This window comes from Aegilops tauschii, chromosome 3 (genome assembly GCF_002575655.3).
Source record: "Aegilops tauschii subsp. strangulata cultivar AL8/78 chromosome 3, Aet v6.0, whole genome shotgun sequence".
NCBI lineage: Eukaryota > Viridiplantae > Streptophyta > Magnoliopsida > Poales > Poaceae > Aegilops > Aegilops tauschii.
Genome location: NC_053037.3, coordinates 280,419,600 through 280,491,688, shown reverse-complemented (window position 1 = coordinate 280,491,688; position 72,089 = coordinate 280,419,600). Strand labels below are relative to the sequence as shown.

The following is a 72,089-nucleotide window of genomic DNA, read 5'->3' as shown; positions in this document are numbered from 1 at the left end:
AAGAGTCGGAGTTACAAGTATGGCAAGTTACATGCGGGGTGTTACAGGACTACACAGTTTCGGAAGAGAGGTCGCAGTCTTTCGTGTTTGCTTACGTTATACATCGGTTATTATTACCTGCTACTTTATCGTTCAATCTTGAGTTTTGAATTGCCCATGGGTCTCATATCGAGCCAGCAACGAATAGTATCTGTCTACTATCTGATTCATCTGGGGTCTTCTATGTGGTTCATGTTGGGTAGGCAACAAACAATAGATGATCCATTGTCTATCTTTTTAAACTGAAGCTATAATCTACCTGCTATCATTAGTTTTGGATCCATCCACTCGTTTGCTACCATCAGTCTTGATTTTTGCATGCACCCCTTAGGCCTTACAAAATCTAACTATTTTTTTTATTATGCATGTCAGATATTGTACACAATCGTACTGAACATGTAGAGAAAAAGAGAAGACCGTTGCGTGCGAATATAATGTCATGCAGACGCCGCTCCATGGTGGGCGAAGTGCCCCCCCTCCTGCATTTCCAGATTGTATTCCAGAGGAAGATAACTGTTCAGATGGAGATTCAGAAGGAGCCGACCACGCCTGTTTACCACCTGAGGTGTTTGCTCTAACCCGGCATGCTGATGTTGGTCATATCATGCATATGGCGCCTTGCATTGCTTACATTATACATCTTATATGCCATCAGCTTAGTTTAGATTTGCTTTGTGTGAATGCCACCTGTTTGGTTTCTATATCATACTCCCACCATTCCTAAATATTTGTCTTTTTAGAGATTTCAACAAGTGACTACATACGGAACAAAATGAGTGAATCTACACTCTAAAGTATGTCTATATACATCCGTATGTGGTAGTCCATTTGAAATCTCTAAAAGACAAATATTTAGGAACGGAGGGAGTATATGGGAAATATGCAATGCCATCTTCTTTAGCCAGGCATCATATACGTGAATCATGCAATGCCATCCTGTTTAGCCAGTCATCGTATATGTGAATTGTATTGTGCCATATTTTTTTCCATAATGTATTCCATTTGTCAACAATGTTTATACATTCATCTACTCTTCCTGTGCATCAGCCATTTGAGTCGGTCATGGGAAAATCTGGAGTGAAAACAAGGTCTTCTGAGCAGTCAGTGCTACCTGTCGATGCAGATTTCTTGCTGGTTACAGATAGCTCCTCAGAGGAGGATTCAGAGAGAGATGACCAGTCGTATCCCCCCCCCCCCCGAGGTGCATGCTCTAACTTGGCTGGGTTATATTGCTCATATCATGCATATGGTGTCTTGCATTGCCATGCCATCTGCTTAGATTAGACATGCTTCGTGTGAATGCCTCCTATTTGCTTTCTATATCAGATATGTGAATTATGCAATGCCATGTTTTTCAGCCAGTTATCATATATGTGAATTATGCACCGCCATGGAGCCAGGCATCATATATGTGAATTATCGCATGCCATCTTTTTTTTCATTACGTATTCCACTTGTCGACAATCTGTGTATATTGAACTACTCTTCATGTGTATCAGCCATTTGAGCCGGTTATGGAAAAATCTGGAGTGAAAACAAGGTCTTCAGAGCAGGCAATGGTACTTGTTGAAGCATATATCTCGATGGTTACAGGGAGCTCCTCAGAGGAGGATTCAGAGACAGATGACCAGTCCTATATCCCACCTGAGGTGTATGCTCTAAGTTGCAATGTTTATATTTCTCATATGATGCATATGGTGTCTTGCATTGCTTAGTTTAGACATCATATGCACAATATTGAATTCTATCTGCTTAGTTTAGAGATCATACATGCGAGTGCCAGCTGCTTAGTATATGAATCAATTATGTCATTTATATCATGCCATCCTGTATCCTTAGACAACATGTATGTGAATTATTTCATCCCAACCTATTTTAGAAAGACATCATATAGTTTTGTCATGTCATCCTGTTTAGGTACTCATCATATGTTGAATTATGCCATTATATCCTGTTAAGTTATCCATCATATATCTGAAACTGTGTCATGCTATCCTGTTTAGTTAGGCATCATATATGTGAAATTGTGTCAAGCTGTCCTGTTTGGTTAGACAACATATATGTGAATTACCACATCTGTCTATCATACAATGTCTGTACGTTCAATTTCTTTTCTTGTTTATCAGCCATTTGAATTGGAGGGGGTGATGGCAGTATCTAAGGGAGCAAAAACCCGTTCTTCACAAAAGACAGTGCTACCCGTCGATGCAGATAGAACCATGGTTGTACTGGCCCACAAACTAGCCCCACCACACATAATCGAGACTCTTCCAGATTGCACACTTACACCGTTGGGCAGACAACCAGCTACAACCCATCTAACCGCAACCCCAGCGGATAGTAACCCACTTATAGTTGACAAAGCACCATGTCCACCACAGAGTACCCCCACACGAGCAGTTTGTAAAGCTACTGCAGTGCCCAAAGCATGAAGACCGCCACAGCTAACCCAAACTCCACGTTTAAAGTAGAAGAGCAACTGTTCTCAGGTCAGATTCCGTAGCTATGGTCCATACTCCTTTGCTGTTGCATCACTGTATTTACTCATACCAACCACTTTCGAATTTGAAGGATCCAACTGAAACTCCAATGGCGCAACAGGTATGTTTTAAACCTATTTCTTTAACTGTATTGATGTTCTAACTTCTTGCTCTATGTTGATTTCAGTTTAAGTTGTATAAACAGTTATGTTCTCATGTGATGCACATTACAAGTGCTGCCAATGTTGTGTAGTTTCTCACACTTATATTCGGTCTATGCTGCTGTGTCTTAAAAATATAGGAGTTGAACTGTGTCTCTATCTTGATTAGGGAACATAAACTAGAATGATATGGACAATACAGTGACCATAGTACATAGATATATGTTTGTTTCATGTTGTTATCCTGTCCACCTTACTACTGAACCGGTTTACCAAAATGAGTTTCGTATACTACAAGCTAAACCTGTGATGTGTCTGCTTGTTTCTCTTGTAGTATGCAAACAGAATATTGGAGAAGAGCACCCCACTATGCAATGGTAGAGAAAGTAATGCAGATAAGGTTCAAGATAGTGAGACAACCCTGTTGGTCTCCAAGAAAGGTGATAAAAACGATCTTGTAGACAGTGAGAAAACCCCACAGTCCTGCGTTGATGTAGTGTTCGAGTTACTGGCCAGTACCACTGGCACAAGCTCTTCGAACTCGCTGCCTGAATCACTTCGGCTTCTTCAGTCTCAGCTACAAGCTGAAAGGCATCAGTCAGCTGTGCTGCGGCAAGAAGCCGAAGGACTAAGGAAGTCCCTGCACAATTCAGATGCGTACTTTCTTGTGCAACAGCAAGTGCTGGAGGATTTAAGCGCCAAACAAGAGAAAGTTAATAAGCTTGCTAAGCATCTTGCCAGCATTATGGGTACCCAGGATATTGTTTCTTGAACTCTTCTGAAGTGGTTTCAGTTCTGGACTTGTTTTGCTGCGGCGTTTATATGCTGCTTTGTTCCCTATATTTGCACTGGTGGCGAACTTTGATGCCCAGTGGATGTAATATGTGTAATAGCCGTGATAGCCTAGCATAAGTTGCTTGCTTATTTATTTCCTTGTTGTCTTGTTTATTTGTTTGCTTGTAGTCAGTGCAGTTCTTTTTCCGCAGTTTGCTAGTGGCTGTAATAACCTATTTTTTAAAACTAGGCCACAATAACCATGGGCTAATATTTACTGTAGTGACACTGGGCCTCCTACGGGCCGTAGAAACAGTGGGCCTTCTACGGGCCGTAGAAACAGTAGGCCTTCTACGGGCCGTAGAAACAATGGGCCTTCTACGGGCCATATCATCAATGGGCCTTATACGGGCCGTATGATCGATTGGCCAAACATGGGCCAATAACAGGCCGCATTATGGCCATAAACAGGCTAGAGTTGGAATCGTCCGTTCATGGGCCGACCATAACGGGCCATCGTTAATAGGCCGTATTTGATGACGCTATGAAAACGGCCCAACGTATTAACGGACCACAAACGGGCCGACTGTAACCACGGGCTGAATTTGGCCCACAAGCAGAAAATGACAGTAACGGGCCGTAAGTAAACGAATGCTGGAAATGAGCCCAAGAATAAATGGGCTCTGAGAAGGCCGAAAGATAACATGAGCTGGAAACGGCCCAACGGAATAACGGGTCGTTAATGGGTATAAAGTGATACACTATTCATTACGGGCCAGTTTCACCACGGGCCGTTAATGGGTGTAAAGTGATACACTGTTCATTACGGGCCAGTTTCACCACGGGCCGTTAATAGGCCAAGAGTTACATAGGGCCTCATATGGGCCGAAAGACGTCATGGGCCATACATGGGCCAGAAGTGAAAACGGGCTGGAATCATATTGGATGGCCCATTTGACGCTACTGAGCCTAATCCGGATAGGGCGTAACGGGCCTTGGGTTAGCGGGCTATATGCGAACAGGCCGTTAACACACTTTCCATGGGCCGGCCCGCCACCTTTTGACCAAGTCAAACGGGCCGGCCTTTTCACAGGAATGGGCCTCTGTTGGGCCGTGCCACGTGTCGACGTATCATAGGCGCCTTCTGTCCAATGAGTGGATGACATCTGTCCCGACGATGAGCCAACACGTGTTTCCTCCAGCCAATGATGATTTTACACGTGGAAAATCCCCATTGGTCTGGACTGTTAACGGGTTATCGGATCCAAAACCCGACCCGATAGCTTAACGGCGTTCCGTTACGGTGGATGCCACGTGTCGGTCACCCTTGATGAAAGCACTTCTGTGACGCGCGATTTATCGTCATGGAAGTGCACACTTCCGTGATGATAATTTTGGTAATGTCATGGAACACTTCTACGACAGCACAGGTATGACTATCTTGATTCTGTCATAAAATCGTCATGGATGTACATGCATGACAAAAAACGCGACCTACTGTGACAAACACGTATCATCACGGAAGTGTATTTTTTTGTAGTGATACTTTCCCGGATGTTTTCCCCTTCGCCAGTATCGCGTAGTACTGCGTTAGATCACACCTTGCACCATTTATTGCCATCTCAGGCATCGTCATGCATCTATTTGCATTATATTTATTGTTTCTTCCCCCTCTTCTCTTTGTTAGACTTGGGACTGGCGCCACTGCTGCTGCCCCGATTGACTACGGTGTTGATGACCCGTCCTTCTCTGTTGAGCTTCCAAGCAAGCAAACCCCCCTTGATCAACCAGACATCGCCCACTCTCTTCTCTCTTATTCTTGCATTAGGTTTGCTACTGTTTTTGATTCGATAGCTCCTATTCTCTTGCATAGCCTGTCATTGTTACTACAGTTGTTACCTTTACCTGCAATCCTAAGTGCTTAGTATAGGATGCTTGTATTCCATCAGTGGCCCTGCATTCTTGTCCATTTGCTATGCTATAATATCGGGCAGTGGTCACTTCGGGATGTGATCACGGGTATATACATACATACATACATACTATACAGGTTACATGATGTGACTAAAGTCGGGTCGACTCGTAGAGTACCCGCAAGTGATTCTGATGGGGGGGCTGAAGGGGAAGGTGGTTCCATCTAGGTAGTGGTGGGCCTGGGTTCTCGATGGCCCCCGAGGGTTACTTTGTGGCGGAGCGACAGGGCAGGTTGTGACCACCTAGGAGACAGGTGGGCCTGGTCCTGATCAGCGTCCGTGGATACTTTAATAACACGCTTAATGAGATTGGGTATTTGATATGAGTTGGTCATTGGCCTTATACGCATGAACCACCGTGTGAGATAAGATATGGGCAACCGGCGTCATAGTATCAGTCGAAGCCTTCTAAACGCCAGTAGTTGAGCGGCGCACGCCGGATTGGACTGGAACGCCTGCTCTTGTATTAGGGGGGCTAGGTCTACTTCCGGCCGCCCATGCAACATGCAGGAGTGCAAAGGGAGATGGGCCCAAGACCCCTGTGCGCTTAGGATTTAGATCGGCATGCTGAGCTCTTTGTTGGGCCTAGGTATGGCTGTGACGTGTTGATCTCCTCAGGCCGGACATGGCCCAGGGGTGTGCCCGGCTAGAGGGATCGAGTGTTTCGGGTAATGTGGTGCACCCCTGCTGGGAAGATTGATCTATTCGAATAGCCGTGTCCATGGTAACAGGACGAATCGAAGTTGTATTCTGACCTTATGACAACTAGAACCAGATACTTAATAAAACACACCCTTTCAACTGCCAGATACAACCCGGTGATTGCTCTCTCACAAGGTGACGAGGAGAGGATCGCCGGGTATGATTATGCTATATGTTGATACTTGGTGAACTTACTTGCTACTTTCTTCTGTATGCTTCAAGATGGAGGCTGCTAGAAGTGTAGTCTTCGATAGGACTAGCTATCCCCCTCTTATTCTGGCATTCTGCAGTTCAGTCCACAGATACTACTCCTTTCATTGATACCGATGCATATTTAGTGTAGATCCTTGCTTGCGAGTACTTTGGATGAGTACTCACGGTTGCTTTGCTCCCTCTTTCCCCCCTTTTTCTTTCTTCTCGGATGTCGCAACCAGACGCTGGAGCCCCGAAGCCATATGCCACCTTCGACGACTCCTACTACACCGAGGGTGCCTACTACTACGTGTAGGCCGCCGATGACCAGGAGTAGTTAGGAGGATCCCAGGCAGGAGGCCTGCGCCTCTTCGATCTGTATCCCAGTTTGTGCTAGCCATCTTGTGGCACCTTGTTTAACTTATGTCTGTACTTAGATATTGTTGCTTCCGTTGACTCGTTTATGATCGAGCTTATATATTCGAGTCCTCGAGGCCGTGGCTTGTAATATGAAGCTTGTATGACTTATTTGTGTTTAGAGTTGTGTTGTGATATCTTCCCGTGAGTCCCTGATCTTGATCGTACACGTTTGCGTGTATGATTAGTGTACGATTGAATCGGGGGCGTCACAGTTTTGGAGGCGGAGATGGAGTAATGTGTCGTGCTGATCAGGGAGGGTGGCGGCGGATCGGTAGTTGGAGTCAGGGAAGAAGACCTCCCCGAGGTCGTTCGACCCTTCTAGGTGGCGGTTGGGGATGGGTGGAGGTGCGGTGAGTGTTCAACAGGGCTCGGGTGGCCTTTTATAGGTGGTCCGAGGAGGTCAGTGGCGGAGTGGATCACATTGGAGCTAACTCCAGCCGGCGAGGTAGGTTTGGACGGCGGGTGTGGTCGACGTGGAGTGGATGAGTTCGAGGGAGCCTCTCAAAGCGCCAGCGCGATGAGTCTTGAACTCGGTGGCCTTATCTGTGGCGCGGCTCGTGTATGGTTGTGGCGGCGGTGTCCATCTCTGATGACTGCTAGACGGGCGCGAGGCGGTTCGGGTGGTGGGTCAACACCGCAGAGGACATGCCACGTCGAGAGGAGGTAGGCAGGCGAGCGGTGTGGAGGGAAGGCGCGGGTCGGCCGTGATGATCTTGTTCGGCTGCCACGGCTGAGGGCGGTGGCAGGTGCACCGGCCAGCCACTGTACCATCGTCGGCGAGCGGCCGACCAGAGGGTCCCAGGGTAGCTCATTTAAGCCTCGGGTAGACGACACCGCGCGGGGAAGTGGAAGCGGAGAAGTGCACGACATCGATTTCCCTCTCTCTATGAACTTTTGTCATTTTCTGAATTTACTGGAAATTTTGACAGTGGTGAACAGTGCACGACAGGTGTTTGATAAAATGCCAGAGAGCTCTAGGCATTTTATAAATTTTTGGGGTGTGATGATGATGCATAAGAGTGAGTTTGGCAAAGTTTCGGAATTGTTGGAGTGAGGAAAATTGGGTTTTGGAAATGTGAATCTGGTCCAAATTTGAATTGCATAGAATTTGAAAATTTTGAACTGTGGAACCTCATGTTTTTAGTGAAATGGGTTGTGGGTACTGTCTGGTTGCCAGGATAATTTTTGTGGGTGGACAAGAGTTGAAAAGGATATGGTTCCTTTGTAAACCAAAGGAACTAGGAATAATGTAAATTCCAACTTTGGAATTTATAAACTATAGGAACAATATTTTTGTAGGAAGGGAAAGCTGTTAGATACTGTCCTAGAAAATGAGGAAGACTAGGAGAGGAATTTAGAGTGACAGAATAAATTTTTGGAAAGAGTTGAAAGTATTTGAAAAGAGTGAAGTGGCCAAATCCTTGGAGTATTTTTAAATGCCATAGAAATTCTTCTAACATGAGAAATGCTTTTGATATTTTAAATAGAATAACCAAACCAAAAACTCATCCAAATAAAAACCATTTTAAATTTTTGAAAATCCAAAGGGATAATTTTGGGGTGTTACAACACCTACCCCTCTTAAGAAAAATCTCGTCCCTGAGATTTCAGATGTCCTTCAAACAGGTACGGATATTCAGTCCTGAGGTGATCCTCTCTTTCTCATATCGCTTCTTCCTCGGTATGATTACTCCACTGAACCTTATAAAACTTTATCACACTCTGTCGGGTCCTCCGTTCAGACTCTTCCAAAAAATTATGGGATGTTCTTTATATGTAAGATCTGATTGGAGATCCAGGTCCTGGTGTTGGACTTGTTTGTCCGAATTGCTAACACATCTCCTTAGTTGTGATACATGGAACACATCATGAACATCTGACAATTCTGCTGGTAGCTCTACTCATGCATCATCAGAGAGGCACCAATGATGATGATGAACCCCTCCGTGATAGTGTCTAGATTGGATCTCGTGGTTCTAGAACTTGCGGCGGGTGGAATTGAGTTTATAGGGCAAAGAGGCGGTGCGGGAGGTCACTGAGGGGGGCACAACCCCCTGGGCGCCCCTGGGCCTCCTGGCGCTCCCTGGTGGGTTGTGCCCACCTCGGGCCTCCCCTATGTTACTTCTTTGGCCCATTGGGTGTCTTCTGGTCCAGAAAAAATCTCCAAAAAATTTCGCTGTGTTTGGACTCCATTTGGTACTGATATTCTGCGAAGTAAGAAACAAGCAAAAAACAACAACTGGCACTGGGCACTATGTCAATAGGTTAGTCCCAAAAAATGATATAAAGTTGCTATAAAATGATTGTAAAACATCCTAGAATGATAACATAACAGCATGGAACAAGCAAAAATTATAGATACGTTGCAGACGTATCAGCATCCCCAAGCTTAATTCCTGCTCATCCTTGAGTAGGTAAATCATAAAACAAAATTTTTGATGTGGAATGCTGCCTAACATGTTCAGCACATATTCTTTTCTTTTGTAGCATGGACATTTGGAGTTTTATATGGTTCAAAGCAATAGTGTAGTTCTGACATGAAGATTTCAATACTCAAACATATCAACAAGCAACCATGTCTTTCAAAATATCAACACTAAAGAAAGTTATCCCTAGCCCATCATGCTCAATCATTGATCCATTCATGAAACACACTCGCATATTAGCTACATCCAACGCTCAAGTAGGATCTTTAGTTGGTGCTTTATAAGAGAAGATGGAGATCAAATAACAATAAAATTGCATAAAGTAAATAGATAGGCCCTTCGCAGAGGGAAGTAGGGATTTTTAGAGGTGCCAGAGCTCAAAGCTTAAATTAAGAGATAATTTTTTTGAGAGGCATACTTTTCCTGTCAACCAAAATGACCGAATAATTCCCAACACTTTCCATGCTAGATATATCATAGGCGGTTCCCAAACAGAAAATAAAGTTTATTCCTTTTTCAACCATTCTTTCACAATCCATGGCTAGCCATATCCACGGGTGCCTTCCATACCAACACTTCCCAAGGAATTTATTATTTGACAACATAAAGTAAATTTCTTTTTCATTTCAGGACTGGGCATCTCTATTACTGCCGTACTCTCGTGCAATGACAAGTGAATAAACACTCATCTTGAGAATAACACATCTAGCATGGAAAATATTGGCCACCCCCTGCCGCTTCATGAGCGGTACGAGCACACAAAAATTAAATTCATTTTGAAAATTAGAGATGGCACATACAAATTTGCTTAGAACGGCACGGAAATACCGGATATAGGTAGGTATGGTGGACTCATATGGCAAAACTGGGTTTAAAGATTTTGGATGCACTAGTATTTCTACTAGTATGAGTGGAGGCTAGCAAATAGATTGAGAAGCAACTAACCAAGAAACAAAAATCACATAAGCGAACATTAAGCATAACTAACACCGAATAATGCACCATAAGTAGGATGTAATTTCATTGCATAATTATTGACTTTCATGCTTGCATAGGGAATCACAAACCTTAACACCAATGTTCATCATATCTCAAAACTATTACAAAGAATAAAGTTTATTTTGTCCAATGATCTTCATGAATTTTTTTTGTTATATCCCTCTTGAATATCTATCACTTTGGGGCTAATTTCATATGATGCTTTTGATAAGCTCAAACAAATTTAAGTGAAGAACATGAGCATAAAAAATTTCTTTTCTCAAAATAATATAATTGAAGCATGAGAGAATTTCTTCAAAAAATTACTACCTCTCAAATAAATCTAAGTGAAGCATGAGAGCATTTCTTCAAAAATATTAAAGCACACCATGCTCAAAAAGATATAAGTGAAGCACTAGAGCAATTCCATATCTCAAAAAAATTAAGTGAAGCACATAGAGAAATTCTAACAAATCATAGCATAATTTTGGATCTCTCAAATAGGTGTGTCCAGTAAGGATAGATGACACAAACTAAAAGAAAAACAAGGAAAGACTCATATAATACAAGACGCTCCAAGCAAAACTCATGATATGTGACGAATAAAAATATAGCTCCAAGTAAAATACTGATGGTCGTTAGAAGAAAGAGGGGGTTGCCTTCTGGGGCATCCCAAGGCTTAGTTGGTTGGTTCTCCTTGAATAATAACTTGGGGTGCCATGGGGCATCCCCAAGCTTAGGCTCTTTTCACTCCATATTCTTGATCCATCGTGATCTCACCCAAAACTTGAAAACTTCAATCACACAAAACTTAACAAAACCTTCGTGGGATCCGTTAGTATAACAAAGAAAATCACCACTCTAAGTATTGTTGCAAACCCATTCATATTTTGTTTTTGCATTATATCTACTATATTCCAACTTTACCATGGCTTATACCCCCCAATACAATCCATAAATTCATCAAATTAAGCACACAATGCAACGAAAACAGAATCTGCAAAAAATGAACAGTCTGTAGTAATCTGAAAACTTTGTATACTTCTGTAGATCTAGAACTTCTGAAAATTAGGACAACGTAGGAAATTTACATATCAATCTTGTGTCAAAAATCAGAATTTTTCGTCACTCCTGTGATTTTTAAGAACTATTTTACTGGACGCAAAAGTTTCTGTTTTTCAACAAGATCAGATCAACTATCACCCAACACAATCTCAAAAGCTTTACTTGGAACAAACACTAATTAAAACATAAGAAACACAATCATAACAGTAGCATAATTGTGCAAACACTCAAGAACATAAAGAAAAAGGTAAAAATAAATTTTATTCATTGGGTTGCCTCCAACAAGCGCTATCGTTTTATGCCCCTAGCTAGGCATAATGTATAGATTCAAGTATTATCATCTTTAGTTTCCAATTACTCAACCACACAACCAATATTATTCAAAGATTTAGCATGCATATTTTTGGTAATAATACTTCTAGGAATAAGATTGAAGAATTCATTCATGCAAGTAGGGTCTCTTACAACTTCAACAAAGTCGGGGTGAATACCAATCATTTTAAGATCTTCTTTGTTAATATTAGAAGTTGCACCCTTGTCCTTAGTGATTTGAGTAATCTTGCCAATTTTTATGGAATTTTTTTCAATAGTTTTAGCAAAAGAAAAAGGCGAGCTTAAGTTACTAAAAATTTCTTCCAACTTATCCATCGAGAAGGGCTTTCTTCTATTATTTTGTTAACTACGGTTTCCTTCACCTTTAGTAATTTAAAAACATCGCCTGCTTTTGACCCAAATTTATTAGCAAGATTCTGCATCTTTTGATCCAAATTTTCAATTCGCTCTAAGGTGGCCACTTCTTTTCAATAGTGTATAATCTTTGCATAACATGTTCAAGAGTTAAGATTGTTTCATTAATAATGATAGGTGGTGCACCCACTAGATCTCCCGTGGCATTAAAAGCATCCTAAGATGGACACATCAAGAAATTCCCACCGGTAATCATATCAAGGACAATCTATACCAAGTGGTAATGCCCACATAAAAACTGCGAAGAAGAATAACGGTAGATTGCTTACGAATAGATCTATTATGAGCATTGCAAATTCTATACCAAGCATATTTTAGATTCTCCCCTCCCCTTTGTTTTAAATTAAGAACTTCGTTCTCGGGGGTACACGCAATAGAGGAAGAACTAGCCATAACGACAAAGTAGGCAAACAAGATTGCAAACAAAAAGATAGATCTAACGAGAAAACGGCGAGGGAAAAAGAGGGCGAATAAAAGCCAAAATTTTGTGAAGCGGGGGAGATGAAAACGAGAGGCAAACGGCAAATAATGTAAATTGCAAGGAGATGAGATTTGTGATTAGGAACCTGATAGATATTGATGATGTCTCCCCAGCAACGGCGCCAGAAATTCCTTTTGATGTCGCTTCAAGCTACGTCGGTATTTCCCCAAAGAGGAAGGGATGATGCAGCAGCTATGGTAGGTATTTCCCTCACTTATGAAACCATGGTATCAATCCAGTAGGAGAACCAAGCAACCCTATGTAAATGGTACCTGCACACAAAGAACAAATATTTGCAACCCGACGTGTATAAGGGGTTGTCAATCCCTTTTCGGGTAACGGCGCCATAAATTGACAAGTTGACGGGATACAAATTGTGGTAGACTGGATAATAGATCTCGATAAAATGTGAAATAAAAGATGTAATAAAAAGTGCAGCAAGGTATTTTTGGGTTTTCGGAATAATAGATCTGAAAACGAAAGCAAATAAGAATAGATCTCAAAGAAAATATGATAAAGAATAGACCCGGGCACGTAGATTTCACTAGTGGCTTCTCTCAAGAAATAGCACACGGTGGGTAAACAAATTACTGTTGGGCCATTGATAGAAGATCAAATAATTATGATGATATCTAAGGCAATGATCAATATATAGGCATCACATCCAAGATTAGTAGACCGACTCCTGTCTGCATCTACTACTATTACTCGCCACATCGACCGCTATCCAGCATGCATCTAGTGTATTAAGTTCATGGAAAAACAGAGTAATGCAACAGGAATGGTGACATGATGTAGACGAGATCTATTCATGTAGGAATATCCCCCATCTTTTTATCCTTAATAGCAATGATGCATGCGTGTCTTGCTGCCCTTCTGTCACTGGGAAAGAACACCACAAGATCGAACCCATCACAATGCACCTCTTCCCATGGCAATAAAAATTGATCTACTTGGCCTAACTAAACCAAAGATTCAAAGAAGAAATATGAGGCTATAAATAATCATGCATATAAGAGATCAAAAAAAGATTAAAATAATATTCATGGATATAGATCTGATCATAAACTCAAAGTTTGTCGGATCCTAACAAACACACCGCAAAAAAAGAGTTACATCAAATAGGTCTCCAAGAGACCATTGTATTGAGAATCAAGAGAGAGAGAGAGAGAGAGGAAGCCATCTAGCTACTGCCAACGGACCCGTAGGTCTATAATGAACTACTCATGCATCATCGGAGAGGCACCAATGAGGATGATGAACCCCTCCGTGATGGTGTCTAGATTTGATCTCGTGGTTCTGGAACTTGTGGCGGCTGGAATTGTGTTTCGTCGACTCCCCTAGGGTTTCTGGAATATTTAGGAATTTATAGGGCGAAGAGGCGGTGAGGGAGGTCACCGAGGGGGCACAACCCCCTTGGGCGCGCCTGGGCCTCCTGGCGTGTTGGGGAACATAGTAATTTCAAAAAAAATCCTACGCACACACAGGATCATGGTGATGCATATCACCGAGAGGGGAGAGTGTGTCCACGTACCCTCATAGACCGAAAGCGGAAACGTTAGCACAACGCGGTTGATGTAGTCGTACGTCTTCACGATCCGACCGACCAAGTACCGAACGTACGGCACCTCCGAGTTCACACACGTTCAGCTCGATGACGTCCCTCGAACTCTGATCCAGCCGAGCTTTGAGGGAGAGTTCTGTCAGCACGACGGCGTGGTGACGATGATGATCTTCTACCGACGCAGGGCTTCGCCTAAGCACCGCTACGATATTATCGAGGTGGACTATGGTGGAGGGGGGCACCGCACACGGCTAAGAGATCCAAGGGATCAATTGTTGTGTCTCCAAGGGGTGCCCCCTCCCCCTATATAAAGGAGTGGAGGAGGGGGAGGGCCGGCCCTCTCTATGGCGCGCCCTAGGAGGAGTCCTACTCCCACCGGGAGTAGGATTCCCCCCTTCCAAGTAGGAGGAGTAGGAGTCAAGGAAAGGGGAGAGAGAAGAGAAGGAAGGAGGGGGCGCAGCCCCTCCCCCTAGTCCAATTCGGACTAGGCCTTGGGGGGGCGCCCAGCCTCTCCTCTCTCTTTCCCCTAAAGCCCAATAAGGCCCATATACTCCCCGGCGAATTCCCGTAACTCTCCGGTACTCTGAAAAATACCCGAATCACTCGGAACCTTTCCGATGTCCGAATATAGTCGTCCAATATATCGATCTTTATGTCTCGACCATTTTGAGACTCCTTGCCATGTCCCTGATCTCATCCGGGACTCCGAACTACCTTTGGTACATCAAAACACATAAACTCATAATATAACCGTCATCAAACTTTAAGCGTGCAGACCCTACGGGTTCGAGAACAATGTAGACATGACCGAGACACGTCTCCAGTCAATAACCAATAGCGGAACCTGTATGCTCATATTGGCTCCCACATATTCTACGAAGATCTTTATCGGTCAAACCGCATAACAACATACGTTGTTCCCTTTGTCATCGGTATGTTACTTGCCCGAGATTCGATCGTCGGTATCTCAATACCTACTTCAATCTCGTTACCAGCAAGTCTCTTCACCCGTTCTGTAATACATCATCCCGCAACTAACTCATTAGTTGCAATGCTTGCAAGGCTTATAGTGATGTGCATTACCGAGTGGGCCTAGAGATACCTCTCCGACAATCGGAGTGACAAATCCTAATCTCGAAATACGCCAACCCAACAAGTACCTTCGGAGACACCTGTAGAGCACTTTTATAATCACCCAGTTACGTTGTGACGTTTGGTAGCACACAAAGTGTTCCTCCGGTAAACGGGAGTTGCATAATCTCATAGTCATAGGAACATGTATAAGTCATGAAGAAAGCAATAGCAGAATACTAAACGATCGTGTGCTAAGCTAACGGAATGGGTCAAGTCAGTCACATCATTCTCCTAATGATATGATCCCGTTAATCAAATGACAACTCATGCCTATGGCTAGGAAACATAACCATCTTTGATCAACGAGCTAGTCAAGTAGAGGCATACTAGTGACACTCTGTTTGTCTATGTATTCACACATGTATCATGTTTCCAGTTAATACAATTCTAGCATGAATAATAAACATTTATCATGATATAAGGAAATAAATAATAACTTTATTATTGCCTCTAGGGCATATTTCCTTCATGGCGCGCCCTGGTGGGTTCTGCCCACTGGGTGTCTTCTGGTCTAGAAAAAATCTCCAAAAAGTTTTGCTGCGTTTGGACTCCGTTTGGTACTGATATTCTGCAAAGTAAAAACCAAGCAAAAAACAGCAACTGGCACTCAATACTGCAGGTTGCTGCTAACGCGACACTACGATCAGAGACCCTTCGACGAAACTGTGTGCGATGCCATAATCGCAAACGGTGGTGTAAAAAACCGTCAAAAAAGGTGCAAACCATTTGTGATGGAGGATGCATCAAACACGGTTCAGATTTTAGTTGCGTGTGTGATTCAGGGCATACGGTTCAGTTCAATTAACCGTTTTCGATGAGGAGGAACAAAAGAAACGGGCAGCCAGATGAAGGTGTGTGCGATGTACAGCATACGGTTCACTCAGATGAACTGTTTGTGATTAGGCAACACAAAAGAAACGGTCAGCCAGATGAAGGTGTGTGCGATATACGGCATGTAGTTCACTCGGATGAACTATTTGCGTTGAGACAAGAGAAAAGAAACGGTTCAACTTAACAAGACATGTGTGTTGTGCGATGGGATTGCATATAGAACAACAATATATATATATATATATATATATATATATATATATATATATATATAGTGATGCTATTCATCACCCAGGGTGCAGAATAAGTTATTCTTCACCCGAGGTAATCTTACGATGACTTCATAATTAAATTACATTGGGAATTCAAATAGTTACATTCCTATTGATTCACTACGTAAAATTTGATATAAGAAAATAAAAATATAGGTCATAAGACAAGAAAATTTGGAGTTTATGTATATTTTACACTATGTTTTTACGTTTGTAATTTTACATAACATAAAATATTTTTTAAGGAGATTATATATTTTCTTACGATCTCTTTTTACGTCAAAAATAAGACAAAACTTACGGAACGTAAAATTACAGTGCATTTGTGGTAAAATAGAGGGGGATGAAGAATAACTATTCCTCACCCAGGTATATACACACTCTCATAAGGACATGCTTGCGTAACCAAATTAAACATCCACTTACATAGGTGGCTACTACAACCATGGCATTTGCACACACCAAAGTAAACTATTACATGCATAATTACATAGGTGGCTACTACACACATGACATTTCCACACACCAATAAAGTAAAATCTATATTACATGCATGATTGACTAGCATAAACGATCATCTGATCATCATCTACTTCTTGTGACGCTTGCTCTGCTTGTGGCTCGATCCGGGCTCGTCGATTTGGGTAACGAGGCCCTTCCTCATGTCAACGATCCGCCTGTGCATCTCGTAGCATGTGTACACGCTCTTGGCCGTGAACCTGAGGTGAGGTTCATCCAGTTGCCACATCCAGGCCCTGTGCCAGAATAGGGGGCTTGTTCCCTGGGCATCCTGCTTCATCTTTTCGTAGTAGGGGTCGATGATGGCCGAGGCGAGTTCGACCAGGGAGTCCTTCTTCGTGCTGCCCCAGACCCTGTAGTGGTCACGGATTTCGACAAGGTTCTTGCAGGCCAAGCCCGTAACACTGAGCGCATTCGCTTGTCCCCGACCACCGCTCATAAGGAAGACAATCAATAAATAAATCATGCTCCGACTTCATCATATAATGGTTCACCATACGTGCATGCTACGGGAATCACAAACTTTAACACAAGTATTTCTACAATCCACAATTACTCACTAGCATGACTCTAATATCACCATCTTTATATGTCAAAACAATCATAAGGAATCAAACTTCTCATAGTATTCAATGCACTTTATATGAAAGTTTTTATTAGATCCCTCTTGGATGCCCATCATATTAGGACTAAATTCATAACCAAAGCAAATTACCATGCTGTTTAAAGACTCTCAAAATAATATAAGTGAAGCATGAGAGTTCATCAATTTCTTCAAAATAAAACTACCATCATGCTCAAAAAGGATATAAGTGAAGCACTAGAGCAAATGACAAACTACTCCAAAAGATAAAACTAAAGATCAATGAGTAGTCGAATAATTATGTAACTATGTGAAGACTCCTTCTCATAAATAAATTCAGATCTTAAGTACCTTATTCAAACAGCTAGCAAAACAAAATAAAATGACATTGCAAGGATAGCACATATCATGTGAAGAAGCAAAAACTTAGGTTCAACCGAAACTGACCGATCATTGTTGAAGAAGAAATGTGGGATGCCAACCGGGGCATCCCCAAGCTTAGATGATTGAGACTTCTTGAAATATTAATTAGGGATGCCTTGGGCATCCCCAAGCTTGAGCTTTTGTGTCTCCTTAATTCCTTGCATATCGCGGTTTCCCTAAATCTTAAGAACTTCATCCACACAAAACTCAACAAGAACTCGTGAGATAGGTTAGTATAAATCCATGCAAAACCTTATCATTCTCTATTGTAGAAAATCACTAAAATTATAATTTAACATTGCATACTAAATGCCTCTGCATATTTAATACTCCCATCGTCAAATAGAATCATTAAACAAGCAACCATATGCAAACAATGGAAACATAACAGTAATCTATCTAAACAAAACAGTCTGTAAAGAATGCAAGAGGAATCATACTTCCCGAACTCCAAAAATTCTAAAAAATTACCACACGGTAGATATTTTTTTTTACTCATTGTGTAAAAATTTCAACATTTTATCATGTTCTTACTATTCACAAATATCCAAAACATAACAGCAAACTTTCTGCTTTTAAAACAGCAACATATGGACTTGAAAAATAAGCATGGTAAAGGCTATACTTAACCTTTTTATTGAACTAAAAGATGCAAAAAATTATTATAAATAGCAGCAAGCAAATCCTCATAAAAGAAAATGACACTCCAAGCAAAACACATATCATGTGGTGAATAAAAATATAGCTCCAAGTAAAGTTACCGATGAACGAAGACGAAAGAGGGGATGCCATCCGGGGCATCCCCAAGATTAGGATCTTGGTTGTCCTTGAATATTACCTTGGGGTGCCTTGGGAATACCCAAGCTTAGGCTCTTTCCACTCCTTATTCCGTAGTCCATCAAAACTTTACCCAAAACTTCAAAACTTCACAACATAAAACTTAACAGAAAACTCGTGAGCTCAGTTAGTATAAGAAAATAAATCACCACTTTTGTTACTGTTGTGACCTCATTATGTATTTATATTGGTGTAATATCTACTGTATTACAACTTCTCTATGGTTCATACCCTCCGATACTACTCATAGATTCATTAAAATAAGCAAACAACACATAGAAAACAGAATCTGTCAAAAACAGAACAATCTGTAGTAATCTGTAACTCTTGAATACTTCTGTAACTCCAAAAATCCTGAGAAATTAGGAAGTCCTAAGAAATTTGTCTATTAATCTTCTTCAAAAAGAATCAACAAAAAAGAACTCTTCAGCTAGAAATGAGAATTTTTTTGCAAGCGCAAAAGTTTCTGTTTTTCAGTAAGATCAAATCAACTATCACCATAAGCCATCCCAATGGTCTTACTTGGCACTTTGTTGAAAAAAAGCTATAAAACATGATTACTACAGTAGCATAATCACGTGAGCACACAAAAACAGTAGGGGTAAATGTTGGGTTGTCTCCCAACAAGCGCTTTTCTTTAATGCCTTTTTAGCTAGGCATGATGATTTCAATGATGCTCGCATAAAAGTAAAGAATTAAAACGCAAAGAGAGCATCATTAAACATATGTGGCAAGCACATTTAACTCTAACCCACTTCCTATGCATAGGGATTTTGTGAGTAAACAACTTGTGGGAACAAGAATCAACTAGCATAGGAAGGTAAAACAAGCATAACTTCAAAATTTTCAACACATAGAGAGGAAACTTGATATAATTGCAACTCCTACAAGCATATATTCCTCCCTCATAATAATTTTCAGTAGCATCATGAATGAATTCAACAATATAACCATCACATAAAGCATTATTCTCATGTTGCACAAGCATATAAATTTTACTACTCTCCACATAAGCAAAATTCTTCTCATGAGTAGTAGTGGGAGCAAACTCAACAAAATAACTATCATGTGAGGCATAATCCAATTGAAAGTTAAAGTCAAGATGACAAGTTTCATGGTTATCATTATTCTTTATAGCATACATGTCATCACAGTAATCATCATAGATAGCAACTTTGTTCTCATAATTAATTGGAACCTCTTCCGAAATAGTGGATTCATCACTAAATAACGTCATGACCTCTCCAAATCCACTTTTATCATTATAACAAGATTCAACACCCTCCAAAATAGTGGGATAATTACTTACTAAAGTTGACACTCTTCCAAACCCACTTTCATCAATATAATCATCATAAATAGGAGGCATGCTTTCATCATAATAAATATTCTCATCAAAACTTGGGGGACTAAAAATATCATATTCATCAAACATAGCATCCCCAAGCTTGTGGCTTTGCATATCATTAGCATCATGGATATTCAAAGAATTCATACTAACAATATTGCAATCATGCTCATCATTCAAAGATTTAGTGCCAAACATTTTAATGCATTCTTCTTCTAACACTTTGGCACAATTATCGGAATCCTTATTTTCACGAAAGACATTAAAAAGATGAAGCATATGAGGCAACCTCAATTCCTTTTTTTTGTAATTTTCTTTTATAGACTAAACTAGTGATAAAACAAGAAACTAAAAGATTCAATTTCAAGATCTAAAGATATACCTTCAAGCACTAACCTCCCCGGCAACGGCGCCAGAAAAGAGCTTAGTTGAGGGGGTGTTAGTGCCGCTTACGTAACCTCCCCGGCAACGGCGCGAGAAATTAGCTTGATGTCTACTACGCAACCTTGACATTGTAGACTTGTGTTGGGCCTCCAAGCGTAGAGTTCTGTAGAACAGTAGAAAATTTCCCTCAAGTGGATGACCTGAGGTTTATCAATCCGTGGGAGGCATAGGATGAAGATGGTCTCTCTCAAACAACCCTGCAACCAAATAACAAAGAGTCTCTTGTGTCCCCAACACACACAATAGTAAATTGTATAGGTGCACTAGTTCGGCGAAGAGATGATGATACAAGTGCAATATGGATAGTAGATATAGGTTTTTGTAATCTGAAAATATAAAAATAGCAAGGTAACTAACGGTAAAAGTGAGAAAAAACGGTATTGCAATGCTAGGAAACAAGGCCTAGGGTTAATACTTTCACTAGTGCAAGTTCTCTCAACAATGATAACATAATTAGATCATATAACAATCCCTCAACATGCAACAAAGAGTCACTCCAAAGTCACTAATAGCGGAGAACAAACGAAGAGATTATTGTAGGGTACAAAACCACCTCAAAGTTATTCTTTTTGGTCGATCTATTGGGCTATTCCTATAAGTATCACAAACAGCCCTAGAGTTCATACTAAAATAACACCTTAAGACACACATCAACCAAAACCCTAATGTCACCTAGATACTCCAATGTCACCACAAGTATCCGCGGGTTTGATTATACGATATGCATCACAGAATCTCAGATTCATCTATTCAAACCAACACAATGAACTTCAAAGAGTGCCCCAAAGTTTCTACCGGAGAGTCAAGACGAAAACGTGTGCCAACCCCTATGCATAAGTTCACAAGGTCACAGAACCCGCAAGTTGAGCACCAAAACATACATCAAGTAGATCACGTGAATATCCCATTATCACCACAGAGAAGCACATGCAAGACATACATCAAGTGTTCTCAAATCCTTAAAGACTCAATCCGATAAGATACAAAGGAAAAACTCAATCCATTACAAGAACGTAGAGCGGGAGAAACATCATAAGATCCAACTATAATAGCAAAGCTTGCGGTACATCAAGATCGTGCCAAATCAAGAACACGAGAGAGAGAGAGATCAAACACATAGCTACTGGTACATACCCTCAGCCCCGAGGGTGAACTACTCCCTCCTTGTCATGGAGAGCGCCGGGATGATGAAGATGGCCACCGGTGATGATTTCCCCCTCCGGCAGGGTGCCAGAACAGGGTCCCAATTGGTTTTTGGTGACTACATAGGCTTGCGGCGGCGGAACTCCCGATCTAGGTTCTGTTCTGGAGGTTTGGGGATATATAAGGGGTGTTGGCGTCGAGAACAAGTCAGGGGAGTCCACGAGGGGCCCACAAGGTCGGAGGGCGCGCCCTAGGGGGTGGGAGCGCCCTCCACCATTGTGGTGGCCTCGGGACTCTTCTCGTGCATCTCCGGTACTCCGTGGGCTTCTTTTGGTCCAAAAACAATCATCGTAAAGTTTCGGGTCAATTGGACTCTGTTTGATATTCCTTTTCTGCAAAACTCAAAAACAAGGAAAAAAACAGAAACTGGCACTGGGCTCTAGGTTAATAGGTTAGTTCCAAAAATCATATAAAATAGCATATAAATGCATATAAAACATTCAAGGTTGATAATATAATAGCATGGAACAATCAAAAATTATAGATACGTTGGAGACGTATCACCCAGTGAGGGGGGAGTCCTGTTGTTTTCTCCTTTTTTCCGTCTTTCATTTGTTCTTTTCTTTTGCATTTTCTTTTAGCTAGCAACGGTATTTTGTAAAAAAAGTGGGACTTGGCCACATAAATACCTTGCATCAACTAGCACTGCCACAAACTAGTTTGGGAGGCTTTCGAGTTTGTTTGAATTTTTCATAAACGGAAAGGCATTTAATTAATTGTTAATGTCATTGTTTTCAAATATTTTAGTGCAATTAAAACCTTCTATAAAATCGTGGTTTCTTCACAAATAATACTTATGAATTAATTCGCACAGTTTGAACATTTTTGTTTCGACATTATGAGAACTTTAAATTTCTGACTTTAAATTGAATTTGAATTTGTATTGCTATTTGGATCAACCGATGATTAGCAACAGTAAGAGTGATGACCTGGCATCATTAGCAGAAGGTTACTGTAGCTTAATTATCCGAGCATCACAATGGAGAAGTTGGAATACAGTAGATATTACGCCAATATAAATAAAGAATGAGTTCACAACAGTACCAAAAAGTGGTGATTTATTTTCTTATACTGACGGATCTCATGAGTTTTCTTATTGAGTTTTGTGCTGTAAAGTTTTCAAGTTTTGGGTAAACATTTGATGGACTACGGAATAAGGAGTGGCAAGAGCCTAAACTTGGGGATGCCCAAGGCACCCCAAGGTAATATTCAAGGACAGCCAAGCATCTAAGCTTGGGGATGCCCCGGATGACATCCCCTCTTTCGTCTTCGTCTATCGGTAAATTTACTTGAGGCTATATTTTTATTCACTACATGATATGTGTTTTGCTTGGAGAATCTTGTATGATATGAGTCTTTGCTTTTTTAGTTTGCCACAATCATCCTTGCTGTACGCACCTTTTGAGAGGGACACGCATAAATCGTGAATTTATTAGAATACTCTATGTGCTTCACGTATATCTTTTGAGCTAGGCAATTTTGCTCTAGTGCTTCACTTATATCTTTTTAGAGCACGACGGTGGCTTTATTTATAGAAATTGTTGAACTCTCATGCTTCACTTATATTACTTTGAGAGTCTCTCTAAACAACATGGTAATTTGCTTTGGTTATGAGTTTAGTCCTAATATGATGGGCATCCAAGAGGGATATAATAAAAACTTTCATATAAAGTGCGTTGAATACTATGTGAAGTTTAATTCCTTATGATTGTTTTGAGATATAAAGATGGTGATATTAGAGTCATACTAGTGAGTAATTGTGGATTGGTAGAAATAATCGTTGGTGATTCTCGTAGCATGCACGTATGGTGAACCGTTATGTGATGAAGTCAGAGCATGATTTATTTACTGATTGTCTTCCTTATGAGTGGCTGATGTCTGCTACACAACCTTCTTCTTGTAGACGTTGTTGGGCCTCCAAGTGCAAAGGTTTGTAGGACAGTAGCAAATTTCCCTCAAGTGGATGACCTAAGGTTTATCAATCCGTGGGAGGCGTAGGATGAAGATGGTCTCTCTCAAACAACCCTGCAACCAAATAACAAAGAGTCTCTTGTGTCCCCAACACACCCAATACAATGGTAAATTGTATAGGTGCACTAGTTCGGCGAAGAGATGGTGATACAAGTGCAATATGGATGGTAGATATAGGCTTTTGTAATCTGAAAATATAAAAACGGCAAGGTAACTAATGATAAAAGTGAGCACAAACGGTATTGCAATACTTCGAAACAAGGCCTAGGGTTCATACTTTCACTAGTGCAAGTTCTCTCAACAAGGATAACATAATTAGATCATATAACTATCCCTTAACATGCAAAAAGAGTCACTCCAAAGTCACTAATAGTGGAGAACAAACGAAGAGATTATTGTAGGGTACGAAACCACCTCAAAGTTATCCTTTCTGATCGATCTATTCAAGAGTCCGTAGTAAATAACACGAAGCTATTCTTTCCGTTCGATCTATCCTACAGTTCGTACTAGAATAACACCTTAAGACACAAATCAACCAAAACCCTAATGTCACCTAGATACTCCAATGTCACCACAAGTATCCTCGGGTATGATTATATGATATGCATCACATAATCTCAGATTCATCTATTCAACCAACACAAAGAACTTCAAAGAGTGCCCCAAAGTTTCTACCGGAGAGTCAAGACGAAAACGTGTGCCAACCCCTATGCATAAGTTCACAAGGTCACTGAACCTGCAAGTTGATCACCAAAACACACATCAAGTAGATCATGTGAATATCCCATTGTCACCATAGATAAGCACATGCAAGACATACATCAAGTGTTCTCAAATCCTTAAAGACTCAATCCGATAAGATAACTTCAAAGGGAAAGCTCAATCCATTACAAGAGATAGAGGGGGAGAAACATCATAAGATCCAACTATAATAGCAAAGCTCGCGATACATCAAGATCGTGTCGAATCAAGAACACGAGAGAGAGAGAGAGAGAGAGAGAGAGAGAGAGATCAAACACATAGCTACTAGTACATACCCTCAGCCCCGAGGGTGAACTACTCCCTCCTCATCATGGAGAGCGTCGGGATGATGAAGATGGCCACCGATGATGATTCCCCCATTCGGCAGGGTGCCGGAACAGGGTCCTGATTGGTTTTTGGTGGCTACAGAGGCTTGCTGCGGCGGAACTCCTGATCTAGGTTTCTTTTCGGGGGTTTCTGTATTTATAGGAATTTTTGGCGTCGGTCTCATGTCAGGGGGGTCTCCGAGTCGTCCACGAGATAGGGGGACGCGCCCAGGGGGTAGGGCGAGCCCTCCACCCTCGTGGACGGCTCGGGACTCTTCTGGCCCAACTCTTTTACTCCGGGGGCTTCTTTTGGTCCATCAAAAATCCACAAAAATTGGCAGGTCAATTGGACTCCGTTTGGTATTCCTTTTCTGTAAAACTCAAAAAAGAAAAAAAGACAGAAACTGGCACTAGGCTCTAGGTTAATAGGTTAGTCCCAAAAAATCATATAAAATAGCATATAAATGCATATAAAACATCCTAGATGGATAATATAATAGCATGGAACAATAAAAAATTATAGATACGTTGGAGACGTATCAAGCATCCCCAAGCTTAATTCCTGCTCGTCCTCGAGTAGGTAAATGATAAAAACAGAATTTTTGATGTGGAATGCTACCTAACATATTTATCAATGTAATTTTCTTTATTGTGGCATGAATGTTTAGATCCGAAAGATTCAAGACAAAAGTTTAATATTGACATAAAAATAATAATACTTCAAGCATACTAAGAAGGCAATTATGTCTTCTCAAAATAACATGGCCAAAGAAAGTTCATCCCTACAAAATCATATAGTTTGTCTATGCTCCATCTTCGTCACACAAAATGTTCAAATCATGCACAACCCCGATAACAAGCCAACAATTGTTTCATATTTTAGTATTTTCAAACTTTTTCAACTTTCACGCAATACATGAGCGTGAGCCATGGACATAGCACTATAGGTGGAATAGAATGGTGGTTGTGGAGAAGACAAAAAAGAGGAAGATGGTTTCACATCAACTAGGCTTATTAATGGGCTTTGGAAATGCCCATCAATAGATATCAATGTGAGTGAGTAGGGATTGCCATGCAACGGATGCACTAGAGCTATAAATGTATGAAAGCTCAACAAAAGAAACTAAGTGGGTGTGCGTCCAACTTGCTTGCTCACGAAGACATAGGGCATTTTGAGGAAGCCCATCGCTGGAATATACAAGCCAAGTTCTATAATGAAAAATTCCCACTAGTATATGAAAGTGACAAAATAAGAGACTCTCTATCATGAAGATCATGGTGCTACTTTGAAGCACAAGTGTGGAAAAAGGATAGTAGCATTGTCCCTTCTCTCTTTTTCTCTTTTTTTGTTTGGCTTCTTTGGCCACTCTTTTTTTTCATTGGCTTCCTTGGCCTCTCTTTTTTTCCTCACACGGGACAATGCTCTAATAATGATGATCATCACACTTCTATTTATTTACAACTCAAGGATTACAACTCGATACTTAGAACAAAATATGACTCTATATGCGTGCCTCCGGCGGTGTATCGGGATGTGCAATGAATCTAGTGACATGTATGAAAAAATTATGAATAGTGGCTTTGCCACAAATATGATGTCAACTACATGATCATGCAAAGCAATGACAATGATGGAGCGTGTCATAATAAACGGAATGGTGGAAAGTTGCATGGCTGTTTTGAGGAAAGTAAATGGTGGGTTTATGGTACCGGCGAAAGTTGCGCGGTACTAGAGAGGCTAGCAACGGTGGAAGGGTGAGAGTGCGTATAATCCATGGATTCGACATTAGTCATAAAGAATTCACATTCTTATTGCAAAAATCTACAAGTCATCAAAACCAAGCACTGCGTGCATGCTCCTAGGGGGATAGATTGGTAGGAAAATACCATCGCTCGTCCCCGACCGCCAGTCATAAGGAAGACAATCAAATAAACACCTCATGCTTCAAATTTGTTACACAACGGTTACCATACGTGCATGCTACGGGACTTGCAAACCTGAACACAAGTATTTCTCAAATTCACAATTAATCTACTAGCATGACTCTAATATCACCATCCTCATGTCTCAAAACAATCATCAAGAATCAAACTTCTCATAGTATTCAATGCACTTTATATGAAAGTTTTTATTATATCCCTCTTGGATGCCCATCATATTAGGACTAAATTCATAACCAAAGCAAATTACCATGCTGTTATAAAAGACTCTCGAAATAATATAAGTGAAGCGTGAGAGTTCATTAATTTCTTCAAAATAAAACCACCGTCGTTCTCTAAAAGATATAAGTGAAGCACTAGAGCAAATGGCAAACTACTCCGAAAGATATAAGTGAAGATCAATGAGTAGTTGAATAATTATGCAACTATGTGAAGACTCTCTAACATTTAAGAATTTCAGATCTTGGTATTTTATTCAAACATCAAGCAAAATGAAAGAGAATAAAATGACGCTCCAAGCAAAACACATATCATGTGGTGAATAAAAATATAGCTCCAAGTAAAGTTACCGATGAACGAAGACGAAAGAGGGGATGCCATCCGGGGCATCCCCAAGCTTAGGCTCTTGGTTGTCCTTGAATATTACCTTGGGGTGCCTTGGGCATCCCCAAGCTTAGGCTCTTGCCACTCCTTATTCCATAGTCCATCGAATCTTTATCCAAAACTTGAAAACTTCACAACACAAAACTTAACAGAAAACTCGTAAGCTCTGTTAGTATAAGAAAATAAATCACCACTTAGGTACTGTTGTGAACTCATTCTAAATTCATATTGGTTTAATATCTACTATATTCCAACTTCTCTATGGTTCATACCCTCCGATACTACTCTTAGATTCATCAAAATAAGCAAACAACACATAGAAAACAGAATCTGTCAAAAACAGAACAGTCTGTAAAAATCTGATTCGTTCGAATACTTCTGGAACTCCGAAAATTCTGAGATAAATTGGTGGACGTGAGTAATTTGTCTATTAATCATCTGCAAAAAGAATCAACTTAAAATCACTCTTCTGTAAAAAATCATAGCTAATATAGTGAGCACAAAAGTTTCTGTTTTTTACAGCAAAATCGCAAAGACTTCACCCAAGTCTTCCCAAAGGTTCTATTTGGCACAAACACTAATTAAAACATAAACCACATCTAAACAGAAGCTAGATGAATTATTTATTACTAAACAGGAGCAAAAATCAAAGAACAAAAATAATATTGGGTTGCCTCCCAACAAGCGCTAACGTTTAACGCCCCTAGCTAGGCATGATGATTTCAATGATGCTCACATAAAAGATAAGAATTGAAACATAAAGAGAGCATCATGAAGAATATGACTAGCACATTTAAGTCTAACCCACTTCCTATGCATAGGGATTTTGTGAGCAAACAATTTATGGGAACAAGAATCAACTAGCATAGGAAAGCAAAACAAGCATAACTTCAAGATTTTAAGCACATAGAGAGAAAACTTGATATTATTGCAATTCCTACAAGCATATATTTCTCCCTCATAATAATTTTCAGTAGCATCATGAATGAATTCAACAATATAACCATCACATAAAGCATTCTTTTCATGATCTGCAAGCATAGAATTTTTATCACTCTCCACATAACCAAATTTCTTCTCATGAATAGTAGTGGGAGCAAACTCAACAAAATAACTATCATGTGAGGCATAATCCAATTGAAAATTAAAATCAAGATGACAAGTTTCATGGTTATCATTATTCTTTATAGCATACATCTCATCACAATAATTTTCATAGATAGGAGGCATGCTTTCATCAGAATAAATTTGCACATCAAAACTTGGGGGACTAAAAATATCATCTTCATCAAACATAGCATCCCCAAGCTTGTGGCTTTGCATATCATTAGAATCATGGATATTCAAAGAATTCATACTAACAACATTGCAATCATACTCATCATTCAAATATACAGTGCCAAACATTTTAATGCATTCTTCTTCTAACACTTGAGCACAATTATCAGAATCCTTATTTTCACGAAAGACATTAAAAAGATGCAGCATATGAGGCACCCTCAATTCCATTTTTTGTAGTTTTCTTTTATAGACTAAACTAGTGATAAAACAAGAAACAAAAACATTCGGTTGCAAGATCTAAAGATATACCCTCAAGCACTAACCTCCCCGACAACGGCGCCAGAAAAGAGCTTAGTTGACGGGGTGTTAATGCCGCTTACTTAGCCTCCCCGGCAACGACGCCAGAAAAGAGCTTGATGTCTACTACACAACCTTCTTCTTGTAGACGTTGTTGGGCCTCCAAGTGCAGAGGTTTGTAGGACAGTAGCAAATTTCCCTCAAGTGGATGACCTAAGGTTTATCAATCTGTGGGAGGCGTAGGATGAAGATGGTCTCTCTCAAACAATCCTGCAACAAAATAACAAAGAGTCTCTTGTGTCCCATACACACCCAATACAATGGTAAATTGTATAGGTGCACGAGTTCGGCGAAGTGATGGTGATACAAGTGCAATATGGATGGTAGATATAGGTTTTTGTAATCTGAAAATATAAAAACAGCAAGGTAACTAATGATAAAAGTGAGCACAAACGGTATTGCAATGCTTCGAAACAAGGCCTAGGGTTCATACTTTCACTAGTGCAAGTTCTCTCAACAAGGATAACATAATTAGATCATATAACTATCCCTCAACATGCAAAAAGAGTCACTCCGAAGTCACTACTAGCGGAGAATAAACGAAGAGATTATTGTAGGGTACGAAACCACCTCAAAGTTATCCTTTCTGATTGATCTATTCAAGAGTCTGTAGTAAAATAACACGAAGCTATTCTTTCCGTTCGATCTATCCTAATGTTCGTACTAGAATAACACCATAAGACACAAATCAACCAAAACCCTAATGTCACCTAGATACTCCAATGTCACCACAAGTATCCTCGGGTATGATTATACTATATGCATCATGCTACCTCTTGAGCATGCGTTGGTTTTCCCTTGAAGAGGAAAGTGTGATGCAGCAAAGTAGCGTAAGTATTTTCCTCAGTTTTTTGAGAACCAAGGTATCAATCCAGTAGGAGACAACGCACAAGTCACCTAGTACCTACACAAACAATCAAGAACCTTGCAACCAACGCGATAAAGGGGTTGTCAATCCCTTCACGGTCACTCGCAAAAGTGAGATCTAATAAAGATAGTAAAGTAAATATTTTTGGTATTTTTGTTGTACAGATTGGAAAGTAAAGATTGCAAAATAGTAAACGAGATGCAATGTAGATAAAAGAGATGAAATATAATTTAAAGAGACCCATGGGCCATAGGTTTCACTAGTGGCTTCTCTCTAGATAGCATGTATTACGGTGGGTGAACAAATTACCGCCGAGCAATTGATAGAAAAGCGCATAGTTATGAAGATATCTAAGGCAATGATCATGAATATAGGCATCACGTCCGTGTCAAGTAGATCGAAATGATTCTGCATCTACTACTATTACTCCACACATCGATCGCTATCCAGCATGCATCTAGAGTATTAAGTTCATAAGAACAGAGTAAGGCATTAAGCAAGATGACATGATGTAGAGGGATAAACTCAAGCAATATGATATAAACTCCATATTTTTATCCTCGATGGCAACAATACAATATGTGCCTTGTTTCCCCTACTGTCACTAGGAAAGGATACCGCAAGATTGAACCCAAAGCTAAGCACTTCTCCCATTGCAAGAAAGATCAATCTAGTAGGCCAAACTAAACCGATAATTCGAAGAAACTTGCAAAGATATCAAAACATGCATATAAGAATTCAGAGAAGAACCAAATAATATTCATAGATAATCAAGTTCATAAATCCACAATTCATCGGATCTCGGCAAACACACCGCAAAAGAGTATTACATCGAATAGATCTCCAAGAACATCGAGGAGAACTTTGTATTGAGAATCAAAGAGAGAGAAGAAGCCATCTAGCTAATAACTATGGACCCGAAGGTCTGTGGTAAACTACTCACGCTTCATCGGAGAGGCTATGGTGTTGATGTAGAAGCCCTCCGTGATCGATTCCCCCTCCGGCAGATCGCCGGAAAAGGCCCCATCATGGGATCTCACGGGTACAGAAGGTTGCGACGGTGGAAAAGTGGTTTCGTGACTCCCCCTGATGTTTCTAGGGTATAAGAGTATATATAGGCGAAAGAAGTACGTCGGTGCAGCTACGAGGGGCCCACGAGGGTGGGGGGCACGCCTATCCCCCTGGGCGCGCCCTCCTGCCTCGTGGCGTTCCAGACTTCAACTCCAAGTCTTCTGGATTGCTTTCGGTCCAAGAAAGATAATCGCGAAGGTTTCATTCCATTTGGATTCCGTTTGATATTCCTTTTCTGCGAAACACTAAAATAGGCAAAAAAACAGAAACTGGCACTAGGCCTCCAGTTAATAGGTTAGTCCCAAAAATAATATAAAAGAGCATATTAAAGCCCATTAAACATCCAAAACAGATAATATAATAGCATGGAACAAACAAAAATTATAGATACGTTGGAGACGTATCACATCACACTATCTCAGATTCATCTATTCAACCAACACAAAGAACTTCAAAGAGTGCCCCAAAGTTTCTACCGGAGAGTCAAGACGAAAACGTGTGCCATCCCCTATGCATAAGTTCACAAGGTCACTGAACCCGCAAGTTGATCACCAAAACATACATCAAGTAGATCACGTGAATATCCCATTGTCACCACAGATAAGCACATGCAAGACATACATCAAGTGTTCTCAAATCCTTAAAGACTCAATCCGATAAGATAACTTGAAAGGGAAAAATCAATCCATTACAAGAGATAGAGGGGGAGAAACATCATAAGATCCAACTATAATAGCAAAGCTCGCGATACATCAAGATCGTGCCGAATCAAGAACACGAGAGAGAGAGAGAGATCAAACACATAGCTACTGGTACATACCCTCAGCCCCGAGGGTGAACTACTCCCTCCTCGTCATGGAGAGCGCCGGGATGATGAAGATGGCCACCGGTGATGATTCCCCCTCCGGCAGGGTGCCGGAACAGTGTCCCGATTGGTTTTTGGTGGCTAGAGAGGCTTGCGGCAGCGGAACTCCCGATCTAGGTTTCTTTTCGGGGTTTCTGTATTTATAGGAATTTTTGGCGTCAGTCTCACGTCAGGGGGGTCTCCGAGTCATCCACGAGATAGGGGGACGCGCCCAGGGGGGTAGGGCGCGCCCTCCACCCTCGTGGACGGCTCGGGACTCTTCTGGCCCAACTCTTTTACTCTGGGGGCTTCTTTTGGTCCATAAAAAATCCACAACAATTGGTAGGTAAATTGGACTCCGTTTGGTATTCCTTTTCTGTAAGACTCAAAAAAAGAAAAAAAAAACAGAAACTGGCACTGGGCTCTAGGTTAATAGGTTAGTCCCAAAAATCATATAAAATAGCATATAAATGCATATAAAACATCCTAGATGGATAATATAATAGCATGGAACGATCAAAAATTATAGACACGTTGGAGACGTATCAGTGCCGGTCGGGGACGAGCGATGGTCTTTTCCTACCAATCTATCCCCCTAGGAGCAGGCGTGTAGTACTTCATTTTGATGACTAATATATTTTTGCAATAAGTATGTAAGTTCTTTATGACTAATATTGAGTCCATGTATTATACGCACTCTCACCCTTCCACCATTGCTAGCCTCTCTAGTACCACACAACTTTCACCGGTGCATTAAACCCACCATATACCCTTCCTTAAAACAACCACCATACCTACCTATTATGGCATTTCCATAGCCATTCTGAGATATACTGCCATGCAACTTCCACCGTTCTGTTTTATTATGACACGCACCATCATTGTCATATTGCTTTGCATGATCGTAAGATAGCTAGCATGATGTTTTCATGGCTTGTCCGTCTTTTGATTACATTTGCTATGCTAGATCATTGCACATCCCGGTACACCGTCGGAGGCATTCATATAGAGTCATATTTTGCTCTAAGTATCGAGTTGTAATTCTTGAGTTGTAAGTAAATAAAAGTGTGATGATCATCATTATTAGAGCATTGTCCCATGTGAGGAAAGGATGATGGAAGCTACGATTCCCTCACAAGTTCGGATGAGTCTCCGGACTTTATAAAAAATAAAGGAGGCCAAAGAAGCCCAAAAAAAGGCCAAAGAAGCCCACAAAAAGAGAGGCCAAAGATGCCCAAAAAAAGGCGCCAAAGAAGCGCACAAAAAAATGAGAGAAAAGAGAGAAGGGACAATGTTACTATCCTTTTTCCACACTTGTGCTTCAAAGTAGCACCATGGTCTTCATGATAGAGAGTCTCATATGTTGTCACTTTCATATACTAGTGGGAATTTTTCGTTATATAATTTGGCTTGTATATTCCAATGATGAGCTTCCTCAAATTGCCCTAGGTCTTCGTGAGCAAGCGAGTTGGATGCACACCCACCTAGTTTCTTTTTGAGCTTTCATAAACTTATAGCTCTAGTGCATCCGTTGCATGACAATCCCTACTCACTCACATTGATATCTATTGATGGGCATCTCCATAGCCCGTTGATATGCCTAGTTGATGTGAGTCTATCTCCTTCTTTTTGTCTTCTCCACAACCACCATATTCTATTGTGCTATATCCATGGCTCACGCTCATGTATTGCATGAAAGTTGAAAAAGTTCGAGAACATCAAAAGTACGAAACAATTGCTTGGCTTGTCATCGGGGTTGTGCATGATTTAATACTTTGTGTGATGAAGATGGAGCATAGCCAGACTATATGATTTTGTAGGGATAACTTTATTTGGCCATGTTATTTTGAGAAGACATAATTGCTTTATTAGTATGCTTGAAGTATTATTGTTTTTATGTCAATATTAAATTTTTGTTTTGAATCTTATGGATCTGGACATTCATGCCACAATAAAAAAATTACATGGATAAATAATTAAATATGATAGGTAGCATTATACATAAAAAATTCTGTTTTTATCATTTACCTACTCGAGGACGAGTAGGATATTAAGCTTGGGGATGGAGCCACTGCCTGCATGTGGCCTTGCGGCCCTGCCAGGGCCTTCCGGCGAGGTGCCCGGCCAGTCCATGGCGCGGCCCGCCTCCCACAGCCGGGCGAGCTCAAGACCGACCGGATCCGCCCCAAATCCGGCCGGCGGGTGCGCAAACCAGGTGGTCGTGGTTGGGTCGACGGGCGGCGCCGAGGGGAAGGAGCTGGGCGAGCGCGCGTCCGAACTGCACGGCTGCAATGGCAACGGCGGCGGCGGCAAGGGAAAGAGTGGGGAAGAGTGGAGGGGGTGCGGCCAGAGGAAGGGAGGGGGGCGAATAGAAAAAGGCCCGCCCTGTGCCACCGACGGGCGGCCAGGGGAGGACACGCGCAAACTTGGACCGCGGATGGGTCAAAAGCGGACACAAAATGGACAAAAGTCCATTTGCTCTCGCGCTGGACCGTCTCGTTTGTCCGTTGAGACGGGGACGACAGAATAGGTCGCGTGGTGGAGTTGGCGTTAGCCCGACCACCCCAAAGCCGAGGTGGTTCCGGCTGAGCGGAGACTTGCAGGCCCAGCTGGCGAAACAAACCACCCCGGGTGGTCGTGGAGTTTACGTGTGTGACCGTGGCCTGGACTCCACGAGACGAGACGTGCCCCACTCGACAACCCAGAGACCCTCCTTTTTTATTCGCTCTCCTTTCCTCTCCCCACCTTCTCCCCAAATTCTCACCTTTCCTCTCCCTCGGTCGTCGCCTTCGCCTCCCGGGAAATCGCCTGCCGCCTCGTCTCCTAGAAACTCTCCGCCGCCGTCCGCTGCCATGAATCCTGAATAGTACGGACCTCCTCACTCCCTCTCGTCTACCTACCTTGTTAGAGTTCTGGATGGAATCTCTCAGTGTTGGGTTTTGGAGGCGGCCGATCTCGCCCTCGGGTGTGTCCGATGGCCACCGATTCGTGCTCCTCTCGTGGATCTGCGCCCTCGCTGGACTTCACTTGTACGATCGCGGATCTAGTTGTATTAAGTTCCATCCATGCCGGAGATAGCAGATTCTCGGATGCGCTCATCTTCGTCTCGGCCCACCGGATTTGTGCCTCCTACGTACGCCACCGTTATCTCGGTGCCCCTACCGAGTGCTTCTAGTTGTAGAAGTTGGGGCTTTTTTAGTCTCGTTTAGATGTGTCTTCTCCGTGGGTTGTTACTTCCACTTGTTAGTAGCATGTATTATTAGCTTGTCTAGATGTGCAAAACGATGCGATGAGATGCTTGCGTGACTATGCAGTGACTACCTCTTCAAGCTGCTGCTCATTGGGGACTCGGGCGTGGGGAAGTCCTGCCTGCTGCTGAGGTTTGCGGTAAGGATTGCTCCTTTTTACCATCTCTTTGAATAAAATTGTTTCATGTAGATGCAGTGTGGAAGGGCGCCAGAAAACATAGAGATACTTTTTCTTAATTTGAATGAATGCGCCTCTCATACAAAGCACCAAGTTACCATCAATCAAATGTTAGGAATCTGTAGCAGGGATGAACACCACAAAAGTGGTTAGTAAGCCATTTTTTGATCTTGCTTGTTGTTGTTGCTGCCCATTTACCCTGTCAGTTTATAGTAGCCATTGCTGTGCTAGATGACTGTTAGGGATGCCATGCTATGAACAAGGTTTGCAAAAACAATAGTGATCGCGTTACATTGTGTTTTATTCAACTCCTTTACCCATTTGATTCCGTTTGGAAAGTGGAACCCAAACAACAACTTCAAATGCTGGAAGATTCTCACATTTGGCTTTACCAAAAATTTATGCAGAGCTTGTCGGGGGCTAACCAAACACAGCCGGCATGTTACCCTTGGCTGGACAGCCATTATCTTATATTTAGCAAAAAATTAGAAAACTTACCATTATCTTGGGCTTTGATCTCACCGCAGTTTCAGAGAAAACTACTAACCAAATATAGTATTAAATCAATTTCTAAATTTTGTGAATAATCTAAAATGCATTGTAATTATTTGCCTTTTGACAAGTTACGAATGTTTCGTCTATTCCGTCTCTCTCATAGTATGTACTAATTCAGTACTCAAGTTAAGGATATTATTTGCAATATGAAGTATATTATATTGTTAATGTCAAGTAAGCAGAGCCTAGCATGTGTCGCTAGTTGCTGGAAACTAGCAAAAACCAACAGTTTTGTAGGCTCTCCATATTTCTCTCATCTTTAGCAGCATTCAGTGTGTTCATCAAAGAGCATCTAGCACAAAACCTTCTAGACAAGTGTTGATATTCTGAATCAACTTCTGTGAACTAGCTCAGCCTTTTTTCCGATGCAAGAAACTGATGATCTTACTGACCACATTTACAGGATGATTCATATCTGGAGAGCTATATCAGTACTATTGGTGTTGACTTCGTAAGTTGATTCCTTTGCGAGCTTACATGAAGTTAATTTTCTGTATAGCATGCGCACATGCCCCCTGTTGTATATATTTTTCACTGCTTTTGACTTGTTAGAAAATCCGCACCGTTGAGCAAGATGGGAAGACGATAAAGCTGCAAATTGTAAGTAACCCATTGTAGAAAGCTCTACATTGTCCTTACAAGTTAGAAGTTTCAGCTCTGATTTTTCAACATGTTCTTAACCTTCAGTGGGATACTGCTGGCCAAGAGCGATTTAGGACCATCACAAGCAGCTACTACCGCGGTGCCCATGGCATCATTGTGAGCTCTGTTCAACATTTGTCATTATATATCTTGACTAGATCAATACCCATGATTCATATTATTGTACCTTCTGTTGCACAGGTTGTGTATGATGTGACTGACCAGGAGAGCTTCAACAACGTCAAACAGTGGCTTAATGAAATCGACAGGTACGCTAGTGAAAATGTGAACAAGCTTTTGGTGGGGAACAAGTGCGATCTAGCTGAGAGCAGAGTGGTTTCTTACGAGGCTGGCAAGGTAATTGTTTGTGCATCCATTACCCTTGTATGTAGTTCCTACATGTGATGCGATTAGTTATTAAAATCACATACTTGTGAATGCCGATTGCAGGCCCTTGCCGATGAGATTGGAATACCATTCCTGGAAACCAGTGCCAAGGATGCAACAAATGTGGAAAAGGCATTTATGACCATGGCCGCAGAGATAAAGAACAGGTGACAATACAATTCATATTCTACACCTTGTGCTGTCATACCCATTCTGGATATATATGAATGAAAATAGTGTTACACGGACACAGTAGACATGCATGGAAGTTAGTCTTGTAGTGATAACAATTTGGCTCATCAAATACATCTTATGTACTCCCTCCGTTCCTGAATATAAGTCTTTTTAGAGATCCCAATATGGACTACATATGGAGCGAAATGAGTGAATCTACACTCTAAAATATGTCTATATACATCCGTATGTAATACGTATTGAAATCTCTACGACTTATCTTATACTCCCTCCTTCCCAAAATAAGTGTCAACTTTGTACTAACTTTGGAAAAAAGTTAGTATCCCCAAAGTTGAGACTTATTTTGGGACAGAGGGAGTATATAGAAACGGAGGGAGTAGTTACAAGTGTTATGCTGACTCAGCAGTAACACCATTTTAGAGGTACTAAATTTTGAAAGCCAGTAGTTTAAATCTAGTGCCAGTAAATCCGATTTGTAACCATTATATCTGCTTCTGTTATATTTACATGAATAGTACTCCCTCCGTCTGAAAATACTTTCATCAAAAAGAACAAAAAGAGATGTATCTAGACGTATTTTAGTTCTAGATACATCCCTTTTTATTCATTTTGATGACAATTATTTTCGGACGGAGGGAGTAGGTGTATAATAGGCGTTAAATCTTAATTCTCTTTGCTACCTCTTTTGAACAGGATGGCAAGCCAGCCGGCTGGAAATGCCAGCAAGCCTGCCACCGTGCAAATGCGGGGTCAGCCTGTTGCTCAGCAGAACGGATGCTGCTCGTCTTGATCAACACTCAAAGATCACAGTAGTGTTCTTGCAAAACTCAATTGGTTGTTCTTCCCCTGTAAATTAAGTGTACTACTATCATGCCGTCTGTTGGAAGAAGTGTCATGTCCCCTAACTACAACAGTGCAGCAGATGCTGTGGCCTGTTTTAGCTGACTGTTAATATTGCTATTTTAATGTGTGTCGTTTACTATTCACCCTCGTTTGGTTAATGTTTCATGTCTCCATGCTTTGAAGTTCAATGCTGGTGACTGTATTGCGACGATGAGCGATCATAAATTCACCTGGCATTATATTCTCAGGGAAGACATATTTGCTTCTATCCGTGGAATGCTGCTTTTTGAAGACCACTTACGTTGCAGCTGTTATGTTTGGTACCTGCTTGTCAGATGATTGTTAAACAGCAAATACTCTATCTCCCTTCTGTAAACACCGTTATATAATGTACATTTTGATAAAATTCACTGCCTAGCTCCGATGATCGATGGCTGCCGCTATCGTGGCTGTGTCACAAAAGCTTGCTATAAAAACCTAAGTGCATGCATGCTCGACAGTGGCATGGCTCAACATTGCTGTCGCGTCTCCCACGGCTGGCTATAACTACGGCCCATCCAGTTTTTCCACATTATTTATGCGCCTCTCTTATCGCGCGGCTTAACAAAAAACTGCTGCTTGCTCTAGACCTGCAACGATGGCCATGGCGCTGCACATCCCTAGTCCTCGCTTCGGTATTGGCTGGCCCCAACGCCTCGCCCTCCGACCCCTGGGCGTAAGGGCTGGCGACTACATGCATACAACGCAACAAGAGTAGGACAAACCAGGGGGTAAGAGCTGTAGAAGTGCATGCTCTAGCCAATGCAACCAAAAGACCGATCTGATGAAAGAGACTAGGTAGCACATTATACGTCAACAAGAGCAACTCCAAAACGCCGACTCAAACTGTTCGCGGGTGTTCGTTTAAGTCGAAACGGACATAAAAGACGGTCCAACGCGCCGACGCAAACGGACCCGCGTCCGCTTTTTGACCGCGTGTGACCCATTCCAGGCCTAAATTTAGGCCGTGTTTGTAGCAGGGACATGCAGCGGACGCGCGACGCCTGCCTTTGTCCTTCCCCTGGTCCGCCAGTAGGTGGCAAGCATAGAGAGTGCTCTCGAAGTGGAGTAACAGTAGTAGATGCAGGCAGTAGTCGATCCACTTGTCATGGGCGTAATGCCTATGTACTGATCATATCATGAATAACATCATAACTATGCGTTTTTTTATCAATTGCCCAACAATAATTTGTTTACCCACCGTATGTTATGTTCTTGAGAGATGCCAATAGTGAAAACTATGGCCCCCCGAGTCTAGTCAACATATTTATTAAAACAAAAAATGCCTTACCGCAATTTATTTACTTTTATTTTAATTTACAATTTAGCTATCTACTACTATCAGATTTAATCCTTGTAATTAATGAGTATAAGGGGATTGCCAACCCTCTTGCCCGTGTTGGGTGCAACTATCTGCTCTTGTGTGTGTAAGTACTGCCGACGGTTGTTTGCATGAATCTCCTATTGGTTCGATAAACCTTGATTCTCTACTGAGGAAAGTACTATCCGCTACTACATTGTTTCACCCTTCCTCTTCGGAGAAAAACCAACGCAACTCACAAGTAGCAGAAATAATTTCTGGCGCCGTTGCCGGGGAGATTTATCAAACAACTCAAGGTTTCTTCATACACATTATCATTTACTTGTTCTATTTTTCATTTGCCTGTATTTTCTTTTATTAGTCTCGTTAAAAAAAAACACAAAAACATTTTATTTTGCTTGCTTGCTTGAATTGTCACTATGTGTCAAGAGAAAGTTAATGTCGCTCCCGCCACTAGTGCGGAGCCTTATGATCATCAAGCCATGTTACTAAACCTAGTAAGAGATGAAAACCCTAAAATAAGCTTTTGATGAGGTTGCTAATGATAAAGTTCATAAAGAAGTATTTGATAATCTTGCCGATGATGATCCTAGTAGTAAAAATGAAACCAGTATCATGCACACAAAAAGACTTCGAATAAATAGTAGTGATATTATTGGAAGGGGTATTATTCAAGACTTCTTTACCTGTGTTGGTTCTTTACCTATGGTAGGGGGATCTATTCTCAATGGAACCACTAGTTTTGCGAATGCTATATCATTACTCATAGTAGAATTTGAAAGACAATTTGTGCACATGCATCCTGCTATACAAAGAGTGTAACTAGAATTCTCCAATATTCATGATCCTTCAGTTAAATGTTTTGCTACAATATTTCTAGTTCATGAATTTGATCACTTAATGAAAGAGGCAAAATAGATATTTGCCCACTACAGAATAGGTAGTGAATGCCCACCTATAGAAGAAATCCTTTAAGATCAAGATGAGATAAGAAGACTAAAATCTACGAATTACGTTGCTTATAATCCTTTATGCTTCCCCAAGATGTTCTGATTGGAAAACTTTCTGAAAACAGTGATAAATTTTCTATAGGAAATTTGGGACTAGGTTGTGGACTTAAAGAAAAATTACGAGACTACCTTTATAGAAACTTATATAATGAAGAGATAACTATCACTTATGAGGGGTCAAAGGAGAAACCTCCTCCCAAATTTGCTCACGGATCCGGATCCTATCAACTTTAGCCCTTTCAATTATTTTTGCTTGCCTATTAGAAAACTTTCTGCTGAGAGAAGGGAATATGATATGAACATGAATGATCTCCCTTATGGTTATAATAATACTTGAAACTATGCATTATGCCTAGCTAGGGGCATAGAACAATAGTGCTTGTTGGAAGGCAACCCAATATTTATCTTATTTGCAATTTTCATTTCCTGTTTTTGTGTGATGACATAATTTTTGCTACTGTAATGATTGTGTTTTTATATTTTAATTAGTGTTTGTGCCAAGTAAGGCCTTTGGGATTATTTGGATTATAGTTGAGTTGATTTTGTGCAAAAACAGAAACTTTTGTGCCTAGTGCAGGAATTTATTCCTTTTCCTGGCACGTGATCTTGGCCTGAAATTTGTACATAGTATTAAGATACATATTGTCTACTTGTCCTAATTTTTCAAATTTTTTGTAGCTACAAAAGTATGGTTTTAGTTTAGATCATTTGAGACTATTCTGTTTTAGGCAGATTCTGTTTTTTATTGTATAGTGTGCTTATATTAGTGATATTATGGATTATATCGGGGGGTATAAGTCATGGAGAAGTTAGAATATAGTAGGTATTATGTAATAATAATTATGAATCAATTTACAACAGTAACTAAGTTTATGGTTTACCGATTATACTAACGGATCTCACGAAGTTTCTTTTGGGTTTTGTGCGCTGAAGTTTTCAAGTTTTGGGTGAGATCACGATGAATGAGGGAATAAGGAGCGGCAAGACCCTAAGCTTGGGGATGCCCAAGGCACCCCAATGTAATATTCAAGGAAGACCCAAGCGTCTAAGCTTCTTTCATCTACAATTCATCAGTATGTTACTTGTTGCTATATTTTTATTCATCACATGCCATGAGTTTTACTTGGAGCATATTGTGCCATAGTTTTATTAGTTTGCGTGTTAATTTGCCACAATCATTTTTTTGCTGGACACACCTTTTGAGAGGGACACACATTCATCATGATTTGTTAGAGTACTCTATGAGCTTCACTTATATCTTTTGCGCTATGCAGTTGCTCATGTGCTTCAGTTATATCTTTAGAGCACAGTGGTGGTTATATTTTGCATAAATAATTTGCACTCTCATGCTTTACTTAAATCTTTTGGAGAGTCTCTTAAACAGGAAGTGGTAATGTGCACGGGTTATGGGACTAGTCTGAAAATGATAGGTATACAAGAGGGATATAATAAAAACTTTCATGATGATCGCTGAATATAAAACGTGTGATTTAATTATATTGATGTAATAATATGAAAGGGTATTGGTTCATAATCATAAGCTAGTAAAGATATTGATATTAAATCTTGTTATGTATTACTCATTTAAATGCCGGTCATGGCATGGTGGGGATGTTCGAGCATTTTTATGTCTGATTGACATCCTTTGTGCTGTTTGAATCCGGGGCACCCTATGGTTAACTCTTACCAACCTCCTCCCTAAGGGCATGCGAGTAGTACTTTGCTTCGAGGGTTAATAAAACTTCCATAATAAGTATATGAGTTCTCTATGACTAATGTGAGTTCATGGACTAATACAACACTACAACCTATCCATATAGTGCTAGCCTCTCCAGTAGCGTGCATTGCCCTTTCTCACCTCGAGAGTCAGTGCAAACTTCGCAGATGCATCCAGACCCCGTGATATGATACCCTCTATCACACATAAGCCTCATATATCCTTCCTCAAAACAGCCACCATACCTACTTATCATGGCATTTCCATAGCCATTCCGAGATATAATGCCATGCAACTTCCATGGTTACTATCCACATGACATGTGTGTTCATCATCATATTGCTTTGCATGATCATATAGAGCTGACATGATATTTGTGGCAAAGCCACCGTTCATCATTGTAATACATGTTACACTAGATCATTGCACATCCTGGTATACTGCCAGAGGCATTCATATAGAGTCATATTGTTTCAGTTTATCGAGTTGTAAGTAAATAGAAGTGTGATGATCATCATTATTATAGCATTGTCCCGGTGAGGTAAAGAGTGATGGAGACTAATGATTCCTCCAAAAAGTGGGGATGGGGTTCATGATATTGTTGTTAAAAAATAAAAAATGAGATAAAAAGGGAGAAAGGGCAATGCTACTATCCTTTTACCACACTTGTGCTTCAAAGTATCACCACGTTCTTCATATAGAGAGTCTCCATGATTTGTCAATTTCATATACTAGTGGGAATTTTTACATTATAGAACTTGGCTTGTATATTCCGATTACAGGCTTCCTCAAATGCCCGAGGTCTTTATAAGCAAGCAAGTTGGATGCACACCCACATAGTTTCAGTAGTGAGCTTTCATACACTTATAGCTCTAGTGCATCCGTTGCATGGCAATCCCTACTCCTCACATCGATATTGATTGAAAGGCCTCTCCATTGCCTATCAATCAGCCGAGTTGATCTGAGACTTTCTTCACTTTTTGTCTTCCCTTATATCTCTATCAACCTATTCTATTCCACCCGTAGTGCTAACTGCTAAGTCTATGCCTCACACTCATATATTGAGTGAAGTTTAAAATGCTGAAGTGAGAAAAAGTATGATACAATTGCCTGGTTTGACACAGGGGTGCTCATGGTTTATATTTATGTGATGAAGGCAGAGTCATGCCATGCATACATAATTCAATGAGTAGGGATAACATTCGTTAAGCACCGTATGTTTTGAAGAGTAATGATTATGTTCAAGTATTCATGTATATTATTATGTTGATATCAATTACTTCATCGTTTCACAAATATTCATACAGTAATAGATTGCATGGTAGAAATGCTAGGTAGCATTTGATACGTCTCCAACGTATCTATAATTTTCGATTGTTCCATGCTATTATATTATCTGTTTTGGATGTTTATGGGCTTTATTAAACACTTTTATATTATTTTTGGGACTAACCTATTGACCCAGAGCCCAGTGCCAGTTTCTTTTTTTCCCCTTGTTTCAGTGTTTCGCAGAAAAGGAATATCAAATGGAGTCCAAACGGAATGAAACCTTCAGGAGAGTTATTTTTGGAACGGAAGCAATCCAGAAGACTTGGAGTGTACGTAAGGGAAGCAACGAGGAAGGCACGAGGCAGGGGGGCGCGCCCACCCCCCTGGGCGCGCCCTCCACCGTCGTGGGCCCCTCGTGGCTCCCCTGATGTATTTCTTCCGCCTATATATATCCATATAAGCTAAAACCATCGGGGAACACAATAGATCGGGAGTTCCGTCGCCGCAAGCCTCTGTAGCCACCAAAAACCAATCGGGACCCTGTTCCGGCACCCTGCCGGAGGGGGGAACCCTCACCGGTGGCCATCTTCATCATCCCGGCGCTCTTCATGATGAGGAGGGAGTAGTTCACCCTCGGGGCTGAGGGTATGTACCAGTAGCTATGTGTTTGATCTCTCTCTCTCTCTCTCTCTCGTGTTCTTAATGTGGCACGATCTTGATGTATCACGAGCTTTGCTATTATAGTTGGATCTTATGATGTTTCCCCCCCTGATTTAAATATTTTGTGTGATGAAGATAGAGCATAGCCAGACTATATGATTTTGTAGGGATAGCTTTCTTTGGCCATGTTATTTTGAGAAGACATGATTACTTTGTTAGTATGCTTGAAGTATTATTATTTTTATGTCAATATTAAACTTTTGTCTTGAATCTTATGGATCTGAATATTCTTGCCACAATAAAGAGAATTACATGGATAAGTATGTTAGGTAGCATTCCACATCAAAAATTCTGTTTTTATCATTTACCTACTCGAGGACGAGCAGGAATTAAGCTTGGGGATGTTAATACGTCTCCAACGTATCTATAATTTTTGATTGTTCCATGCTATTATATTATCTGTTTTGGATGTTTATGGGCTTTATTAAACACTTTTATATTATTTTTGAGACTAACCTATTAACCCAGAGCCGAGTGCCAGTTTTTGTTTTTTTCCTTGTTTCAGTGTTTCGCAGAAAAGGAATATCAAACGGAGTCCAAACGGAATGAAACCTTTGGGAGAGTTATTTTTGGAACGGAAGCAATCCAGAAGACTTGGAGTGTACGTAAGGAAAGCAACGAGGAAGGCACGAGGTAGGGGGGCGCGCCCACCCCCTGGGCGCGCCCTCCACCCTCGTGGGCCCTCATGGCTCCCCTGATGTATTTCTTCCGCCTATATATATCCATATACCCTAAAACCATCGGGGAAAACAATAGATCGGGAGTTCCGCTGCCGCAAGCCTCTCTAGCCACCAAAAACCAATCGGGACCCTGTTCTGGCACCCTGCCGGAGGGGGCAACCCTCACCGGTGGCCATCTTCATCATCCCGACGCTCTCCATGACGAGGAGGGAGTAGTTCACCCTCGGGGCTGAGGGTATGTACCAGTAGCTATGTGTTTGATCTCTCTCTCTCTCTCTTGTGTTCTTGATGTGGCACGATCTTGATGTATCACGAGCTTTGCTATTATAGTTGGATCTTATGATGTTTCTCCCCCTCTACTCTCTTGCACTGGATTGAGTTTTCCCTTTGAAGTTATCTTATCGGATTGAGTCTTTAAGGATTTGAGAACACATGATGTATGTCTTGCCGTGCTTATCTGTGGTGACAATGGGATATCACGTGATCCACTTGATGTATGTTTTGGTGATCAACTTGCGGGTTCCGCCCATGAACCTATGCATAGGGGTTGGCACACGTTTTCGTCTTGACTCTCTGGTAGAAACTTTGGGGCACTCTTTGAAGTACTTTGTGTTGGTTGAATAGATGAATCTGAGATTTTGTGATGCATATTATATAATCATACCCACGGATACTTGAGGTGACATTGTAGTATCTAGGTTACATTAGGGTTTTGGTTGATTTGTGTCTTAAGGTGTTATTCTAGTACGAACTCTTTGATAGATTGATCCGAAAGAATAACTTTGAGGTGGTTTCGTACCCTACCATAATCTCTTCGTTTGTTCTTCGCTATTAATGACTTTGGAGTGACTCTTTGTTGCATGTTGAGGGATAGTTATATGATCCAATTATGTTATTATTGTTGAGAGAACTTGCACTAGTGAAAGTATGAACCCTAGGCCTTGTTTCCTAGCATTGCAATACCGTTTACGCTCACTTTTATCACTTGCTACCTTGCTGTTTTTATATTTTCAGATTACAAAAACCTATATCTACCATCCATATTGCACTTGTATCACCATCTCTTCGCCGAACTAGTGCACCTATACAATTTACCATTGTATTGGGTGTGTTGGGGACACAAGAGACTCTTTGTTATTTGGTTGCAGGGTTGCTTGAGAGAGACCATCTTCATCCTACGCCTCCCACGGATTGATAAACCTTAGGTCATCCACTTGAGGGAAATTTGCTACTGTCCTACAAACCTCTGCACTTGGAGGCCCAACAACGTCTACAAGAAGAAGGTTGCGTAGTAGACATCATCATTCAACATCAAAAATTCTATTTTTATCATTTACCTACTTGAGGACGAGCAGGAATTAAGTTCGGGGATGCTGATACGTCTCCAACGTATCTATAACTTTTGATTATTTCATGCTATTATATTATTAATCTTGTATGGTTTATATGCAATTTTATATCATTTTTGGGAACTAACCTATTAACCTAGTGGCCATTGCCAGTTCCTGCTTTTGCCTATTTTATTGTTTCATAGAAAAATAGTACCAAACAAAGTATAAACGCAATGAAACTTTACGGTGATTTTTTCTAGACCAGAAGGGACCCTAGGAGGTTTGGAAGGAGGCCACAAGATGTATGACTGGGCCACAAGCTCACACGGCGCGCCCCTAGGGGTGGCTTGGCACTTGAGCTTGTGGGCCCCTTGTAACTGTTTGCCCTAATTCCACTTCTATAAATTCCCTAAAATACCAAAAGCACCAGAGCGAGACCCGAAACAATTATTCCGCCGCCGCAAAATTTTGTTCTTCCACGATCCCATATGGAGGCCTTCGTCGGTACTCTGCCGGAGGGGGAATCAATCTCGGAGGGTTTCTACATCAACCTTGCTGCACCTCCGATGATGTGTGAGTAGTTCACCATAGACCTACATTTCCATAGTGAGCTAGATCTCTCTCTCTCTCTCTCTCTCTCTGATCTTCAATACAATGTTCTCCTCAGAGTTCTATCCGATGTAATCTTGTTTTGCGGTGTGTTTGTTGGGATCTGATGAATTGTGGGTTTCTGATCAGATTATTCATTGAAAGTAATAGAGTCTTTTCTAAACTTTATTATGTGTGATTGTTATAGCTATGTAATGCTTTCCGATATATGAGTTTTCTTTGGCCAAGTTGATGAGTAGATCTTTAGTGGAATTAGTGCATAGTAGTAGATTCAATCTTGCAGTGTCCTCACCTCGTGACAAAAGGGGTAGCGAGGCACATATTTGTAGTGTTGCTACTAAGGGGAAAACAATGGGGTTCAATCATATTGCTTGATTTTATTCTATCTACATTATGTCATTGTACTTCATGCATTACTATGTTTGTTATGAACTAAATACCTAGAGAGGCAAGCATAGAAGCGCTGTCGAAGTGGAGTAATAGTAGTAGATGCATGCAGTAGTCGGCCTACATGTCACGGACGCAATACCTATATACTGATCATGCCATGAATAGCGTCATAACTATGCGCTTTTCTATCAATTACCCAACAGTAATTTGTCTCGCCGCCATATGCTATGTTCTTGAGAGAGATTCCTCTAGTGAAAACTATGGCCCCCGGATCTATTCAACATATTTACTAAAACCAAAAATACCTTACTGCAATTTTTTACTTTACAGTTGATGAATCCAATTCACGTGATGTTTTTCCTACAATTTTGTGCCTACAAGGCAGGCTTTGTGGAATTTTACCGCGTTCGCGCACTTCTATTTGTTGATAATCCTTCAGCTGACGTATTTTGGAGCAATATTCATTTAATGGAGAAAACCCTAAACATGACAGTGGAATCACGCATTCTCTCGAAATAGGGTTTCCCCCCGCTTTATATTACAAAGCAACCATCACCGATACAACCAATGATAGATGCTGGGGTGGAAGCAGCATAGGCACGCCCAAAAGAAACGACGGAGAAAATGCAAAAGAAACAAATGCCGACAATGACGAATCAACACAAATGAAGAATCATCGCGGCCGCTGCGCTCTCCGGGGATCTTCCACCAAGCTCCGGCTCCTAAGCGCCGGTACCACACAACACCTCCAAGAAGGAAAGCGATGATGACGACACTGCTGCAAGGGTTTTCCCCGGTACACGACAAGGGCAAAAGGAAGGGTGGCACCCAACGCCCTCCAGGAAGGTCCGGCGGCACCCTCAGGCGCCACCACGTCGGAGTCGGCCAGGCCGACAGGGATTTCTCCCGATCCCAACCATCACCCCGGGTGCTCCGGAGCACGCCACCATACCATCCACCACCTTGCGCCAACACGGTCTTGAGTCTTCCTCGCTGTCTCATCACGTCACCACGAAGTGGGACCTGCACAGCGAAGAAGAGAAGCCGGGACTCGGAGAAGCAACACCGTCAGCACGCGGGAGGGTCCAACCTCTACTGTCACCGACGGGATCCGACCGAACGCAACAATGGGAGCATACCAGGCCCGTGGGCCCACAGGCCCGGCCAGGCTCTCAAATGCCCGTAAAGCTCCACCATCGCGATGCAGAAGGCATGCCGTCGGCGTCGCCGCTCCCTGTCCGAGCCGCCGCTCCACTTCGCCACGCCGGAGGTAGTGAAGCCAAGCCGGCGCCGGCCCGTTAGGACCCCAAGGGCCCAGATCTGGGCCGGGGTCGCGCCGCCGGCCACCCAGCGCCACCAGGCCGCCCCGCCGCCAAGTGGCCGCGTCACCACCGCGCCAGCCGTCGGCCCTCGCTGCCAGGATTCCGGACCGCCGCCTGTCGAGCTGCACCCACCGTCGAGCGCTGCCTCGGGAAGGGCGCCACACGTGGGGGAAAGGAAGGCCCGCCACCACCGAAGCCGCCCGGCCAGATCTGGGGGCACCGTCCGGCGGCGGCAGGGGAGGGGCGATGGAGGGGTGGGGGCGAGGAGAAGATGCAGGCGAGCCGCTCCGGCAGCGTGAGGCGGGGTCGGGAGGGGGAAAGGGGGGAGGGCTTATTGTATGATCAATCTTGTTCCCACCAAATAGCCGTATTAAAGGTGATAAACACTTTTCATTAAAAATCGAGCAAGAAGGCCAAAGAAACAGCCGCCATTGCGCTTCCAGAGCGAACGATGGAGCTCCATGCGACCGCACACGCTCGCATGAGCAGTCGTTTGGCGCGGCGCCGCCTTCAGGGGATCAGCTATTTTCACCCCATCATAACGGATCATGAAGGGGACGAACAAATACTCTAGAAACTCATCCAAGAGGCATAACCCTAGCCTTCGGAGTCCATTCGGAGGGAGGATCGACCGGGAGAAGAAGGGGATTCCTCTCACCGCGCGAGGAATGACATCATCATCAACATCTACATCATCACCACCTTCATCATCATCATCCACATCCTTATCATCTGCAACATCAAGAACCCTAGTGGATCCTTCGGTGTATGGGTTGAATCATTCACCCATGTATTCCATTACGATCACCAGGATGATTGTTGTTCTTATGCGTGAGTAGACCCCTAGTTCTCGGGGATATAGATGAACCTTGGTATGTGTAGGATCTGAAACGTTTATTACGGATATGAGATTCACTGTTGAATGCTTAGTTTAATAACTTCATGAATGTTGTGAAGGGGCCCCACTCATCATTTGTTCCTTTATTGGCCACGAAGTATATCACTCTCTTTGCATAGGTTTATTGGCCACTCATCCCATGTATCTTCCACCCCCCTCATACCCTTTTGTGGCTAGCACTTTAAACACCCCTCCCCCTATGTAGGGTTAGCTAAGAATAGAACTGCCACCATAGTGCTTAGCTCATGTACCTCCCCTTATGGAAAGTGTTGTTACCCACAGATATTGCTAGGAAGAATCCCAATGTTATGGTTCCTAGGAAAGTGTTGTTGCCCGCACATGCTGCTAGGTTGTTACCTGCACATGTTGCTAGGAAAGTGTTGTTACATGCATATGTAACTCCCACCATAGAGCTTAGCTCATGTACACACTAAAATAGAAGCACGAATAGTGTTGTTACCCGCACATGTTGCTAGGAAAGAATCCCAATGATATGGTGTTAAAATAATGTTAATTGGGATAATAAAGGCCTACCATAAAAAGAATAAATAAGGGGAGGAAGAAAGATGTGCAATAGAGGAGACCAAGGCGATCAACGGCGCGCTCTTACTGTAGGTCATACCGCTCGCCGCCGCCTGGTCCAGTATTTACCCCCTGAGATCGGATCATGGATCAAATGACCAAAGCCACCAGAAACAACTTTAGAACAAGGGACATTTCCATTCCCCCCTAACTTTGGCCCGACCTCACCTTTACCCCTAAAATTAAACAGTGCTCAACTTTCCCCCTCTTTTGTCAAGTGCGCTTATGGAAATACCCTTCCGTCTCGTTTTCGTTCGCTAAAAGTGGTTTGACCATCATCAAAACTTTCTCTGGACATAGTTGCCCCTATCCGCATATGCCACTGACATGTGGACCCATTCGTCCCTATAAAAAAACTCTCTCTCACCTCTCTTTGTTTCACTTACAAGCGTGACCATTTTCTAGATAAAACATACAAGAAAAAGAAAATAGCAGATGCTTGGCTAATTAAAGAAGGGGTCCCACATGTCATAGAGTAAGGGTTTACGTAACTACTAGGTAATTAACCTAAGTGAAAGATCATGGATGTCTCCTAGAGGGGGGGGGGGAGGGGGTGAATAGGCGCTTTAAAATAATTACGGTTTAAGCTTGAACAAATGCGGAATAAAACTAGCGTTTAATTTGTCAAGCACAAAACCTAAATCAACTAGGCTCACCTATGTGCACCAACAACTTATGCTAAGCAAGATAAACAACTAAGTGATAGCAAGATATATAACATGTCATACTATGGCTATCACAAAGTAAAGTGCATAAGTAAAGGGCTGGGGTACGAGATAACCAAGGCACGCGGAGACGACGATGTATCCCGAAGTTCACACCCTTGCGGATGCTAATCTCCGTTTGGAGTGGTGTGGAGGCACAATGCTCCCCAAGAAGCCACTAGGGCCACCGTAATCTCCTCATGCCCTCACACAATGCAAGATGCCATGATTCCACTAAGGGACCCTTGAGGGCGGTCACCGAACCCGCACAAATGGCAACCCTTGGGGGCGGTCACCGAACCCGTACACTTTGGCAACCCTTGGGGGCCGTCACTGGAACCCGTACAAATCTTGTTGCAAGTAATCATGTGAACTTGATATGTGTTTGATATTTTGATGATATGTATGTTGTGATTCCCTTAGTGGTGTCATGTGAACGTCGACTACATGGCACTTCACCATATTTGGGCCTAAGGGAATGCATTGTGGAGTAGTTATTAGATGATGGGTTGCTAGAGTGACAGAAGCTTAAACCCTAGTTTATGCGCTACTTCGTAAGGGACCGATTTGGATCCAAATGTTTAATGCTATGGTTAGATTTTATCTTAATACTTTTCTCGTGGTTGAGGATGCTTGCGGGGGGGGGGGGGGGGGGTTAATCATAAATAGGAGGCTTGTTCAAGTAACAACAACACCTAAGCACCGGTCCACCCACATACCAAATTATCAAAGTAGCGAACACAAATCATACCAACATGATGAAAGGGGCTAGATTAAATTCCCGTGTACCCTCAAGAACGTTTTGCCTATTATAAGAAACTGTTTTGGCCTGTCCTTTGCCACAAAAGGATTGAGCTACCTTGCTGCACTTTATTTACCATTACCATTACTAGCTCGTTGCCAATTATCTTGCTATCGAACTACCTATTATCGACAATTTTAGTGCTTGCAGAAAATACCTTGCTGAAAAGTACTTGTCATTTCCTTCTGCTCCTCGTTGGGTTCGACACTCTTACTTATCGAAAGGACTATGATTGATCCCCGATACTTGTGGGTCATCACACCCCACCACTAGAATTTTTTAGTAGTATGTAGGATCATAGTCTTGTGTGTTTCTATTGCTACTAACCATGGCAGGATCACAAGCCGACGAGATTGAATGGGAGAACATGACGAAGAATGAGCTTCATGATAAATTTCTGCAAATGTTGAGTAAATAGGTGGAAGACGTGATGGCCAGCTTTGGAAAGGAACTGGAGAAGATTGGTGACATTGAGAAGACAATTGACACCAAGTTGGACGCCAAGTTTGATGAAGTACTCGCACGTCTACCACAACCACCACCCGCATCTGCTACACCATTGCAACAACATCAACAACCACCTCCGTGATAACCCACAAGTATAGGGGATCGCAACAGTTTTCGAGGGTAGAGTATTCAACCCAAATTTATAGATTCGACACAAGGGGAGCCAAAGAATATTTGAAGGTATTACCAGCTGAGTTGTCAATTCAACCACACCTAGAGATTAATTATCTGCAGCAAAGTGATCAGTATCAAAGTAGTTTGATAGTTTTGATAATAGTAACATTAGCAATGGTAACGGTACCAGTGATAGCAGTAATTTGTAACAAGTGTAATAGTGATGATAGCAATAGTAACTTAACAAAAACAATATAAGATAAATTCATAGGCATTGGATCGGTGACTTGTTGGATGATATTCATCATGTGACAGTTATAACCTAGGACGATACAGCACTAGCTCCAGTTCATCGATATAATGTAGGCATGTATTCCGTAAATAGTCATACGTGCTTTATTAAAAGAACTTGCATGAAATCTTTTGTCCTACCCTCCCGTGGCAGCGGGGTCCATATTGCAAACTAAGGGATATTAAGGCCTCCTTTTAATAGAGAACTGGAACAAAGCATTAACACATAGTGAATACATGAACTCCTCAAACTACGGTCATCACCGGGAGTGGGCCCGATTGTTGTCACTCCGGGGTTGCCGTATCATCACACGTAGTAGGTGACTATAACTTTCAAGATCGGATCTAAAATATGGATATAGTTATGAATTCATAAACGGTTTATGTTGAGGATATAGACCTTAGAGTCACCCGCCAGAAGGGGCCGGGTTACTCATAATGGTCACCGCCAGAAGCCCGGCGCCAAGCTTGAAGACGGTGGGCCAAAGATGGGCTTAAGACCCGGATATGACTTAAGGCCCATAGTTACAATCATCATTATGGTAGAACTTGTAGTGTAAGGCAAGGATAGTTGAGAGTCCGAGCCGGACACTCTTATGAGCCGGCCGGGACTCTGAGAGCTGCTGGGCGTCAGCCTCCCTATATAAAGGGACGACCTGGCAGCGGTTTAAGGACAAGAAAGATCTCATCGAGAACCAGGCATAGCAATTAAGCTCCCTGGTCATCGAAACCCTAATCAATACCACCTCAACTGGACGTAGGCTTTTACCTTCACCGTAAGGGGCCGAACCAGTATAAACCCTCGTGTTCCTTGTCCCGTTAACCCCTTCAAGCTTCCTAGCGGCGATGGCTCCACGACTAAGTCCTAGCTTGAGGACATCTGCCGTGACAATTCCACGACAGTTGGCGCCCACCGTGGGGCCAGCGCACGGTGGATTTGAGTTCTTGAAGGGCAGCTTCGAAGGGCTCAAGGGATACGCTGTGGGCCGGATGACCAAGAGTCGTCGCGGCAAGCTCTACATCGACGATGCAAACTGGGGCCCCGACGCCGGCTCAATTGAGTACGGGTACCGGGTCCCTTTCGACGGAATTCATGTTTTCATCGGCAAGATTGGTGAGCCGGGCCCTGAGCCGGATCTCTACGCCGACCTCATCGAGACGGCTCAGCGCGCACGACCCGCCCGGGCCCGGCCTGCCTTAAAGCATGCTTTTGTGGGATGTATCCATGGAGGGCCCTCTGATCGATCTGGATCTTGTGATGAGACGGCCGCCGACTCTGATGGCGAGTCGTCCACAGATGAGTCAAACTCGTTGTATCAACTTCAAGATGGCAGGCTCATGGGTTGTTCCGATGGTGATAGTATTCCGGACCCGTTTGAGCCGCCAAGTCAGGTTGGAGTCTTTATGGCCGGTGCACAGCCTGTTCAGAACCTTGCTACTGGAGCGGGAACCCCAGTGCCTTCGCCGGCTCAGGTGCTGATGGATCTCACGGACAAGATGACGGCCCTGGTAACTGCCGCGGTTGACCCGGCGGATCAAGCTTAGCATGATGCGGAGGTGGCACAGTTAAAGTTAGATCTAGTGAAAGCTAAGGAGGATCTAGCAGCGGAAGGGATCAGGACGGCTGTGGAGAGGGCGGCTCTCGACGCCCAAACTCAGTTGATCCAAGCGCAGTCCTTCCGGCTCACGATGGATCAGAACGCGTCCAATGAGGTCATGAGAAGGAGGCATCAAAAGGCCCAATCTCGGCTCCCTCCGGTTTACAATCCACGAAACCTCTTCAACACGCCAGGTGCAGGGTCTAGTAACCCGCCAGGGGTCATAGTGCCCGGGTCTGGGACCCCTATTCAGCCACAAGTGATGGAGCCTCCCCAGGTGCCCCCTGCCCCGCCTCAGTACGTACCAATACCACCGGGTCATTATGCTAACCCGCTGGAGAACATGGTCGCTGCGGCAGCACGGCTGGCGGCTCTCCCAATTGACGGCGACTCTCCGACGGCTATTGAAACCTGCCGGGTCAGGGAACTCCTTCAGAAAGCACTGGCGCAACAAGAGGCGTACTCCTACAGCCGGGACAGGATCCACTCGACCCCTCGTCCAGGCCGGAGCCCGAGTTACAGCAGACACATGGTCTCAGCGACCGGCTCAAGTAACGTCCGACGCCATGACCCGCCCCCTGGCCATGGCCTGGCTCATAACGGAGCCTTTCACGCAGCAGACCAAGACAGAGCGCGGCAAGAGGCGGAGCAGGTGCCTCAGTTGACGGCTTACCAGACTCCCCCGGCTTATCCGACGACCTCCGTCGACGTGGGTATCCCTACCAGGACTGGGGGGTGTCCCTTGTTTAGTACCAGCTATCCGCAATGAACGTCTACCCAAGGACTTCAAGGGCCCTAGGAAGGTGCCTAATTACACGGCCGACTTACAGCCCGCAGCCTGGATCGAGAGTTACGAGATGGCCATGGAACTGCTGGAGGTCAGTGAAGCGGCAATGGCCAAATACTTCACCATGATGTTGGATGGGACTGCCCGCACTTGGTTGAAAGGGCTACCACCGAATTCCATTGGGTCTTGGGATGAGCTGAAGGCCCGGTTCATCCAAAACTTCAAGGATACCTGTAGGCAGTCTATGTCAATTGTGGATTTGACTAACTGCAAGCAGCAAGAGGGTGAGTCTACGACACATTGGGTTCGCCGGGTCAAAGAGATCATACATTCATCAGATAAGATGGACGCCGGCTCTGCAGTCTTAATGTTGGAGCAGAATTGTCGTTTCATGCCCCTGAAGATGAAACTCGGGCGGCTTAAGCGCGACTGCAATGATACGGGTACGCTGATGGCGGCTCTCGTCAAGTACGCCGATTCTGATGATACCAAGGACCCCGCTTCAGATGATGAAAGGACAGGGAAGGGAAAGAAGAACGACAATGGCAAGGGCCCTCAGCATAACCCGGGGAGCCAAGGAGGTGGCAAGCGCAAGGCCGATGGCAGCCTGGAGTTCGTAGCCAACGCCAGCTCACAGGGTAATAACCAGCGACGCAAGGGGAGGCCCCCTCCCCGAGCCGGCGGGTCAGGCCCGACGCTGGAGCAGCTGTTGAATGAGCCTTGTCCAAGGCATGGCTCTAGAGAGAAGCCAGCTACCCATCTATGAAAGGATTGTGCAATCATGAAGGCCTTTAAGAATTACAATGGCCCGGGCGGCGGCTCAGGCGCCGGCGGCTTTCATGGCCCGGGCGGCGGCTCAAATTCTAATCCTCAGAACGGTCAAGGGGGCTTTAATCAGTAGTCTGGCCAGGGTCATCACCAGCAGCATGGGGGTTATCAGACCAATCCGAAGCAGCTTAGCGGTGGACAGTACCCTGTGTTTACCACCAGTCTGTGTAAGCGAGATCAGAAGCTTCATAAGAGGGCTGTGAATGCTGTTGAGCCGGCAGTTCCACGCTACTTGCGGTGGTCTGAACAGCCTATAGTGTGGAGTAGGGAGGACCACCCTCCCTGGGTGGATAATCCGGGTCACTTGGCCTTGGTGGTGGCTCCTCAGGTGGGAGGATATAAGTTCACTAAGGTGCTCATGGATGGAGGCAGCAGCATCAACATCCTCTATTATGAGGCGTTCCGTCGTATGGGGTTGATTGATAAGAACCTCAGCCAGTCAAACACTATTTTCCATGGTGTAGTACCTGGTAAGTCGGCTTATCCAGTCGGCAAGATCGAGTTGGAAGTGGCCTTTGGAGATGAGCACAACTACAGGGTGGAAAAATTGACCTTTGAGGTGGTCAAGATAAGAAGTCCGTACCATGCCATATTTGGGCGGCCGGCTTACGCCAAGTTCATGGCACGGCCGTGTTACATGTATTTACAGCTCAAGATGCCGGGTCTTAATGGGACCAATACGGTTCATGGCAGTCGAAAGGTGGCCTTGGAGTGTGAGGAAGGCGATGCAGCTTATGCAGAATCTGTTTGTGCAACAAAGGAGTTAAAATTTTACAAGGACAATGTCGACCCAACAGATATGACTTCTCTGAAAAAGCCAACTACAGAGCATGAGCCAGCAATGAAATTTAAGTCGGCTGATGAGACTAAACTTATTGATTTCGTTCTAGGTGACTCATCTCAGCAGTTTAGCATCAGTGCCAATCTGGATCCAAAATAGGAAAGCGCGCTCATCGAGTTCATCCGTGAGAATAGGGACATCTTCGCATGGAAACCTTCTGACATGCCAGGTGTACCTAGAGAACTCGCTGAGCACACCCTCAATGTTGATCCGAAATTTAAGCCGGTCAGGCAGTTCCTTCGGCGGTTTAATGAAGAGAGACGGAAAGCTATTGGCGAAGAGGTGGCCCGGCTCTTGGCGGCCGGGTTTATTGTTGAAGTTTTTCACCCAGAGTGGTTAGCTAACCCGGTGCTCGTACTCAAGAAGAACGGCACCTGGCGGATGTGTGTGGACTACACGGATTTGAACAAGGCATGTCCGGCTGATCCTTTTGCCCTTCCCCGTATTGATCAAATTATTGATGCTAAGGCAGGTTGTGCGCGCTTAAGTTTCTTGGATGCTTATTCCGGATATCATCAGATTAAAATGGCAGTTAAGGACCAGGAGAAGACGGCGTTCATAACTCCCTTTGGAGCCTTCTGCTATGTGTCCATGCCCTTTGGACTCAAGTGTGCACAGGCGACTTATCAGCGTTGCGTGCAGAACTGTCTTCATAACCAGATTGGGCGCAATGTTCATGCTTATGTGGACGATATTGTGGTTAAGTCCATAAAGGAGGAAACCCTGATAGATGATTTGAGAGAAACCTTTGATAATCTCCGGGTTTACAAGATGATGCTTAACCCGGCCAAGTGTGTTTTTGGTGTTCCTGCAGGCAAACTCTTGGGTTTCTTGGTTTCTGACAGAGGCATTGAAGCTAACCCGGAGAAGATCAAGGCCATCACCTCCCTGGCTAAGCCGGCGTGTATAAATGACGTTCAGCGCTTGGCGGGTCGCATCGCTGCTTTAAGCCAGTTTATAAGCCGTTTGGGTGAGAAGGCCATGCCATTATATCAGTTGATGAAGAAAACCGATAATTTTGTCTGGAATGATGCAGCTAATACTGCTTTTGAGGATTTGAAGAAGAAGCTGGCAGAGCCCCCAGTCCTTGCTGCCCCGATTGATAAGGAGCCCTTATTACTGTATGTGGCGGCGAACACACGAGCCGTTAGTGTGGCTGTGGTGGTAGAGCGCAAGGAAGAGGGTAGGGAGCATCCGGTTCAGCGGCCGGTTTATTATGTCAGCGAAGTGCTCATCGAGTCCAAACAACGGTATCCTCATTGGTAGAAGCTTGTTTATGGTGTGTTCATGGCGAGCCGGAAGCTTAAGCATTATTTCCAGGGTCATCCCATCACTGTGGTCAGTTCTGCCCCTCTTGGTGATATCATTCAAAACCGAGAGGCCACAGGGAGAGTGGCTAAGTGGGCCATAGAGCTCGGACCTGATGGTCTGAAATACGTGCCACGCACTGCTGTTAAATCTCAGGCCTTGGTGGATTTCATCAATTATTGGACAGAGTCGCAAGTGCCCGAGCAAAAGCCGGATAACACATATTGGACTATTCACTTTGATGGGTCCAGGCAGTTGGAGGGCTCGGGAGCTGGAGTCGTATTGGCTTCCCCTAAGGGTGATAAGTTCCATTATGTGCTACAATTGATGTTTCCTTGTACCAACAACGTAGCTGAGTACGAGGCCTTGCTCCACGGTCTTCGGATGGCTAAGGAGATGAGCTTGAGCCGGGTAAGGTGTTTCGGCGAGTCAGACTTGGTGGCTCAACAAGTATCAGGCAAGTGGGACTCTAAGGACCCTCTCATGGCGGCTTATCGCCGCGAAGTTGATGCTATTGCTGGGCACTTTCAGGGTTACCAAGTAGAGCACATCGATCGCAGGAAGAACGAGGCGGCTGATGCTTTAAGCCGGCTGGGCTCTCAGCGAAAACCGGTGCCGCCTAATACTTTCCTGGACGTCCTGTATAACCCTTTTGTTAAGTTGCCTACAGAGGAAGACTTGGCTGTCCCTGACCCGGAGGCACGACTGGTGGCAGCTCTCCACATCATACCGGACTGGACAGTACCTTATTTGGCTTACATGACCCGGGGAGAGTTGCCTGAGGATGAAACTTTGGCCAGACAAATAACCCGGCGGGCTAAGTCAATGATTGTTATCAATGGTGAGTTGCATCACCGCAGTGTTACGGGAGCGTTTCAGCGTTGTGTCTCCCCTGAGGAAGGTCAAGAGATCTAGCGTGAGATTCATGAAGGGGATTGTGGCCATCACGCCGGCTCAAAGTCTCTTGTGGCCAAGGCTTTTCGTCATGGTTTTTATTGGCTGACGGCTCATGCTGATGCGAAGGACTTGGTCAGTAAATGTGATGGTTGCCAGAGGTTCTCACGACGGGCTCATGTGCCGGCTCAGGAGCTGAGGATGATCCCAATTACATGGCCCTTTGCGGTCTGGGGGCTTGATATGGTTGGGCCTTTTAAAAGATCCAAGGATAAGAAGACCCACCTCTTGGTGGCAGTTGACAAATTTACCAAGTGGGTGGAAGCAGAGCCAGTTAGCAAGTGTGATGCAGCCACGGCAGTTCAGTTTATGAAAAAGGTGATCTTTCGCTTTGGCTTTCCACACAGCATTATAACTGACAATGGTACCAATCTATCCAAAGGCGCCATGGAGGAGTTTTGTCAACGAGAGCATATTCGACTTGATGTTTCATCAGTGGCTCATCCTCAATCCAATGGTCAAGCTGAGAGAGCTAATCAAGAGATTCTGAAGGGCATCAAGCCCCGGCTTTTGGTCCCTTTGCAACGGACGCCGGGTTGTTGGGTGGAGGAGTTGCCCTCCGTGTTATGGAGCATCAACACTACTCCTAATAGGTCTACAGGTTTCACGCCTTTCTTCATTGTTTATGGGGCAGAAGCAGTCCTCCCCAGTGACATCCGTCATGACTCGCCTCGAGTGGCGGCTTATGTTGAGGCAGATAATGAACAGGCGCACCAAGATGCTCTTGACTTGTTGGACGAACAGCGTGATGTGGCAGCAGCTCGCTCAGCGATTTACCAACAAGACCTGCGCCGTTATCATAGTCGCCGGGTTAAATCCCGGGTCTTCCAGGAAGGCGATCTCGTGCTCCGGCTCATCCAAGATCAAACTAATGTGCACAAGTTATCTCCACCTTGGGAAGGGCCCTTTGTGGTCAGCAAGAACTTGCACAACGGGTCATATTACCTCATTGACATTCGGGAACACAAAGATTCACGTAAGTCGGAGGAAGAGACCCGTCGGCCATGGAACATAGCTCAGCTTCGGCCTTACTACACTTGAGCCACCGGCTCTCATAATGTACATATTTCTAAGCCATGTATATATTATGATAAGCAATAAAGCAGGACCTCTGTCCTTTTTTCTCCTCCAAATGTGCACGTGCTGTTTTCATTGCAAGCTTAACATGATAACTTGAAGGAGGATCCGGCTTATGATCGTATTCGAATCTAGCTGTAGGCAATAAGGTCACTTGGGGGCTTCCTGTTCAAACATAGGTCGTATTCGAACCAAAGAGAACATAGCTGTCAATACCCATTTGATTGGCAAAGTGCCGAGCTCATTAGGGATTTTTCTTTGATCATATTTGAATCTTAGTTTAACCCCTTTGGGAACCGACGTGTATCGTATTCGAATCAGCGTTGTTAAACAATTCTTAAAGTCACTTGGGGGCTTCCTGTTCAAACATGGGTCGTATTCGAACCAAAGAGAACATAGCTGTCGATACCCTCTTGATTGGCATCGCCACACCCACTGGGGGCTATATGATCGCAATCAAATCCTAGCATAACCCCTTTGGGACGGGTCTCTGGTCGTATTCGAACCGGAAGCCCCTAAGTTCTTCTGATTTATATCAAGTTTCTTCTGATTATTTCAAAGTGTGTACGGCTGGGTCTCACTTTGCCAGCTTAAACTTTGGTTTACAGTGCTAATCGAATACAACCGGCGTTATTAAGACTGGCAAACCGGAATTGAGGTACCAATCTTCTGCCCGGGTTATCTAAGCCGGAAGTGTGCTTGCAGGCTGGTAAGTGTGTTGTTACGGTTATATCAAGGACATAACTGAGGACCAGTCTTTTTTGATTCATATTCCGGGTTATATGTTTAAAACTATGCTTCTCAGTGCGGTAAGCCGCCTAGAGACTTGTGATTTGTCCTTCTATGCAGGATAGTTAAGGGCAATTATTTTGAGCTTAAGGAAAATGAATGATCGATTATGACCCGGAGAAATGTAAAGGAGACAACTTCAATGGACTTCAGCATTCAACGCGTGCACGATGGCACGGCAAAGTTAAAGTGTTGGTCCTACTCTATTACATGACTCATCGAGTCCAAAAGGGTGAAGCATTGTTTGATAAGCCGCCTGCGGAGTTACGATGCTTGCTGGGTTGAAGTCTCCGGCTCATCCCTCTCTTCTCCTCCGGCTGTTCCCAAGACCTGGAAGGTTGACGACTTCCAGTCGATGCCTCTCAGAGCTTCAAATTGAGCTTCCTCGTCAATTAACCCCGCCGGGTCAATCTCCGGGGCGAAGGTGTGCTTGCGAGTCGGCGGGATTAAGCTGAGGGCTTCATAGCGCGGAGTAGGGATCCTCTGATTCTCTGCATCGTAACCCGGCTGGTACTTAGTCAGGTCTGTATCATTGCCGATCAGAGTGGCCACCGGGCGTACGATCTTCACGCAAGCTGCGAAGTCCTTCTGGTCGAAGGCAGTGCCGTCTTCCTTCAAACTGGGGTAGCCCAGAGCGATGTCCGTCGGGTCTAGCTCTGGAAGGAACACCTTGGCCCGGCTTAGAGCAGCTATGGCTCTGGCTCTTGCAGAGGCCCGTCGCAGCTCTTGGATACGTTGAGGCAGAACGGCAAGCCGGCGAAGAACTTCCGCCAGGTGAGTCGGCACCTCGTTGGATAGGTCACCACAGGCAAGGCACGCTGTGACCCGGTGTAGAGTTGCTCCACCAGGGTGTACACGACCTTCAGCTTGGTTACCACACTTTGGTTGAGGTTGGCGCTTCTGGGACCTGTTTAACAGAATAAGATAAGCCGCCGACAAGGATGAGTTGTGAGATATAAAAATTCTAAACTTGATGAAAGCCGGTGAAATGACTTACCGAAGATTGCGGCAACCATTTGGGACACTTGGCGCTTTAAGCCGGAGAGTTCGGCGGTCTTCTCTGACAGAGCCTTCTCCGCCTGTTCGGCTCGGTTCACCAGAGCAGCCTTCTCTTCGGCCCAGGCTCTCCGTTCAGCGTCAAAGTCCGTCTTCAGTTTTTCTTGCGCAGCAATACTGGACACAAATTTAGCATTTGCTTTCCGGGTCTTAGTTTCTTGCGTCTTCAGCCGGGTCTTGAGATCGGAGATGTCAGCTTCAAACTTCTTGCCAGCGGCCTGCGTAATTTCCGGGTTATAGCATGATCAGTTACTATACAAATTTAAAGTCCCAAGCGTTTTCCAAGCAAAGACACTTGGCACTTGGGGGCTAATGCATATCGAACGTTCCTATCTACAAATTACCGGTTCATGGAAGTAAGCCGGAACTTAAGTCTACAACATATTCAATCATAAGTCGTTGACTTGGGGGCTAGCATGGTAAAGGTAACTATGCAGTAAGTAAGAAGACAGAAGAGTGATACCTCAGACTTCTGCTGAATCTGGTTCACCATGGCAATCTCTAAGTCCCGGCTCTTGTGCACCTGGCTGACATAGCCGGAGATGATCTCTCCGACGCTCAGATTGGCATAATTGGTGAGGTCCAGATTGGCCCGGTGTCGCCCTAGCAACTCCTCCTTAGCGGAGCACTTGGCCAGCGCAGTAGGTCTCCCCGGCTCAACATATTCCATCCGGGTGATTACTACATCCGGGTCATCTGCTGGTTGAGCCGAGCTGGAGGCCTCCGGGTTAGCAGAAGCTTCTGCTATGGGCTTGTTGGTTGGAGCAGCGGCCTCAGGAGCAGAGGCAGCTGGCGGTTCTTGAGCGGCTACCTCCGGCTCAGGCAAGTCCGGCTTGTTCTTCTTCGCCCTTTTGCTGAGTTTTGCTTGGGCACTGAAAAGACAAAAAGGTTAAGCACAAAAGTGTAAGTAAAGACAAGTACAACATGAGATGATCATCGTTACCCGGGCACGGTCTTGAAAGCCGGCATATTCGACTGCATAGAGTCGCCAGAAGAGGGGGAAGTTTCCTGATAATTTGAGTCAGAAGAGTTGAGCGGTTGACGTATAACACCTGCCAAAGGATGAAAAGGGTACAACTTTGAGATCACCTCGGTCCGGCGTTTCCTCGATGCGTCAGGTAACCCGGAGGAGAGGTCAGTGTCTTTGTTGGTCCGGGTGTGCCGCCGGCTTTCATGAACCTGTCGCTTCAAAATAAATTGAGGATCTTGATAAGCTAAAGGATGTGAAAAGCTTACTTTCTGGGTTACCCTTCAGACTTTCAGCCTTGGCAAGGGCTCCGAGTCGGAGGAAAGTGACATTACCTCTTCAACCACCGGGTTACTTGCGTCGGTGTCATCCTGTTGATGAATAGTATTGATAAGGTGGACAGAAATAAATAACAGATATAACAAGAGTTTACAGGTTCAGGGGTTACCTCTGACTCGGAGCTGTCGCTTAGTTGCATCAGCTCTGAATCAGTAGGCCTACTTCCCTTCTTGCGGGGAGCGGCTTTCTTCGCCTTCCTGGCCTTCTTGGCCGCCTCGTGGTCATATTTGACCTTCCAGAATTTGTCATCAGCCTGAAAAATACAATGATGATTTCTTAAAGATTCAGATGAAGGTTATCTGCAGACGAAGATAAAATGTTCAAATCAGCGGCTTACTGCTGGGGCTGGGTTGATCTTGTAGAAGGGGGCTAACCCGGTCCTCCCGCAGTCTGCCAAGCTCTCGTTCAAGAGAGCCTTGGTCATATCCTCAGCAACGTCTTCAGGAAGATCGTTTCGGCTGTGTCTCAGGGGGTCATCCTTTCGGCCCGTGTACTCGCACATTAAGCCGGGGCGGCGGCTCAATGGGATCACCCGCCAGGGGATCCAGACTCGGACCAGATCGATTCCGTTGAGACCATTGCCCAGGAGGGCCTTGATCTTGTTTATGGTGGGGAGCAGAGGTTGGCGCTCCGCCTGAGTCAACTTGTCAGACAGAGGGTGAGTTGGTTCCAGAAGTGAGGGGCGAAAGCCGGGCAGCGGGCTCTCGTCAGCCGGCGACGTGTCTTGGCAATAGAACCACGTCAGGTTCCAGTCTTTTGGGTGACTCAGCGGCTCAGCGTAAGGGAAAAGACAGTCTCTCCGTCTCTGAATGGAGATGCCGCCTAGCTCCAAACTTGGCCCGTTGGCGCACTCGTTCTGGCGGTTCAGGTAGAAGAGCTCTCTGAAGAGCAGCAGGCTGGGCTCTTCTCCAAGATAAACCTCGCAGAACACTTGGAAATTGCATATGTTGGACACCGAGTTGGGTCCTATATCTTATGGCCGCAGGTCAAAAAAGTTCAGCACGTCTCTAAAAAACTTTGAGCCGGGCGGTGCGAAGCCCCGGCTCATGTGCTCTGCAAAAATGACCACCTCCCCGTCCCTCGGCTGTGGTCTCTCCTCTGATGGGTCGGGGGCACGTTAGGACATGACGTCCTTCTTGGGCAAGTAACCTGACTTGACAAAATCCGCTAAATTCTCGTTGGTGACATTGGACCTCATCCAATTGCAAGTGATGGAGGCTTTAGAAGCTTTGGGAGGCATGGTGAAAGTCGGCAGCCTATGATAAAAGGAAACGTCCGATTTAATTATAAGCCGGAGGAAATTTACAGTTCAATGTTAAAGTGACGGCTTATGGAGGGGACTAATGATATATATCTAGGTGCATCGGGTTATTTAAGCCGCCCGAGGTATTGAGAGTAATTCGATTATCTACGGCCTTATCACAGATGAGCCGGAAAATTCTATGGTGCATGGCCTCCTTTGAGCCGGAAGGTTCTACGGCGCGTGGCTTCTTTAAACCGGAAATGTAAACCGCCAAGATTTAACAGGTGCAATTTTTCACTAAGTGTGGTGAAAACAGGTTTCACACATTGCAGTAAATAATTTGGATCAAAATGGTCGGTCAAAAGGAAAGTTTCTAGACCTAAAAACAGACGCAGGGGAAGTTCTTGGGCTCGAACGAGGCTCTTATGCAGTAAAAAGAGGTCTACTTGCATTTGATATGAGTGCTAAACAGCCGCCGCATTGGTTCTATACTATCCTAAGATCAAAAAGAGGCAGTAAAAAGGAAAACTACCAAGAACTCGCGGGTGGCGGCGAAGAACACGGAAGAACAGGATGAACCTACGACAGATCTGTTCTACGGGGCGGTCAGAACTTACAGGTGCCGGTGAGTCGCGGAGATCGCCGCCGTTTTCTCTGGACACAACAGGTTGATGCAGCGGCCGGAGTTGGTGAGGAGGAGGAGACCCGCGGCGGCGACAGCAACGGAGCTTGAGCGGAGGAACAGTGGCGCGAGGAGGAAGACGGGTGGCTGAAGGACCGACGGACCGGGCTATTTATAAGGGCGAGCTCATGAGTGGGCACGAGAAACGAGGAGACCACGGCGTGGTTATCTCCCCATGAAACGCCTCGATTTTCGGGATGGCAGTAAAGATAAGATCCGTTGCGGATCTGGCGGAGTAAAAAACGGACTTAATGGAAGATGACGTCACGGCGGATTACCCGGAGTCCAGAGGATGACGTCACGCCGGGTTATGGCCTTCGCGCAATCGTAAGCCAGAGTTTTTTCTGTCGAAAGAACTGAAGATTGACATGAGCCGGCTCAAATCAATCTGGGGCCTAATGTTGAGGATATAGACCTTAGAGTCACCCGCCAGAAGGGGCCGGGTTACTCATAATGGTCACCGCCAGAAGCCCGGCGCCAAGCTTGAAGACGGTGGGCCAGAGATGGGCTTAAGACCCGGATATGACTTAAGGCCCATAGTTACAATCATCATTATGGTAGAACTTGTAGTGTAAGGCAAGGATAGTTGAGAGTCCGAGGCGGACACTCTTATGAGCCGGCCGGGACTCTGAGAGCTGCTGGGCGTCAGCCTCCCTATATAAAGGGACGACCTGGCAGCGGTTTAAGGACAAGAAAGATCTCATCGAGAGCCAGGCATAGCAATTAAGCTCCCTGGTCATCGAAACCCTAATCAATACCACCTCAACTGGACGTAGGCTTTTACCTTCACCGTAAGGGGCCGAACTAGTATAAACCCTCGTGTTCCTTGTCCCGTTAACCCCTTCAAGCTTCCTAGCGGCGATGGCTCCACGACTAAGTCCTAGCTTGAGGACATCTGCCGTGACAATTCCATGACAGTTTAGATATGAGTTTATGGCACCCGGGCCCAAAGTGACAAGCATTAAGCATAGCAAAGTCATAGCAACATCAATCTAAGAACATAGTGGATACTAGGGATCAAGCCCTAACAAAACTAACTCGATTACATGACGAATCTCATCCAACTCCTCACTGACCAACGAGCCTACGAAGGAATTACTCACTCCAGATGGGGAGCATCATGGAATTGGCAATGGAGATGGGTTGGTGATGACGAAGAACGAAGATCCCCCTCTCCGGAGCCCCAAACGGACTCCAGATCTGGCCTCCCGATGAAGAACATGAGGAGATGGCGGCTTCATCTCGTGGAACGCGATAATACTTTCTGCCTGATTTTTTCTGAAATATGTGATTTTATAGTGTCGGAATCAGGGTCTACGGGGCCACCAGGTGGGTACAACCCACCTGGGCGCGCCAAGAGAGGGGGGCGTGCCCTGGTGGGTTGTGCCCACCCAAGGGCCCCTCTCTAGTGGGTATTGGCACCAGAAATTCTATTTTATTCCATAAAAAATCCTCACAATGTTTTGTTTTATTCCGAGAACTTTTATTTCTGCACAAAAACAACACCATGGTAGTTCTGCTGAAAACAGCGTCAGTCTGGGGTTAGTTTCATTTAAATCATGCAAATTAGAGTCCAAAACAAGAGGAAAAGCGCGAGGAAAAGTAGATACGTTGGAGACGTATCAACTCGCCCAAGCTTAAACCTTTGCTTGTCCTCAAGCAATTCAGTTGATAAACTGAAAGTGAGAAAGAAAAACTTTTATGAACTCTTTTGCTCTTGTTTGCATAAATAGGCTTAAACAGCACCCAGGTTTCCAGCCAGCATTATAACTAACCATTTCGACAATAACACTTAAAGATTATATTAACTCATATCAATGACATAATCAGCTAGCGAGCAATAATAAGATATCTCAAACGGCAACACGTTGTCAAAACAACTATGATATAATATGACAATAGTGGTATCTCACTAGCCCTTTCTGAGACCGCAAAACATAAATGCAGAGCACCTCCAAAGTTCAAGCAGTGACTAAACATTGTATTTCATGGTAGAAAATATCCAGTCATGATTCACCCAACATTAGCTATACACAATGCATAAATCATGACAGCTATGCTCTCTCAGTTTCTAGCGCTTGAGTTAGAAGGTGATGACACAACATAAAAGTAAATAGAAAGTCCCTTCGCAGAGGGAAGCAGTGATTTGCAGAGGTGCCAGAGCTCAAGTTTAAAACAGAGATAAACGATGTTTTGAGACATGCACCCTTCTTATTCACTTCACGACCATCAGTTATCAACATCTTCCATGCTAAGCACGCTAGTGGCGGTTCCCAAGCGATAAAAGCAAAGGTTTTGACTCCATTGGGAGTTTTTGTTTGATTATTTAAGAGATGAACTCTTTTTCATGTTTGAAGTTTGGGACTGGGCATCCCTATTAGCGCCCTTTTCTCGTGCGATGGCGAATGAATAAACACTCGACCTGAGAATAACCCGCTTAGCATGGAAGATATCGACCACCTCCTGTCGTTCCATGAACGATCCAGGCACACAAAAAGGATAATTTTTAGAAGTTTTTAGAGGTGGCACATGCAAATTTACTTAGGATGGTAGGGTAATACCGTATATAGGTAGGTATGGTGGACTCATCTGGAATAACTTTGGTTTCAAGGTTTGTGATGTACAAGCAGAGTTCCCACTTAGTACAGGCGAAGGCTAGCAATTAGATTGAGAAGCGGCCAGCTAGAGAGCAACAATGATCATAACCATGCATTATGCATAAGTAACATTGGACACTAGCATGAGTAGGATATGAACACCATGAACATAAATATCATATAGGCGATGTTGGTTTTGATTCAACTACATGCATGAACATGTGCCAAGTCAAGCCGCTCGAGCATTCAGAGGAGGATACCATATCATCATACTACGTTGATATCCAAGATAAATCATTATCAACCCCCAGCTACTTATGCATGGCATGAGAAACTATAATCTCTAATTGTCATTGCAAACATGTTTAATCATAACAGATTGAATCATGGATACTAGGTTAAACATATTTACACAAACAGAACAAGTTGAGTCCATACCAGTTTCTCTCTGCCACGTCCAGTTCATCTAATATCATAATTATTTCCTTTCACTTGCACGACCGAACAATATGAAAATAATAATAGTGTAAGAGTGTCGTGGACTAAGTTGGAATCTGTAAACATTTTATTCAACAGGAGAAGACAAGGTAAAATGTGCTCTTATTAGTTCAACAATTATTCATATGAGAGCCACTCAACATTTTCATCGTGGTCTTCTCCTCGGTAGGACTCGAATATAAAGAAAAGAAATTCACAGAAACACACTGAAATATTTTTGGAGTTTTTGGTTTTCTTGAACAAGGAAATAAAAGGGAAAAGCAAAAATGAGAAAAACTATTTACACGGGAAAGCTCCCAACAAGCAAAAGAAGAACAAGGAAATCTTTTTGGGTTTTCTTTTTTTAATACTGCTACTAAGCATGCATAGAAAGTAAAATACTACAACTAATTTTTTTGTTTTTTCTAAAGTTTTTCAAACACACAAGAAGAAAGTAAGAAAAATAAATCTAAGCATGGATGATACAATGAAAAAAAGTGTGAACACCGACAAATAGAAATAAGTGGACATGAATGTAATGTCGGTGAGAACACGTACTCCCCCAAGCTTAGGCTTTTGCCCTAGCTTGGTAGTCGATCAGTAGTCTGGATAGTAGTTGGCGTCGTAGCTCAAGGAGGCTCTCGATGTGGAGGCCTCAGCCTGCTGTGCTACCTTCACTGTTGCGTTGTGAGCTCGAGCCTCGCTCTCAAGAACAAAATATCTTCCTCTGCTGTGATAGTCAAAAAGAGAAGGCGCAGGCAAATATGTGTCCACAACAGATGTTTGGTTAAACAACAGATTGTAAGTGAAGTCATGAATCTTTCCTTTAAGGATTTTATGATCTTTTAAAACACCAAAATCTAAATACTGCGTGGGAAGGATAGGATCACAGGGCAAAGGTGAAACACCCAACCCTCGTGCTAGACGTGTGGCATAAATTCCACCATAGAACCAGCCACTGTTAGCATTGTGCTGAAGTCTACGAGCAACAATTGCCCCAAGGTTATAATTCCTTTCACCGGTGAGGGCAGTGCGTATGAGGCTCAAGTCTGGAGCACAAAGTGTACTACAGTCTTGTTTGCCTACAATACATTTCCCATTGAATAATGCAAAGTACTGAATTGCGGGAAAATTTATACTCTTTATTCTACCTTGTGTCACTCCCCTCCTCTCATCGTTGCAAAAAATAATTAAGAAAGCTTCGAACTCAGCCTTTGGTGGTTCGTCAAGCGAACCCCAAGAGCAAAATTTTCCAGTGAAATAGTAAATGGATTATCATAAAGCTTAAAAGACATCCTAGACTCACGAGGGAAAAATTTAAATCCTTTGACAAACGTCTCAGTGAGAAGGTGGCGTTGTTCACACTTATCTGAAATGTAGGGACCGAGACCGGCATTGTGAACATATTGCTCAAATTCCTCCTTAATGCCCACTCGCATCATATACTCATCGCAAGTCCATAAGTATGTTTTGCTAGCGGCACTTCATGCGGAACTTTCACCTGGTTCAACATAAGACCGGTGGGCGGAACTGTAACTAGAAGATGCCCCCGAGGATCTTCTCCTCGAAGAACTCCTACCAAACAAGTTCATAATGTCCACGTACAATTTTCCTATGAACAAAAATATGAAATTTTAGTCCACAAATTTTTCTCAAGAGAACTTCACAAAATTGATAGCAACTACTCATAGGGATACATAGAGGCCATAGAAAGCATTCAAACTACTTAGAACTCTAAGAATTTAACATGCAAGCTCATCTACAGCAACACCAAGAGTAGATAATTATTCAAAATGTAAACCAATAAAACAAAAACTAATTGGACAAACAATGGAGTCACATACCAAGCAACAATCCCCCGAAACAGTTTCGGAAACGAAGCTTCGAGCAAAGAGATCGAAATCCGCGAGTTTGAGAGCAAGAACACGAGAGAGAGAGAGAGAGAGAGAGAGCAATGGAGATTTTTTTCTGGAGGTAAGTGATGATGTGGGATGAAGAGGTAAGTGAGGGGGCCCACATGGGGACCACAACCCACCAGGGCGCACCTGGGGGTCCTGGCGCGCCCAGGTGGGTTGTGCCCACCTGGTGCACCTCCCTCTGGTATTATTTGCACCATAAATTCTTAAATATTCAGAAAAAAATCGTATTAAATTTTGAGAGCATCATGAGAACTTTTTTTTTCGGGTCATTTTTTATTGCACCGGAAATTCATAAAACAGACAAAACATGGCATTTTATTTTATTTAACTAACAAAAACAGAAAACGAAAAGTAAGGACAGAAGGTAGTGCTTATTAAATTCATCAACTTCATACCGCTCAAAAATGATTCATTAATAAGGTCGATCAGGTCTTATTAGCAACCACTTTCGATTAGGATGAAACCGAAGAACTTTCGTAAATCACTAAGTTACCTCAATGGGGATATGGATGTCCCCAACAATAAGCATTTCATATTTCTTTTCGACAGTAGGTCGAGGTATTTGAAAACTTCCAATAGTGATTGTTGGGGATTTTTCAATAACATTAATACCATTCACTTGGAATTGTTTCTTCGGAAAGTGCACCGTATGCTCATTACCATTAATATGAAAAGTGACCTTGCTTTTATTGCAATCAATAACAGCCCCTACAGTATTCAAGAAGGGTCTACCAAGGATAATCGACATGTTGTCGTCCTCAGGCATCTCAAGTATAACAAAGTCAGTCAAATAGTAACATTAGCAACAACAACGGGCACATCCTCACAAATACCGATAGGTATGGCAGTTGACTTGCCAGCCATTTGCAAAGATATCTCAGTAGGTGTGAGTTTATTCAAATCAAGTCTTTTATATAAAGAGAAAGGCATAACACTAACACCAACTCCTAGATCACACAAAGCAGTTTTCAAATAATTTTTTTGATAGAGCAAGGTATAGTTGGTATTCCCGGATCTCCAAGTTTTTTAGGTACTCCATCTTTGAAAGTATAGTTAGCAAGCATAGTGGAGATTTCAGCTTCCAGTATTTTTGTCTTATTAGTGATGATGTCTCTCATATACTTTGCATAAGGAGGCATTTTCAAGATATCAGTCAAGCGAGTACGCAAAAAGACTGGCCTCAGCATTTCAGCAAAGCGTTCAAATTCTTCATCATCATTATTTTTAGTTGACTTGGGTGGAAAAGGCATAGGTTTTTGAACCCAGGGTTCTCTTTCTTTACCGTGTTTTCTAGCAATGAAGTCTCTTTTATCATACCTTTTATTCTTAGGTTGTGGGTTATCAAGATCAACAGGTGGTTCTATCTCAACATCATTATCTGGTTCTTTTCATTTGGTTGAGCATCTTTATGACATCAGCATTATCTTTTTCATTATCACTAGGTGGATGTTCATTACCAGGTTGAGTTTCCGCATCAGAGATAGAAGTTTCATTTTCATTATCAGGAGGTTTTTCTATTTCAGGTTCACTAGAAGCATGCAAAGTCCTATCATTTTTCTTTTTCTTTTTAGAAAGACTTGGTGCACTAGTGTTATTTCTTTGTGAGTCTTGTTCAATTCTTTTTGGGTGTCCCTCAGGATAAAGTGGTTCCTGAGTCATTTTACCTCCTCTAGTTGCAACTCTAACAACAAAGTCATGCATATTATTATTCATTTCATCAAGCAAGTCTCTTTGTGATTTAGCAACTTGTTCTAACTGAGTTTGTACCATAGAAGCATGTTTTCCAACACCTCTAACATCATTTGAAATTCTAAATAACAAGTCACTCAAGCGAGCAATCATATCAGAATTGTATTTCAATTGTTTCATAACATTTGCATTGAAGTGATCTTGTTTTCTAATGTAGTTTTCAAACTCATAAAGGCATTGACTAGGATGCATATTGTGAGGATTGTCATTATCATTGGATTTCATTAGAGAATTTACCTCTACCACCTTAGGCAGTGGTGGTGTATTAAGCCCATGTATTTCTTCAATAGGAGGTAAATTTTTAACATCCTCAGCTTTAATACATTTTTCCTTTATAGATTTCTTTGCCTCTTGCATATCTTTAGGACTGAGATATAATATACCCCTGTTCTTCGGAGTGGGTTTAGGCGATGGTTCAGGAAGAGTCCAATCATCATAATTTTTCAATATGTTATTCAATAATTCTTCAGCCTGAGCAATAGTTCGTTCCCTGAAAACACAACCAGCACAACTATCTAGGAAGTCCCTAGAAGCATCGGTTGGTCCATTATAGAAGATATCAAGTATTTCATTTTTCTTAAGAGGATGATCAGGCAAAGCATTAAGTAACTGGCAAAGCCTCCCCCAAGCTTGTGGGAGACTCTCTTCTTTAGTTTGCACAAAGTTGAATATTTCCTGTAAGGCAGCTTGTTTCTTATGAGCAGGAAAATATTTTTCAGAGAAGTAATAAATCATATCCTGGGACTACACACACAACCATGAGTAAGAGTGTTGTACCAAGCTTTAGCATCACCCTTTAATGAGAAAGGAAATAATTTGAGAATAAAGTAATAGCGAGTTTTCTCATCATGAGTAAAAAGGGTGGCTATATCATTCAACTTAGTAAGATGTGCCACAACAGTTTCAGTTTCATAACCATGGAAAG

General features: G+C 43.3%; 1 protein-coding gene across 1 annotated transcript; it reads left to right on the top strand.

Moving 5' to 3' along the window:
- Positions 1–34,187: 34,187 nt before the first annotated feature.
- LOC109777192 (ras-related protein RIC1) lies at positions 34,188–37,790 on the top strand. The gene is made up of 8 exons (XM_020335835.3): positions 34,188–34,465; positions 34,914–34,986; positions 35,984–36,031; positions 36,133–36,180; positions 36,268–36,339; positions 36,424–36,579; positions 36,673–36,776; positions 37,498–37,790. Exons 1-8 carry the CDS (start codon positions 34,452–34,454, stop codon positions 37,592–37,594), a joined length of 612 nt encoding a protein of 203 aa, XP_020191424.1. The 5' UTR covers positions 34,188–34,451; the 3' UTR covers positions 37,595–37,790.
- Positions 37,791–72,089: the final 34,299 nt, after the last annotated feature.

What these genes read in the sequence shown, in the direction of transcription:
- LOC109777192 (XM_020335835.3), top strand. An exon ending in GCCTGCTGCTGAGGTTTGCG is followed by an intron (nt 34,987 to 35,983) that starts GTAAGGATTGCT and finishes CCACATTTACAG; the next exon opens with GATGATTCATATCTGGAGAG. An exon ending in AGACGATAAAGCTGCAAATT is followed by an intron (nt 36,181 to 36,267) that starts GTAAGTAACCCA and finishes CTTAACCTTCAG; the next exon opens with TGGGATACTGCTGGCCAAGA.